Here is a 72,089-nt window from a genome sequence, read left to right as displayed (position 1 = left end):
TTCCAGGCCGAAGTTGCGGATAAAGCTGACTCTGCTGGCTCCCTTAAGTCCACCTATAAGGGGTAGAAGCAGAGGAGCCGCACTCCACCTAGCCAGTGAGTACCACCACAACACGTAGAAAAACCCACAGCATAAGTGTGACAGTGGGGAAACTACACAGACCAACTTCAGCCATAGAGAATGAAGATGGAAACTCTGATGACCCAACAATGGCCAATCACCTAAGCAGTCTTTCAGAAATGGAGTTTAGAGAAGAAATATGGAGGTTGCTCACAGAACTCAAAGAAAGTATAAATCAGAACACTAATAAAAATCAAGAGAATATGAAGATAGAAATCAGAAAACTCCAAACTGAAATATCAGGTCAAATAACAAGTCTGAAAAACTCAGTAGATGAATTGAAGAACATAATGGATGAGCTTTCCAACAGGTTAAAAGCAGATGAGGATAGAATTAGTGCTCTGGAAGACGAGATGCATAACAACTTTACACAACAGAAGAGATTGGAAAAAAGCCTTAAATCAAAGGATCAAACAATGGATAAGTTACTCAAAGAATATGAGCAGATGAAAATAGAAGTCTTTGATAAGCTCAACAGAAACAACTTTAGAATCATTGGAGTCCCAGAGACCCAAAAAGAAAATCTTCAGGAATGGTCAAGAACATCATCACAGAGAAACTACCAGAGCTAAAGAAAACATGTGACCAATTCCTGCATGCCTGAAGAGTACCAGCTAAAAAAGACTCCAGGAGAAACACCCCAAGACACATCCTAGTCACAATGATGAAACCCACAGATAGAGATAGTATACTGCAAGCAGCAAGATTGAAAAGGAAAATTACATTCCAGGGAGCATCCTTGAAATTTACAGCAGACCTGTCACCAGAAACACTCAAGGCCAGAAGGCAGTGGTGGGATATAGTGGCAAAACTCAATGAAATAAATGCTTCGCCAAGAATACTGCACCCAGCAAAACTCACTTTCAGGTTTGAAGGATGTATACATGGCTTCACAGATAAACAAAAACTCAAAAATTTTGCAGACTCAAAACCAGCCTTAAAGGAAAAACTGAAAGATCTATTCTAAAGACAAGACAGAACAAAAAACACACTAAACTTCTACACGAAGATGGCAATAAATCCCATGACAATTATTTCTCTCAAAGTCAATGGACTAAATGCACCCGTTAAGAGACACAGAGTGGCGAAATGGATCAAAAAACTGAAGCCAACCTTCTGCTGTCTACAAAAAACACACCTGAATAGTCAGAATAAACATAGACTCAAAATCAAAGGCTGGAGGAAAATCATTCAAGCAAACAACATCCTTAAAAAAGCGGGGGTGGCCATACTAATCAGATGACACAAACTTTATACTCAGAAAAGTTGTTAGGGACAAAGATGGATATTATGTACTAAGAAAGGAATTTGTACAGAAGGAAGAAATCACTCTTCTAAACATATACACACCCAATGAGGGACCAGCAAAGTATTTAATAGAATTGTTGACAAATCTGAAGAAGGATATCAATAATAACACAATAATTGTGGGAGACCTCAACACAGGCTTGTCAAAACTTGATAGGTCAACGAAATGGAAACCCAACAAAAATATACTAGACCTTAAAAGAGAAATGGAAGAAAGAGGCCTAGTAGATATATATAGGACATTCCATCCTCAGAAACCAAGATACACATTCTTTTCCAATGTACATGGATTATTCTCCAGGATAGACCACGTGCTGGCACATAAACATACCTCCATAAAATAAACTCTATGCCACTAAATATGAGAACCTGGAGGAAATGGATAAATTTTTGAACTCATATAACCTTCCATGGTTGAATAAAGAAGATGTAGCATATCTAAACACCCCCATTACTATTGAGGAAATTAGAACTGTAATAAAAAATTTGCCCAAAAACAAAAGCCCAGGCCCAGATGGATTCACGAATGAATTCTTTCAAACCTTTCAAGAGGAACTACTACCAATCCTGGCCAGGTTCTTTTATGAAATTGAAAAAACAGGAACACTACCAAATAGCTTTTATGAAGCCAACATCACCTTAATACCAAAACCTGATAGAGATGCTGCCAAAAAAGAAAATTACAGACCAATATCCCTGATGAACACAGATGCAAAGATCCTCAACAAAATCCTGGTGAACAGGATCCAGTGCCTCATCAAGAAGATCATTCCTTTGATCAAGTAGGTTTCATCCCAGGAATGCAAGGCTGGTTTAACATCTGTAAATCTATCAACATAATACACAACATAAACAACAAGAAAAATAAAAATCACATGGCCATATCAATAGACACAGAAAAAGCATTTGATAAGGTTCAACACCCATTCTTGATGAAAACTCTCAGGAATAAAAGGAACCTTTCTCAATATACTTAAAGCCATCTACCAGAAGCCAGTGGCAAATATTATCCTCAATGGAGAAAAATTAATTTCATTAGCTCTAAATTCTGGTACAAGACAAGGCTGTCCTCTCTCACCACTCCTTTTCAACATAGTACTGGAAGTACTTGCTATAGTGATTAGGCAAGAAAAAGATATCAAGGGAATCCAGATAGAAAAGGAAGAAGTCAAGCTCTCACTGTTTGCAGATAACATGATACTCTACTTAGAAAACCCTAAAGACTCTACCAAAAAGCTTCTAGAAATAATAGATTCATATAGCAAAGTGGCAGGCTACAAAATTAACACACAAAAATCAATGGCCTTTTTATACACTAATAATGATAGGGAAGAAATAGACATTAAAAGAACAATCCCATTCACATTAGTGCTACACAAACTCAAATATCTTGGAGTCAACATGACTAAAGATGTGAAGGATCTATACAAAGAAGTCTACAAAACACTGCTCCAAGAAATAAGAAAGGACACGCGGAAATGGAAACACATACCTTGCTCATGGTTTGGCAGGATCAACATCATTAAAATGGCAATACTTCCAAAAGCATTGTACAGATTTAACGCGATTCCTCTGAAGATACCCATGACATTCTTCAAAGAAGTGGATCAAATACTTCTGAAATTCATCTGGAACAATAAACAACCTCGAATAGCTAAAGCACTCCTTGGGAAAAGCAATATGGGAGGCATTACTTTCCCCAATTTTAAGCTGTATTACAAAGCAATATTTATGAAAACAGCATGGAATTGGAATAAAGACAGACCCTCCGATCAGTGGAATAGGCTTGATTACTCAGAGAAGGTTCCTCAGACATATTACCACCTAGTTTTTGATAAAGGAGCAAGAAATCCTAAATGGAGCAAGGAAAGCCTATTCAACAAGTGGTGTTGGCACAACTGGTTAGCCACTTGCAAAAAAGCGAACTCAGACCCACAGCTAACACCATGTACAAAGGTAAATCCAAATGGATTAAGGATCTTGATATCAGATCTGAAACTATAAGGTATATAGAACAACATGTAGGTGAAACACTCCAGGACATTGAGACTAAAGGCATCTTTAAGGAGGAGACAGCACTCTCCAAACAAGTGGAAGCATAGATAAATAGATGGGACTATATTAAGCAGAGAAGCTTCTGCATCTCAAAGGATTTAGTGCCCAGAATTCAAAGACCACCCACTGAGTGGGAGAAATTATTCACCCAATACTCATAAGATAAAGGGCTAATATCCAAAATTTACAAGGTACTGACAGAACTATACAAGAAAAAAAACAACTAACCCCATCAAAAATGGGGAGAAGAAATGAACAGACACTTTGAAAAAGAAGAAAGGCAAATGGCCAAAAGGCACATGAAAAGATGCTCAACATCACTAATCATCAGGGAGATGCAAATCAAAACTACTATGAGATACCACCTCACGCCACTGAGACTGGCACACATCACAAAAAAGGAAAACAAGCAGTGCTGGCGGGGATGTGGAGAGAAAGGAACTCTTTTTCACTGCTGGTTGGAATGCCATCTAGTACAACCTTTATGGAAAGCGATATGGAGATTCCTTCACAAACTGGAAATTGAGCTACCATACGATCAGATATACCACTCCTAGGAATATACCCAAAGAACACAAAAATACAATACAAAAATCCCTTCCTTACTCCTATATTCATTGCAGCGCTATTTACAATAGCCAGACTCTGGAAACAACCAAGATGCTCTTCAACAGATGAGTGGCTAAAGAAACTCTGGTACATATACACAATACTATGCCACCATCAGGAGAGATGAAGTAATGAAATTTTCCTATACATGGATGTACATGGAATCTATTATGCTGAGTGAAGTAAGTCAGAGGGAGAGAGAAAGATGCAGAATGGTTTCACTCATCTATGGGCTTTAAGAATAATGAAAGACATTTTTAACAGTATCTCAGAGACAAGAGAGATGAGGGCTGGTAGGTGCAGCTCATGACATGAAGCTCATCACATAGAGTGATGAGTGCAGTTGGAGAGATGACTACACTGAAAACTATCATAACAATGTGAATGAATGAGGGAAGTAGAAAGCCTGTCTCGAGTACAGGTTTGGGGAGGTGGGGCGGAGGGAGATCTGGGAAATTGGTGGTGGGAATGTTGCACTGGTGAAGGGGGTGTTCTTTACATGACTGTAATCATACAACTATAATAATGTTTGTAATCATGGTGTTTAAATAAAGATAATTATTTTTAAAAAAAGAAAGAAAAAAAGCACAGAGCCACTTTCCAAATTTTTGTGGACCCCTTTTCCTTTGATGTGCAAGATGCCCCTCCTGTGCTTCAAATGGAGCTCATTGACCTGCAATGCAACGCTGATCTCAAAGCTAAGTTCAGGGAGATTAGTGGAAAAAAAGGCATGCATGGGTAATTTGTGAGAGAATTGCCCCCCAGCTTCCCTGAGCTTTCCCGAATGTTCAAGCACACCATGTGCCTTTTTGGGAGCACATATTTGTGTGAAAAGTTATTCTCCACATTGAACTTCAATAAGTCAAAGTACATACTGACCTGGTAGGGGCGATTCCATGATCACGAAGGTGGTTTCCCCAGGGTGAGGCTCGCCCATTGCACTCCGGGTGTGCTGACCCCTGCGATTTCCCCACATGTGGGAAACTCGACTGCGTAATTTATGGTAGTGGGGGACTGCATGCGCGCTAAAAAAAATAAGTCAAAGTACGGGTCTAGACTTAATGATGATCATCTTCAAGCCATACTGAGGGTCTCAACTGCTTCCTCTCTAAAGCCAAATGTAGTTCAGATTTGTGAGAAGAAGCGCTGTCAAGTCTCTGGCAGCAAGGAATAGGCAAAAGATGCCATGTTAGAAGAACTGTTCATGATCTTCACTCAATGTTCTATTCATGTTCAGAAGAAATAATTAAAACTGTTAATAATGACATTTGAGGACTTTTTTGTGAAATCCCTTATGCGGGCCTGCCTCACCCCAACTTTGCCTCCTGTGGCCCCCAGGTAAATTGAGTTTGAGACCCCTGCTTTAAGTGAAACTCAACTATAAACATGTTTGCAATCATGGTGCTTAAATAAATATATTATTTAAAAATGTCTGTGCAGAGAGTAAAATAACTATGTTACAAGCTTATTTAAATAGGATTTACTACCTCCAGCACGTAATCATAGACATGATTTAGTAAAAAAGCAATATGGATATAATGTAGCAAAAATATCCCCAATTATTTTATGTTAATTTTTTAGAAATTAAGTTTGAGGGGGCCAAAGATATCATGTACCACATCAGGAATATGCCTTTCATATACCCTCTGTGTTCTCTCCAATGTATTAGTCCCCTGATCAATGCCAGGAGTTATTAGTGCCTGAGCACATAACCAGGAGTAATTCCTAAGTACTGCTGTAAGTGGCTTAAACATCCCCTCCCCAAAATTTGATTATTACATATATGCATTTTGGAGAGTTATTGCAATGGCTTATAAAATTGAGAATTTGAAGGCTTCCATTAACTCCCATATAGTCTCTGCATCTCTAGCATAACTTTTATAAACTTAAAATTTGATGAATGAAATACCTTGCTCACAGAGATGAGAGTTTGAAAAAGTGGAACTAATGCCTTTTATGTTCCCTGCCAGCACAGTGTCCCATTTTCACTTCTGGTTTTACTCTGGGTCTCCTTGAGCACCTCCAATATCTGATCCATACATCTAATATTCACTGGGACAAAGCATTGTACTCTCAGGCTCACATAGCCAAGCCACTGATAGTAGTTTCTAGGCTACCTGAACAGTGAAAAGAGGTACTCAAAATTACATAAGTAAATTTATTGTCTACAATTTCTCTGGTTCTTAATTGATTTGAAATGAAAATACCATTTACCAAAGTATGAAATCCAAAGCATTCTTCAAACGGACTCTTCTATGTCTCTTCAGGTTCAGGCCTTGCCAATCATGGTGATATCTTGTCTTTTGGAGACTCAGCAATGCCCAAACATTTTTAGAAGCTTAAAATTGTCATTTATGAACCCATAAAAGTAGATCGAGTATTTTCTGTAGGTCATATTGTCAAGGAAGGGCTAAATAAACAAAAATAAAGAACAAGGTATATTATTCCCTTAAAAACAATTAGGACAAACCCATGTTTTTATAGAGATATTTTCACATGGACAAAATTATAGATTAATAGTAGATCCTGATTTTATAAAATTTTGCAAATATATGTGCAGAAGAGATTTTGCCCGACATGCCTTGTTACTCATTGTTTTTCTCATTATCAACCAATATTAAGGGAGAAAGTTACAGGAAAGATGAAGACAAATGTGAAATGGAGGACAGCTCCATGAACATTATCTAGCATGGATTTAGAACTGATTTTAATTAAATATTCTAATGATGCTATTTTCATTTAATAATAAAATGAGGTTTCTTTAATATTTGAAAGTATGAAATTTTCAAGTATCAAACATAGTTTTATATAGTGGTTGAATAATCAACTATCTCAACAACCAAGACATTTCGCAATTTTCTGCAAAAATAAAATGTGAATGCACATTGAAAAAGTCGTTAGTTCAAACTCAGACAACAATTCTTTATGCTTTAAACTGACCATAAGTAGAAATAAAAATTATTTTTGGTTTTCGGGGCACACCCAGCTGCCAGGATTTACTCCTGGCTCTGCACTCAGAAGTCCCTCCTGGCAGGCTCAGGGGACGATATGGGATGCCAGAATATGAAATGGGGACTGTCCTGTGACTGTGTTGGCAGCATGCAAGTCAAACACCTTACCACTGTGCTATTGTTCTGGCCCCCAGGAATAAAACTAATCTAATATGAATTTTTTATTTTCTTGTGATTATAATTTGTATTGGATCACTGAGGGATGTGATCCTCATTAAAAATACAAGACATTAGTGCTGGAGTGATGGTGCTGTGGTAGGTTGCTTTCATTGCATGTATCAGGTTTTAACTCTGGTAACCCCATTGTCTCTTGAGACAGACAGAAATGTTCTTGGGTGCAGAGCAGTGAGCATTGCTAGGTATTACCCACAAATAAAAAATACTAAAACCCAGGGCCTTGGGACCATTAGCATTACAATTGCTATCTGCCTTGCACAGAAATGACACGAGTTCGATCCCCAATAAGCCATATTCTCCTCAGTACCACCAGAAGTGAACCCTGAGCCCAAAGCCAGAAGTAAACCCTTACCACCAGGTGGTGTGTCTCTAAAACCAAAAAAAGACAAAAACAAATAAGCAAACAAACAAAAAACAGATTCATGCCTAACAACACAATGTTCAGAAAGCAAGCTAAGGAAAAGAAATTGATCTTGAGGTAATACTTGAACCAGAGGAGTTTTTAATAAAGAAATCAACTGCATGAAGAATACTGATTTAAATGGGAGTTGTCCTGAACACATTTGACTCCAGAGTATAGTGAGGAAAAGGACATAAATTGAGTGGAAGAGGAGAAACACAAATATGAAAAGATGGGGGCCAGGGCCACGTTGTCTCAGGTGCATTGGTGGTGTTAAGGGCAAAACAGAGACTGGAGAGGTGGCACTAGAGGTAAGGCATCTGCTTTGCAAGCTCTAGCCTAGGATGGTTCGATCCCCAGGCTTCTATATGGTCCAAGCCAGGGGGAATTTCTGAGCGCATAACCAGGAGTAACCCCTGAGTGTCAAATGGGTGTGCCCCCCAAAAAAGGACAGAACAAAATATTCAAGCCAAAGACAACAACAATGACATCAAGTGAACCAAACTTTATCAAAACTTAAAATTCGCCTATTATACTGGTAGTCTGAGAAGCAGGGGATGGTGATACAGGACACACTCTGAGAACATTGATGGAGGGAGGACAACATTTGTGGTGGGATTGAACCTGATACATTGCATGTCTGAAACCCAACTATGAAGAACTTTGTAAATCACTATGGCTGTAGTAAATAAATAAATTTTAGAAAAGAAAATTTAAACCATGAGGAAAAGGTTTCCAGAATAGCATTTAATATTACAATGCAATGAAAAAAATAAGGGAAAAAGAATTTTAAGAAAGTTATTCATTTGTGTATGAAACTACTGAAGGATGAGAAATAAGTCCTTTTGCATATAAGAAAATAAGATCTTTGTCTCTAGAGTGAAATTCACAGAGGTTTGGCAAAGTACTAAGTGTTGGTATTAATAGTCCTGATTATCCACTGAATAAGGAGAGGATACATTTTAGAACATAAAATCAAGAAAATACATTTTGTTGCATGAATAAATTATTCTTTTAATATGTTCCTTTTTTAATCATTGTTCTTTGAATGCTTTATATCCTTGCATTTCTAATTGTGTGTGTAGAATAATTAATCTTTATAGACAGAGGAATTTATTTGAAAAGAACTAGATAAAAATCTTTAGTTTTTTCTATTCCACCAACAATGCTGCTTTGAAAGTGATTTCATGAGGTTCAAAGGTGCTTAAATTTAAAGTTGAGAATTCTTTATTTTTTCATCATCTTTTTATAACTCAAGATTGCCTCTGATTTATGCCTTTGATGATATATACAATATGTTTTAAGAAAAGGATGTCCGCTGAATACTTTGAAGATGGCCATAAAATTCAGAAAAGATGCCAAAAACAATTATTCACTAAAATTTGCACATACATAACACTTTATTCATTTGAATTTATATGTTGATATTACCTATTAAATTGATTTTTAAATCTTTTATAGTGATTAAAGACTAAATTCTTAGTGATGAATTTGCTTTAAAATTGCCTTGGGAGACCCTCTAATCATCCTGCCTCCTTAATTGGCAACATTTTGCTTTTTGTAGAAGGAGAAAGAGGAGTTTCATGCTGCTGTTTGGCTGCCTTTATTTTTTCAGACTAGTTTTAAGTTCACTAAAAATTTAGTGAAAAGGAGAGCACCTATATTCCCAGCCCCCAGGCATGCATATTTCCACTCCAGCCTTATCATTTTCTCTACCATAGTGATGAATTTGTTGCAACTGATGAACTTACATTATCACATCTTTTTTTTCTGGAGTCCTTGGTTTATATTCTGGTCCACTTTTGGTTTTGGAACAAATGGAAGGTTGAGTGTGTTCAAAACTATACAACGCAGAACATTTTATCTACTCTAAAATCCTCTATGTTCTTCCTAGTCTTTTTTCCCTTAACACAATCCTGTCAACCATTATTGCCTCTTTTTTTCCTGCTTATTTGAGAATATCTTATACTGGGAACCAAATAACGTCTATCCTTTGCAGATGGATTTCTTTCATATGGTGATGCTCATTTAAAGATTCAGCTTTGGTGAACTATATTTGACAAAACTGTACAATAATATGCATATAAGATTCCTTCATAGCTTTCATGCCTTTAAAATTTATATATTCTTAGTACTAAAAATATTACATTATGTAGATATACCACAATTTATCTCTTCTCTATTGAAGGGCATCTTGATTGTACCCCATCTTGATTGTAACTGTCATTTTGATTAGAAATTGTGAATATAATTTCTATAATGCCTATTGTAAATTTTGCATGGACTTGAGTTTTAAACTACTTTGAAAAAATAACAAAGCATGATTTATGGAAGTTATAGTATGTTGAGTTTTGTGAGAAACTGCAAAATTGTCATCTCAAGATACTGAATACTATTATGTTTCCCCAAGCATAATAAATGAAAGTTACTATTGCTCCTGCCTAGTAGTGTTGTGGAGTAAGAGGAGAGGGGAGAACAAAAAATGCTAGTGACCAAACTCAGGGTTTTATATATGATAAACCTCTGGCTTACCATTTGAGTTATCTCTCTGGCCTGGTGCCAGCATTTAGAAGCTCTTTTTTTTAATAATAATATCTTTATTTAATCACCATGATAACAAGCATGTTTGTAATTGGGTTTCAGTCATAAAAAGAACACCCCATTCACAGGTGCAACATTCACACCACCAATGATCTCCATATCCCTCATCCCCATCTTCTGCCTGTATTCGAGACAGGCATTCTATTTCTCTCACTCACTACCATTATCCTGAAAGTAGTTAATGTATTGCAGGGGTGGCGAACACGTGGCTCTCGAGCCGCATGCGGCTGCTCTTGGCCAAAATGAATGCGGCTCTTTGCGTTTTATCATTATTTTGTATACTGTGGCTCTTTGCCAAGTTTGGATTTTGTTATGCTGCTTCTGAGGAGGGACCTCTGAGGAGAGATCTCTGAGCACGTAGTCCAGCCCTCAGGCTGTGTCATCCCATCTCCCATCCCTCGGAAACAGCTGCACGGGCCAGCGAGCGGGGGGACCCATGTGTCACATGTTGTGTCACATCTTGCCGTTAGTTCTTAGTGTGGAGAACGCAGCACACCCTCACCATCACTGCAGGATTTTTACCCTCACTCAAAATGGCAAATGCAATATGTGTTTAATATATTATTGTTAAAATTATATGCTTTTGTGTGAGTGTTCGTTTTGGCAGGTCACTGAGTGATGTGGCTTTCTGACTCTCACAGTTTAAAATTTTGGCTCTTTGTGTCGAATTTGTTCGCCACCCCTGGTGTAGTGTACTTATCTAACTGCACTCACCCTCATTGTGGTAAGCCAGATGTGGGCCAGTCCTTCCAGCCCTCATCTCCATTGTCCCTGGGTATTATTACAATATTGTATTTTATTTTTCTTAAATCCCACAGATGAGTGATTATTCTGTGTCTCCTCTCTCCCTATAACTTATTTCACTTGGCACAATAGTTTCCATGTCCATTCATGACTCCATTTTTCCTGACAGCTGCATAGTATTCCATTATGTATATTTGCTACAGCTTCTTTAGCCACTCATCTGTTGTCAAGCATCTGAGTTATTTCCATATTCTGGCTATTGTAAATAGCACTGCAATGAATATAGTTGTGCAGCAGGCATTTTTGTATTGTGTTTTTGTGTTTGTCACTAACTCTGTATAAGGAAACCTAACCTAGAGTCCATAGCTAAGGAAGAGCACTAGGCTCAGAAAAGCTTTTGGTTGCCTGTACCCACAATTGCCATTTGATTCTTAGGGTAAAGGGAATATTGATTAGGGGTTGTGGCATAAATTCTCCTCTCTCATTTGAGATAGATTTTTTGTTTTTGTTTTGTTTGTTTGTTTTTGTTTTGGGGTCACACCCCGGCAGTGCTCAGGGGTTACTCCTGGCTCTGTACAGCTCAGAAAGAACTCTTGGCAGGCTCAGGTGACCATATGTGATGCTGGGATTAGAACCGCCGTCCGTCCTGGATCGGCTGCTTGCAAGGCAAATGCCCTTCCGCTGTGCTATCTCTTCAGCCCCTTGAGTCATAGTTTTACGAACATCATAAAAACATCTCTCTGAGTCTCTCTTTAGACCACCAAGATTTCTGTAAATAAAAATTGTTTCCTAGTTCCTAAGTAAATGTGCTGAGGTCTGATAATTCCAGGCTTTAATGATAAGTATAAGAATGCTGTAGGAGAAAAGAATGTGAAAATTACTGAAGAATCAGAGCAACTGGCCCTGAGCCATGGTCACTTGGTTTTAAAGATAATCTTTGCATTGAAACAAAACCCACTTTTGACATGCAGTACGCATCCACAAAAATGACTCCCTGGAAAACGAACTGAGCACTCAAGCTACAAAGCTGATTCAGGAAACTTGGATACTTTGGTAAGTTAGGATATTGTTAAATCCTAGAACATAAAAGAGTGGCGTCTCTGGTAAAGATCAATAAGTATTGTAATCATTGTATTAAAGAGGATGTTAATGAATTCCATAGAATGATTTAATGTTTATACCTCACAGAAACTACATGTTTTCCTGCTATCTAAATGATTGATCATCCCGTTCTTCCTTGCTAAATCAGAATGGCTTGCTAGAGTAAATGTATAAAATTATCAGAGACAAAAGAGAGGAGGGCTGGAAGGTCCAGCTCATGACATGAAGCTCATCACCAAGAGTGATGAGTGCAGTTAGAGAAATAACTACATTAAGAACTATCATAACAATGTGAATGAACGAGAGAAATGGAAAGCCTGTCTAGAGTACAGGTCGGGGAATGGGGAGGAGGAGATTTGGAACATTGGTGATAGGAATGTTGCATGGTGAAGGGGCAGATGTTCTTTACATGACCAAAACCCAAATACAATCATATTTGTAATCAAGGTGTTAAATAAAGATATTAATAAAATGTATAAAAGCCATGCTCTTTGAATGAAAAAATGGGATAGATACAAATTACTCTCTTCGATGAGTCATGAAATTTTTCTATACATAGATGGACATGGAAACTATTATGCTGGGTGAAATAAGTCAGAGGGAGAGAGAGACAGAATAGTCTCACTTATCTATGGGTTGTAAGAAAAATAAAAGACATTATTTTAATAATGCACAGAGATGAGGGCCAAAAGGACCCACTCACAATAAGAAGCTCCCTTAAGGAGGGGTGAGTGCAGTTAAAAACACTAACAACTACTATGACAATGCTAATGAATGAGAAGTAGAATGTCTGTCTTGAATACACGCAGGGGTTGTGGGTGAAGGGGTATGAGGAGTATTGGTGGTGGGAATGTTGCACTGGTGAAAGAGGTGTGTTTTTTGGTGACTAAAACCCAACTACAGTCATATTTGTAATCACAGTGTTTAAATAAAAATAAGAAACAAATTACTTTCTTCATGTGAAGTCTAGTCACAATTTGCTGACTTTAGTGCCAACTCCCTAGAGGATCCCACTGCTCTTCCTGTGCCCAACTGCTCCTGCTCCTGCAAAGCCCAGAGGAGCCCATGACAGTGTTACTATGGTATATCCCTAGGAGTAGTATTGCTGGATACTATGGGAGATCAATTTTCAGTTTTTTGAAGAATTTCCATATTGTTTTTCACAAGATGGCATCCCCATCAGCAGTGATTGAGAGTTCCTTTCTCCCCACATGCCCTACAGCACTGATTATTCTAGGGTTTTTTTTTGGTTTGTGCCAGTCTGCTTGGCATGAGTTGGTACCTCATTATTGTTTTGATTTGAATCTCCCTGATTACTAGTGATGTGGAGCATCACTAATGTGTCTTTTGGCCATTTGTAATTATTCTTTGTGGAAGTGTCTGATCATTTCTTCTCCCCCCTTTTTTATAGGGTTAGAAATTTTTTCCTGTTAAGTTCTATCAGTAACTTGTATACCTTAGATATTAATCCCTTATCTGATGGCTACTGGGTGAGGAGTTCCTCCCATTCTATGGGTGGCTTTTGTATTCTAGTCAAATTTTCCTTTGAGGTACACAAGCTTCTCAGCTTAATATAGTCCCATTTGTTTATTTCTACTTGCACTTGTTTGGACAATGGTGTTTCCTTCTAGAAAGAGCCTTTAGTCTCAATGTCAAAAAGTTTTTTACCTACATGTTCTTCACTATACATTATGGCTTCAGGTCTGATATCTTTAGTTTATTTAGATTTCACCTTTGTGCATGGTGTTAGATGAATGTCTGAGTTCACCCTTTTGATTGTGGTTGAGCAATTGTCCCAACACCACTTTTTTTTAAAGAAGCTTTCCTTGCTACATTTTGCATTTTTCATCTTCTTATGAAAAATTAATTGATTGTATGCCTAGAGAGCATTCTCTGAATAATCAAGTTTATACCATTTTTATGCTCTTTCTTTATTCCAGTATCATACTGTTTTAATGACTGTTGCTTTGATGTACAATTTAAAGTTGGGGAAAGTGATGCCTCCTTTCTTCTTTTTCTAAGGGTTGCTTTAGCTATTCCTGAGTGTCTATTGTTCCAAATGAGTTTCAGGAGTCTTTGATTCACTTCTTTAAAGAATGTCATGGGTATTATTAAAGGAATTGCATTAAATCTGTAGAATTCTTTGGGGAATATTTCCATTTTAATTATGTTAATCATCCCCACCCATTGACAGAGTATATATCCCCATTTCCTTGTGTTCCCTTTTATTTCTTGAAGCAGGTTTTTGTAGTTTTCTTTGTATAGGTGGTCCTTAAGCTCTTCTGTTAAGTTGACTCCTAGGTATTTGAGTTTTTGTGGCACTAATGTAAATGGGATTCTCTTTTTATTGTCCATTTTTCTATTGTTATTTGTGTATAAGAAGATCATTGAGTTTTACATGTTAATTTTGTAGTCTGCTACTTTGTTATGTGAATCTATTGTATCTAGAAGCTTTTTGGTAGGGTCTTTAGGTCTTCTAATTATAGTAGCATGTTACCTGCAAACGGTGAGAGTTTGATTTCTTCCTTTCCTGTTGGATGCTCTTGATGTCTTTTTTCTTGCCTAAATGCTATGGTAAGAACTTCCAGTACTATGTTGAAGAGGAGTCAGGAGAGGGATCAGCCTTGTCTTGTACCAAATTTTAGAGGAAAAGCTTTTAGTTTATATCCATTGAGAATACTTGCCATTGGCTTGTGGTAAGTGGACTTGATTATACTGAGAAAAGTTCCTTCTATTCGCATTTTATTGAGAGCTTTTATTAAGAATGGTGGTGGACCTTATCAAAGACTTTGTATGCATCTATTGATATAATCATATGGCTTTTCTTTTTCTTTTTGTTGGTATGGTGTATTATGTAGATTTATTTGCATATGCTGATTCATCCATGCATCTCTGGAATGAAACTTACTTGCTCATATATATGACCTTCTTGATGAGGTGTTGGATTCTATTTGCTAGGATTTGTTAGGAACTTGGCATCTGTGTTCATCAGGAATATTGGTCTATAGTTTCTTTTTAATTTTTTTGGAGCATCTGTCAAGATTTGATATCAGGATGATGTTAACTTCATAAAAACTCTTTGGGAGTGTTTCTATTTCTTAAATTTCTTTAAAGTGTCTGAAAAAGATTGGTAGTGTGTTGTCTTGAAAGGTTTTAAAGAATTAGTGAATCCATCTGGTACTGGGCTTTTGTTTTTGGGAAGACTTTTGACTACCATTTTAATTTCCTGAATAATGATCAGTCTGTTTATATATGCTAGATCATCCTGGTTTAATTGTGGAAGATTATCAGTCCAAGAATTTATCAATTTCTTCTAGATTCTCTTGATCATAGAGTTTCTCAAAGTAGTTTCTGATTACCCTTCAAATCTCTTTAATATCTGTAGTTATCTCCACCTTTTCATTTCTAATTAGGTTTAATAAGTTTCTCTCTCCCTTTCTTTTTGAGTTTTGCTAGTAGTTGATTTATTTGAAAGAACCAACATTTACTTCATTGATCGTTTGAATTTTCCTTTGTATTTCTACTTCATTAATTTCTGCTCTAAGTTTTGTTATTTGCTTCTGTCTACCTATTTTTGTTTATATTTTTATGTCTTACTAATTTTATAAGTTGAGTCATTAAGTTTTTATGTAGGCCTCTTCTCCCTGATGTGTACTTGCACAGCTATAATTTTTTCTTAGTTCTCCTTTTGCTGTGTCCCACAAATTCAGGGAATTTGCTTTTATTCACACTTTTTTAAGGATTCTTTTGATTTCCTCTTTTTTTTTTGGTTTTGGGGTCACACCCAGAAGTGCTCAAGGGTTAGACCTGGCTCTATATGCTTAGAAATTGCTCCTGGCAGGCTCGGGGGACCATATAAAATGCTGGAATTTGAACCACGGTCTTCTGCATGAAAGAAAAACGTCTTAGCTCCAATGCTATCTCTCCGGCCCCTGATTTCCTCTTTGATTTTATCTCTAACCCACTCATTGTTCAGTTGTTAGCTGTTTAATTTTCAGGTGTTAAAGTTTTTCTTATGTATCTGTTCGTATTTAATTTTTTATTTTAGTGCATTATGATCAGAGAAGGTAGTTTGTATAATTCCTATCCTCTTGATTTTGTGGAGGTATGTTTAATGGGTCAGCCTGTGGTCTATCCTCCATATGCACTGGAGAAGAATGTGTATCTCATTTTCTGAGGGTGGAGAACCTTATGTATATCTACTATTCCACTTTCTTTCATTTCTCCCTTTAGAGCTAGTATATTATTGTTATGTTTCATCCTGGTTGACCTATCAAGGGGTGACACGGCGGCGTTGAGGTATCCCATTATAACTGTGTTGCTATTGATGACCTCTTTCAGATTTGCCAAAAATTGTTTTAAAATTTTTGCTGGTCCCTTATTGGGTGCATATATGCTTACCCGTGTGATTTCTTCCTGTTGTACATATCTTTGTTTAGTACAAAATGTCCATCTTTGTCTCTTATAACTTTTCTGAATTTAAAATCTGTCATCTGATATTAATAAGGCCACTCTAACTTTTTAAGGAAAAGTTTTGCTTGTATGATTGTCTTCCAACTTTTGTTCTGACTAGTCAGATGTGTTTCTTGTAGGCAGCAGAATGTTTGTTTCAGCATTTTGATCCATTTTGCCACTCTCTGTCTCTTAACAGGTGAAATTAGTGTACTGATGTTAGAGATAATTGTCATGTGATTTAGTGTCATCTTTGTGTAGGCATTTGTTTGTTTTGTCTGTTGGTCTGTCTTGTCTTAAAGTAGACCTATCAGTTTGTCTTTTAACGCTGGTTTTGAGTCTGTAAAGTTTCTGAGATATTGTTTATCCATAAAGCTCTAAATATTTTGTTCAAACCTGAATGTAGCTCAGCTGGGTGCATTATTCTAAGTGAAGCATTCATTTCTTTGACTTTTGTCACCACCACTGCCTTTGGGCCGTGAGGGTTTCTTTTGACAGGTTTGTTGTAATTTTATTTTTATTTTGGTTTTTGGGCCACACCCGTTTGACGCTCAGGGGTTACTCCTGGCTATGCACTCAGAAATCGCTCCTGGCTTGGGGGGACTATATGGGACGCCAGGGGATTGAACCGTGGTCCGTCTTACACTAGCGCTTGCAAGGCAGACACCTTACTCTAGTGCCACCTTCCCAGCCCGTTTGTTGTAAATCTTAAAGATGCTCCTTTGAATGTAATTTCCCTTTTTTATCTTGCTGCTTTCAGTATTTTATCCCTCTCTGTGGGATGACTTTGATACTAGGAATTGTCTTGGGTGCTTTACCATTAGCTGATACTTTTTGGGCATGCCGGATTTGGTTGCATGCTTTTAGTCTTTAGGTAGTTTCTCTGCAATGATGTGCTTGACTGTTGATTCTTCCTGGAGATTTTCTTTTGAGGTCTCTGAGACTCCATTGATTCTTATGTTGTTTCTGATGAGTTTATCAAAGGATACTATTTTTGCTGTTCACATTCTTTGAGGATTTTTTCTATATTCTGATTGTTTGCTTTAAGGCTCTTTTCCAATCTCTTCTGTTGTATGTAGTTGTTATGCATCTCATCTTCCAGTTCACTGAATCAGTCCCCAATTACTGTTATTCTGTTAGCGAGACTTTCTAGTAAGGTTTTCATTTTGCCTACCAAGTTTTTCAGTCCTTTTATTTCAGTTTGGATTTTCTCATTTCTATTTTCATATCCTCTTGATTCTTATTTGTCAGTTGTTCAGTTTAATACATGCTTATTTTTTTTTACTTCTATTAGCATCCTCCATATGTCTTCTCTAAAGTCATGATCTGAAAAGCTAAAGAGGTGGTTGGCACTTTTTAGGTCATCAGAGCTGTCATCTTCATGGTGTTGGCCTGTGTTGTTCCCCCATTGTTGCACTTGTAGTATGATCTTTTCCTCATGTTGTGCTAGGGTGCATTGACTAGGAGATGTGCAGGGCTGTAACGCAAAACAAATAAGCCAGGCTCCACCTTTCTTGGGAGTGTCTAGCTTTCCTATGATCACATGGCTTCTGCAGTCTCCTCTGGGTCTAGCTCTCCTATGATAACATGGTTTCTGCAGTCTCCTCTGGGCTGGGCTTGTCCCAAAACCTGCAGCTGCATTTCTTGGACCATTGCTGTGTTCAAAAATGTGCTGCGAAAATCAGGCTCCACCCTTCTTCTCTTTAGTTTATTTTAGTGCTGAGAAACACTTGTGTAATATCACAACACTCTTTTCCTAATTTTAGGTTTTGTATAATAAAATAGCAAAAACCAAATTATTCATTAGTTTTACGTGACAATCCGCTTTCCTGCTTTCTCCTACTCCCCTTATCACTACTTTTCAATCTCACTCAAAGTAAGTGAACTTCAAGGCTCCATTCAGCTATATTTTCTAACTTGGTGATCACAATCTGCCACATAGTTTGATATATTCACTATAGTTTCACCTACTTTAAATGTTTATCTTCAGCAATAAAACTGCTCTTGGAATCCAGACTTATAAATCTCAAGCTTTTCTCCATTTCTATGGGGCTTTATTATAAAAATGTCAAACTGAATATATTCCAGACATAATTTGATGATTATAATAACATACTCACCTATGCTTTCCTATGTAACTTTGTTAATTCACAGTTCTTGAGGCCAGATTTCTGAAATCAAAGTGTTATCAGTGCTAATTTTTGATGTCTTTATAGGAGCATCCTATACTGTCTCTTTTAGCTTCTGTTGTCTTTAAGCAAACCTAGAAATATTCGGCTTATTTATATGTTACTTTAATTATCTGGTTGTCTTCTCTCTACTGTGTCTTTGCACTACCATTCTTTAGGTGCACATCTTTCTATGTGTTTAAATTTTCCAATTTTAAAAATAAAGATGCTAATCACATGGTATTTGGTCCATTTAAATGAGATTGTTTCAGTTTAGTAATCTGAATTCCAAGTAAGGTTGTTTTCTGTATTACTAGAGGCTAGAACTTTACCAAGTCCATTTTTGGAAGTGACACAATTCAACCTGAACAAAACCTCCCAAATTCCTACAACTGTAAATAAAATTGTATGCAACCTATGCCCTGTTTTCTTTTTCATATATTATACCACATGTCCTTCTCACTCTTTTCTAGCCACTTTTGCAGCTCAATGCATTATTTGCAATTGTACTTAAATTAAAATGTTGCCTCCACAGAAAGATCAACTATGTTTGACACTCCTATTTTTGTACCACCTATCTCACTATTTTATTTTTCTCATAGAACTGTTACTATCAAGCTACCTGATATCTATTTTGCATCTATCATTGTGTCAAATATGACTATCATTCATCCTATTTTATGACAGAAAACTTGATGAAGTTTACCTTTCCATGTATTAGTTCTTTGAATATGAATAATGATTATTGCCTTTCTCTTTGCAATGATTATAGTTGGAATTCAAATATGGTCAGGTTATGGTCAATAGGATAAAAGAAGCCCATTAGGGTTTGGGAAATATCATTTTAATTGAAGGATCAAATAACAAGCATTTATTTCCTTATATATTTAGGTATGCATTTTTAAAACTTTTTATTTGCTTTTTAGGGTTACTTGCCATCAACTGCCAGAGCAGTACCAATGTAATAATGCTGAATATGACAGAATTGGAGAGATCTTATATTTTTGTAAGACCATGTATAATATGTCAATCCTACTATAGTCTACTAATGATTGAAAATGATACAATTTTTGTTTTATGAAATTGATAATTATATATTGGTTATTTGTCTGGAAACTGTTGGTGGGCACCTAGAAATACTCAGGGCTGCTCCTGGCTCTCTGTTTAAGAGAAACCCCTGATAGCTCTCTGGTTTTCTTATGCCATACCAGGGAATTACATCAGGATTGGTCATATGCAAGACAAGTTTCTAAAAATCATATACTTCTCCAGTTACCAAAGTATCTTTGAATAATAATACAGAACTATGTCTGCCTTAAACAGAGCTGGAGTCCCTGAGATAAGAACAACATCTGACTGAAGAATACTTGTTTAATGGATGAATAAAAATTTCTTATTTGTATCATTACTGTGCTACTTCTATCCCAGGCTTGTTTTACCTTACCTTTTACTTACATAACCTTTGTCTTCCCTATCACCCTCTTCTCACTTTTGACCTCATCAATCCCCAGTTCCTGACCTGTTTCCCCTAATATTCATCATAATCATCTGATGAAAACTATGGTGTAAGATCAGTCAAATATCTGTGTGTCATTCCATAGACTTACCATTGTCCTTAAGCACCCACTCTTGCATTCAAACTCAGGTAATTTCTCCTGGATAAACAGTCTCTGATCGTATTGTACTTTTTGTTTTATTATGACTTTGATAACATTTACATTACAGCATCTTCAAAAGTGAAACATCTCTTTATTTTCTTCAATGTGCTGGACATATTAAGAATTGGATCCAAGCTACTCTTTTAATAATATCATCCTCAAATACAGATCATTATTGTAAAGGGGCTACTAAATTAATTTCTGTTGAATGGTGGCAGCACAGATAGTAATAAGACATGACACTTTGGTGATAAAATCATAGTTTATATATGTCTTCTACTTGCTGTACCAACTATAGTGGTCACCTATCTACGCTGAATTTTATTTTATTTTATTTTATTCTTAAACGTCATTTTTATTGATTGATTGATTGATTGGTTTCTGGGCCACACCCAGCAAACTGAGGGATTACTCCTGGCTCTGCATGCAGAAATCGCCCCTGGCAGGCTGGGGGACCATATGGGACACAAGGAATCAAACCGGATCTGTCCCGGGTCAGCCACATCCAAGACAAATGCCTTATCGCTGTGCCATCCCTCTGGCCCCACTACTCAGAATTTTAGCTTCTGCAGAAATAAAATAAAAATATACCTTATCTGATAGTTTTGTGTCTCGAGAAAAGAGATAGTACATATAAAATAGTTGGCACAGAGCCCAACAGCCTATTAGTAGTATTTTAATAAATAAGACCTCACTCTATAAAGCTAGTAGAACTTACTAGAAGTACTATCCTAATAGATAATTATAAACTGTTGGATTATACTTATCATACAGTTATGTTGGGATTGAATACACACATATACAGTATCATTGGCTTTTCTGTTTGTTATGTTTATTTGGATCACACTTGGTTGTGCTCAAGATTTCTTCCTGGCTCTGTACTCAGGCTGGGCCCAGGTTACCACATAGGGTACCAAAGATTGAACTTGGGTCAATTATATGCTATCTCTCCAGCTCTGTATTTGGCTTGATGAGAACTTTTATATGTGAACCCTAAGTCATATTGTATGCCTATGTAAACTTTCTACTTTAAAATATTATATTAAAATATTAGGGAAGCAACTAGAAGGAAGTAGAAGTTACACTTTCATTGTATGATAAATGATGTTAGTTTGATGAAATTTGGAAAATACCATGTTCAGATTAGGACTTCTTGCTGCTAATCTCAAAATCAATCTCCAGCTTATTTAAACAGTATAAATTTACTAGCAGGGTCTTGTGGGTCTGGAAATTGGGATGTTCATCAATTAATTCATTAGGAAGCTGAAAACCCAGATGTATAAAACAATAATGAATGTGAATGAAGTAAAAAGATCAGACTCTGAATAATTCATTCTGTCATGGATGGAATAGTCGTCCCCAGGAAAACTTCTATCACATGTCTGTGTCTGTTGTTTCCTCCTCCTTATACTTTTTGCATTAACCTCCAAACTCACTACTACATGGACATCATAAAGTTCTAATTTTTGAATATCTATATAATTTGACCACTCCTCCAGTACTACACCATGGCATATCTAGTGATCCATGCTTGGACATACCTAGATTTCCAGCTCTCTTGAGGAAAGGGGAAACATTTAAAACTTTAAATAAACATATTTTAAACTTTATTGCACTGAGGAAGCACAACTTGCTTCCACTGGTCATTCCTCCAAAGATATTTGCTTTTAATGACTGTCCACTAGAGCTAACATGAAAGACAGAGGTACAAGGATAAGAATTAAAGGCCAAGACTATACTTTCAGGGATCATTTCTATAGTATGTTACTAGAAAAGTTTGTCTGATTGTGTAGAGCACCCGAAGAGGAGTCAGAGCATCCTCTCCTGAGCGTGAAGCCGGCTCTAGGTGTCGCTTCTGCGACTGCCTTTTGCCATTGATGATCATTCTTTCCTTCCTTTGGAAGGGGTAGAGGGAGAGAATGCAGTCTGAGTGGTTCAGATTATAAAAAAGAAAAAGAAAAAAATTAATTTAAAAAATTAATTAAAGGCCATGAGATGAGCCTTTGAAAGATTTCTTTCTCATCCAGCTGGTAGGCATCACCTCCATACTCTTCCTATTGGGAATGCCTATGAAATAACAATATCTTTAAACATTTTCACTTAGAAATTAAAAGGAGACTCTTCTTTTTCAGCAACAAGAATAATGTTATGTGAACCTTTCTAAAGAACAGTATGATGTGAAAATTGTTGTCAGGCACCTACTGCTAGGCTCATGGGTACTCAGGAGCCAAATGTGCAGAGTCAAAGAGATCCCTTGAAAGAGGTGGCGAATGGCATTCTTAGCCATTACTGACAGAATAATGGCTGGATAAAGCTGTGGACTCATCTGGGAGAGAGCTTGTCTACTGAGGCCAAGGATTCCAATATGTTTACAGTCTTTGTACTTTCTATGGTGCTCTGTCAGAAGAGGAGATTGTAGAAGGCTGGAAAATTCCATACAGAAAAAATCCACCTTTTCATGTTACTTCATGAGTCCAAGAGACTCTGTGAATTCAAAGCAGGATAGAGTAGTGAACATAGGTTTGAAGGTTTTTTTAGGAACTGTAAAAAGGCAAACAGACATCAAAATTGGATCTTTGAAAATGTTGGTGACCGGGGCCAGAGAGATAGCATGGAGGTAGGGCATTTGCTTTGCATCTAGAAGGACGGTGGTTCGAATCCCGGCATCCCATATGGTCCCCCGAACCTGCCAGGAGCAATTTCTGAGCACAGAGCCAGGAGTAACCCCTGATCGCTGCTGGGTGACTCAAAAACCAAAAATAAAAAGAAAAGAAAAATGAAAAGAGAAGAGAAGAGAAGAGAAGAAGAGAAGAGAAGAAAGAAAATGTTGGTTTCCCAAACTTATATCCTCCTTCCTAGTTTGATATACAAAAATGAGCCAGGAAATGTGCTCATGACTATTCCCATGCTTTTACTCATCTACAAGTCATTTCCTCTTTCAGTTTCTTTTCATTTTAAGGTCCAATTTCCATTTATCTTTTGATCTTCTGCTTTGAAGACATTTAACATTTATCATCATTCAAGTTCCAGGTAATTGAAAGATTTTAAATTTGTCATTTTGACTTGTATCTTTTAGGTATTCTGTTTGTGATATGCTTGCTCCCAGGTACACTTTTTCTGACAGTGTAAAAGAGATGCTACTGGAGATAATATAGAAGGATAAAAAACTTATCTTACATATGACAAACCTGGGTGTAATCCCTAGCACTCCATATGTGTTTTCCTCCAATAGACTCCAGCCAGCCAGGAGTGATCCCTAAGCACAAAGCTAGGAATAAGCCCTAAGCAGTACTGGGTATGATCAAAAAACAGAAATAAGGAAAGAAATGTGACTTCTTATTAAATAGTATAGGTAAAACAGCATATTATGACATCACAGTTAATATTAGTAACTGGAATAGAGGCTTTATGGGAAAATTATGTGATTATCCATGTATTAATCAATAATAAAACATGTTATATAGTTGAACATAATAGTTTCAGCATCCATAATTACTGAAGCCCCCAAAATAAATGTCTGCTTAGTTTTATGATGTTGTTGCTCTGTGAAATTTTATTTTCATTCTTTCAGTTAATTTATTCATCAGCATTAATAAAATATATTGGGGGCTTCACCCATCCAAACATTAAAATAATATTTCCTTTAGTTTCTCATAAAAATTGCCAATGATTTTCTGTCATAATTTTAAGTTTTTAATGGCTAGAATTATGAAATGTTTCCCTTTGTAATTTCATAGCTCACAACAGTATTATCCTGCTAGCAGACACTTAGTTTACACAGAGTTACTTTTGCCATTTTTCTCTTTGTTCAGTGAGATGGGTTGGTCTTACCTGTTAGTATCACATTCGAGTATCTCAAAGAGTCAAGATGTACATGTTCTTATTTCTAAATCAGATAAGAAGCTTTTTCTAAATGACACCAGTGAAAGTGCTTATTAACTTGCCATTATAGATTTAATCATATATGTGCTGCTAAAAATAATTTAATGGATGAACAACTCAGTAAAGGAGAACTCTCACCACCCACACACATCATGATAAAATAGGGCAGCATTTGCACTTGCTTTAACAGCTCCACTTGTGAAATAGTTCTGATTCCCATGGTTTTCTCCTTTACTTTAAAATTCCAGCTTCATCCAGTCAGTTGCCAAAATCCTTAAACATAGTTCTACTCTATTTAACATTTCTAAATTGATTCATCTTTACTGTGTGCTGTACGTCTCTGTGGTAGCCATATGTTTTGGAAAAAAATCCAGATATTAATTAAGATCCGTGGTGTTTCCATAATGCCAAAAAGAGAACAAGAAAAGAAGGAAAAGGAAACCTTGTTCTTCTATGTAGTTCCCATCGTTAAGATGCTCCGTGGAAGGAAATCGTGTGTGGTGGGCAGAGGCTGATAATGAGAGCCTCACATTTCTATGCATTTGCTAGTGCGCTTGCTGCAGCAACAAGCCTGATTGATATATGACTTCAATAGCACTTTTCCATTTGACATTCTCTCTCTCTCTCCTCTCTCTTTCCCCCTCTCTCACTCTTTCTCTCCCTCCCTCCCTCTCTCTCTCCCTTTTTCCTCCCTCCCTCCCTCCCTCTTTCCCTCCCTCCCTCCCTCCCTCTCTCCCTCTGTCGCTTAAACAACAGTCCTAACTTTTGTGTGATGCAAATATAAAAGGCAAGCCATGTGACAGAGAGACAGAAGAACAAAAGCATTTGGAAGTAACAGGACCTCTTTCTAGCTCTCAGAAAAGTCTGAGAAGAAAGGAGCCCTGCGTTTTCCCCAAGGTAAGCAGGAAAACAAGCGCTGCCGGCTTGCCTAGGAAATTGCTTCTTTCCAAACCGAGCGTTTCATCCTCCTTTCAGACAGAGACAACCTTTAAATACCACTTAAATTTGCATTAATTTAATTTGCATTAATTTGTAGCATTAAAAAAAAAAAGAAGAACGGGTCTTTGAAGTCGTGACAGAGTAGAGGACCCTCACAGAAAGGTGGGAAATCTCTTTTGGTTTGGCTTAAGAGATTTTATTTTCAAACTTTCTGCGGAGTTAGATGTAACTTTGTAATTATTCTTCTATTTGACCCTGTGAGAGGAGACTGAGAAGCAGCAATTTACGGACATGGATTCCTGCAGCCCCAGTATCTTCTCCACCGCCTTCCATGCCACTGACAATGGGGTACTATTAACCCGGGCAAGCTTGCAAATTTAAAAGCGCATTGTTTACTTTTATTACTTCTTCTGTATGCTGCAGAACTCCTGCCAGGGCTCTGCGGGAGCATTTAAAATGACTTCAAACTATAGGCAACACTTATTTCTAGTTTCTTTGTACCATGCTTTACAGAAACCCTGTTCCTATGCACTCTTCTTCCCACTGTGCAAAGAATTGCTGCCATAAATGCAGTTAGGAGCACTTTGGAAGAGGAGGATGGGTTTAGTATATGATTTTGATTGGATAGAAAGTCCAAGGAAAAGGCTTTTTTTTTTTTTTGCCTTGGCCTTATTGCTAAGTTATTTTTAGTAGTCAGCTTGTCTGTGCCACACAACTGATGCTACAGTGTTCAAAGTAACCAGAAAAGGATGCTCTAGCAGCACAGGGACCAAAATCTTTAAGCATGACCCCTACAAACACCTGAGAAATATTCAGAAGGTTCTTTCTGGCTCCTGAATACAGATTTTCCCTTTGAATGAACAATTGGACTGTAGGAGGCCTGGGCATAACTCTTTCTTGGGGGACAGGAAGTTTGATTGTGTACAGAATGTTAATGACTCAGAAGGCCCTGTAACTGAGGCTCATTGTAATAATGGAGGAGCACAGATAAACCTGTATGTAAGAAAGAGATAGACTTTTTTTCTACTGAGATTCAAGTGTAAGAAAGGAAGTAATTTCACAAGAGTCCAAGATCCTGCTATTTTGGTAACAGCTATGAATTTTACAAATGTGTCTCTTTTCATTTCTAATTTTAGGATACTTTAATTTAATTTGCCAGCTCTGACAAATTGCTTCAATATATAAAATTAAGTACATGTGTTTTTGAAAAGAGAGACATCTGAAATGTCCTCCAAGAACATGAGGATCTCAGAATGCTCCTCAACTTTGTGAAAACAAATGTAAACTTTTGGGGTACTATTGCCCATTCTCACTGTGAAGCAGAGATGTATTTAATGGAGAATATTTTTCTGATTAATACATTAGCAATCAATATTGATGGAAAAATCTGGCTTTTGAATAAGTTAATTTGTAACTTTGGGATATTTATTACTCAAGAAATTCTGTAAGATACTATAAATTTAATTCCTAGACAATTTTATGTGATACAAAACAATTCCGGTAACAAAACATTTACTTGAATCAAAGCGATTTTCTTAAGCTAAATTTTAGGTAATCATGGTGAGTGTCTGAACTCAAAATGTAATCGTTTGTAACATCTTTTAAAATTTCACTGGTTTCTGGCAAAGGGAAAAGCGGTTGAAGCCTTGTTGATGATTGTGTATCAAGCAGCTGGCACTTCCAGATGAAAATATGCTTGTGGAGTTGTCAATCTTAATTCAGTACCAATGATATATTTCAATACATTTAACAATTCCAACTCATTTATTTCCATTGACCCTTAAAATATGGCAAAATTCTTATAATTATACCCACAAATGGCAATCACCAATTTTTACTATGTTTTAAGCCTTCATAACCAATGGCGATTTTCCTTATTGGTTGATTATTAATCTTAGTATTCCTTACATGATTTATGTTGTTTGAGGCTGCAAGGTAAATGAAACATTGTCCATTGTCCAATAGTTCTGATTCTGTATTTTATCTACAGTAAGATTTTGGAACTGAAATTAACTTTGCCAAAGGGTAAACAGGTCAATAACTTCATTATAATAAAGGACCATTAAAATATATGCTAATTCCAAGATTTCTGGAAAATAGTTATCACATATTAATACATTTTATTTCTTATTTTATTAAGGGATTCCCCTGAAATTTTAATCACCAAAATCTAGGTACTCATAATGAGCTAAAATAATCTATATCTTTTCCACCTGAGTTGAAGCCTAGAAAGGAGACAATTATCTTTTTTCTGCTCCCTTGATCTCCCTTTGCATAGGGTCATGCGATGTCTCCATCCTGTCCAGCAAGAGAAATTTTCTCAGCAAGTAACATAAGTTACAGTTGATAGAGCACTGAATTAGAAATGTGCACATTATACTCGCTCCATCCCCTGATAAAAATTAGGGACTATAGGACCTGGCATGAAGATAAGAGGACCCTGAAAAAATTTTGAAAAATGTTAAGTCCAGGTATCCATGAGAGCCACACAGAGTATTACTTTTAACTAATCTATTCTGATATTTTATTAGACTGGCAGGTTACAGAGGAGGGAAGACCTGAACACAGCATCACCCTGGTCTTTGACTTGGCCTTTACCAACAGATAATCTCCTGCAATTGGATTAAAAAAGCCTCCGACTCTCTAGGGTGCCTGACTCACCCCAGAAGACCCTTAGCTTTTCTTTTTTTGACCTTTAAGTTCATTCTCATCTCTTCCCATAATAGCCAATTACTACTGCTTTGTCTAGGCCTTCAAGCTGTGCCAGTGAATGCAGAAAAGTTGGAAAGGTAGATAGGAAAGATGGGGAGCAGAAAAGATGGGGATTCAAGGAAGAAGCAGGGACCTCTCAGAATTTGTGAGCTCCTGTGCCCAGTTCCTTGTGAATTGTGTTGGCCGTGATCAGCTGTCATTTCCTCTTCATGTATGACACTGTAGAACATATTATAATTTTCTCTGTGATGGTATGTTTGGAATTTCTCTGATGCCCCACCTCACCAACTTACCCAGACTATAAAAGCAAGGTTGTAAGCCTTTGAACAGCTGGCAGGCTATATATTTCTCCTTTAGTTCACATAAACTAATTCAGAAAAGAATTCAGCTAGACTGGCAGTGCCATGTCTGGTTATTAGTTTCCTGCAAATCCTTACTCCACCACCTCCTTTGCCCTCCCTGAAAACTTCCTGGGTGGTATGAAGCTTTTCTTTTCTTTTACTCCTCACCACTCCCACCCCGCCCCTTTTCCCTTTGCCTGAGCTTCTTCCATTGTGAGCTTACTCTTTGCTCTGCCTGTTTTAGACAGCCCGGGCCCTGTTCTGTCTGCAGACAACAGCCCATGAAGTCTCCCTATCTCCACAGTATTCCCACCATGTCATTCTTGGCAGCAGTTTGGCTGGGCTGATAGGATTGGGGATTTTTTTTGGATCACTGAGCGTGAGCCCACTCAAAGAGAACAACAGCTCCATGGCTCGGCTGCCTTTTAGGCTGCATAGAACTGGGATGCAGTGACCCGGGTTGGCAGGGACAAGCATACCATCACAGTGACCTGCACATCTCTAGAAAAGGCAAAGGGTGGGGTGGGATCATTATGCAGCCTGACTGCACTTCAGCCTACATTAAGAGAAATGTGCCTCTTCTGTATGGGGAGAGACAAGTGACTTGAAACAAAGCTCCCTGAATTTTTGTAGCCTACCCCACCCCTTCCCTCCATCCTTCCCACATCCTTCCCTTCACAAGCATAAAGACAGACAGACTAGACTTTTAATTTGACTAGCATAGGCCTGAATGTTTTCTATGAAATGCATTTGGAGAGAGAAGAGAGAAATGGATCTGGAGTTGTAGCAAACAAAAATGCATGAAACTGGAGGGAGGAGGAAAGGGTTTAATTTTTTCTCTTAATGGCAGAACAACAAATGCTTTCTACATTGTAAATGGAAGAAACTGGACTTCTCATTAGGCATCCCAATTTAAAAGCTCACGTAACCCCCTCTGTGCAGTATCTTTAAAAGATGCTGTTAATGTCATGGAGACCAAAAAGGTATTAAAGAGCAATCTACAATGCAGCTTCCTATTCCTTTTCTTTTCCTGGGGGCTTTTATAGTGGTTTCCAAATTACCTAAAGTTCATTAAAAGACTAAAAGGAAAAATTTAACAGAGCTGAATTAAACTGAGTTTCCCCTATTAGCTTGACAATAAGGAAAAAGAAAGTAGGAAAGAAAGAGAAGAAAGAACCAACTTCTCCCTTTGCCATTTCTTGAGATTTAATATGAATTATTCCATACAAGTCCCTAGGCTAGAGGATCTATTTAAAGATGCCTGGCAGCATAAAGAGAGAGGGTAAAAATACAAGCACTCTTTTGTTCATCAAAGGTTTTCTTTGGGAGGACATTAAGAGCATTCCTATTTTCCTGTCTGCCCCTGCTGGTGGCACCATTCCAGCTGGTAGTACCCACTCCTCACCCATCAGATCAGCAACTAAGAACATCTGTGATACAAGGAGGAAACAATGGGTGGGAAATCCTTCTGAAACCTCTATCTGTGGCGTTGGAAAAGTAAGGGAGTGTGGTCATTTTGCTGTGCAGGTTACTTGCTACAACAAATTCACACACCCACACATTTGAGTTTTTGAGGAAGACTTGCTGATATCATTGTTTCTAATGCCAGCTGCTTTTACATTTACACCACTTTCCCCCCTTATGTTTCTAGCAATAATTTTCATGACAACATTCATGCTTTCCTACCTCTTCATCAGAGGGTCTCGGAGTTTCATGGGTGAACATATATCGCTGAACGTCACACCCCCAGACTCATTTTCAATAGTTAGACTGTAACACCCTGAATGGGGTTCATAGTCTGGAACAATTACTTTCTTGTTTGAAAGAGTGCTGACTCAGAAAATTAAAAGAATGGGTGACTTCAGTTGGCAATATATCTCCCCCAGTGCTTATAATAAGAAATTCATCCAATTTGGGGCTGTTTTGCCCTCATGTAAAAATTTAAACATGAACATTGATTAGCATTTCACTTAACTTTGGTTCTATAAGATTTCTGGAAGTATATATTTCTTTATCTTTCTACAACTACTAAGATTTTTTCATACAATTTTATTTCTTCCAGAATCTCAGTCCCATTTTTTCTTTTAAACTTTGATCTAACCAATTGCAGTATCATTAAAAATTGGAAGAACAGCAGGTTCAGACATTGAGGAAAGTTGATGATCTGACAGAAAATGCTCAGGAGTGGTATCCCTGCATCATTATGATCTAACAATAGTCCTAAACATGAAGTTTTTTCTATAGTATCATCAATAAGGAATAAAAATAGAAAAAGAGAAGCTAATAGAAGGAACAAAACAGAAGAAAAGATTATTGTTATTTTTTAAAATAATTTATTAATTTAAGCACCATAGTTACAAACATGTTTGTAGTTCGATTTCAGTCATAAAATGTACACTCTCTTTTACCAGTGAAACATTCCAGCCACTAATGTCCCCAATTTTCCTCCTTTCCCACCCTCTGCCTGTTTTTGAGCTAGACATTCTAATTCTTTCTCGCACTATCATTGTCATGGTAGCTGTTAGTGTCCTTATTTCTCTAACTAAGCAGTGCTTCTCAAATAGTGGGGCGCTCTCCCCAGGGGGGCTCAAAGCTCTGTAAAGAGGGGCGCGCGTTTGACCTCGACAAACACTTTCATAACAATCTAAGTCCCGTGTTTATGATTCTGTATGTCTCTGGAGCTAAGATGCTGTGTCCTTCTTCAAACCCGGCTTAGAAAAGTTATGCATTGCAAAACGTGCTCATTGTAGCCATTAATCCAGACATCATCTCTGATTAAAAAAATCAGCTCAAATTATTTTATATATTTTTGTTTTGCAGGTTAAAGTTTTTTAAATAAAGATACTATTTACAGTTGTGCGGGGGGAGGTGCAAAAAATGTTTTCTTCTTCCTAGGAAGGCATGACAGAAAATAATTGAGAAGCACTGAACTAAGCTCACCACTCTTTGTGGTAAGCTTTATACCATAAACTGGTCATTATGGCCCTCATTTCTATTGTCTCTTGGTATTAATACTATACTTTATTTTTTCTTAGATCCTAGAGATGAGTGAGACTAGTCTGTGTCTTTATCCCTATTACTTGGATTATTTTTTTGTTCAAAATCTTCTGCTACAGATTTTTACTTACAAAAACTTCAAAAGTTGTTGTGTTCCTTAATTTCACTTATACCATCTCATTATAAGGGGTTGTAGTTTTGAAGCTACCCTTTTTATTTGACATTAGAAAGGAAGGTCACATCTGTAAATGAAAAAATATTACCATCCTCAACTGTAAGTAAAAAAATAGGTGCAGATATTCCTCATATGGACATGACCAATCAATAAAATCCAATCAAAATTCAAATTTACTTTAGAAAACAAGGTGATAATTTAGTATGTGATTTGTTCCAAATTGTAAAAAATTACTCTCTCTAAGAACTTAATTTTTCTTTTGAGGGTTGAAATCTGAAAGCTGTAGGAGAGAGTTGTTAGAGGACAATTGACTACTACCAAAGGATGTAGTTATGGAGAGATTGCAGCAAAGCAAAACAGAAATGGAAAACACATAATCCAATAAGTTTAGTTATTAGCAATATATGGAAACAATTTATGTGATTTATGTCTTGATATATGTTTGTCTTCATAAATTTTCTGCATTATCGCAAGAATGAATTCAGAATTCAAATATGATGGTTGGGCCAAAAGGGTAAATTGAACAGAGAATGTAAAGACTGATTTGTGCCTATTATGTTTCATTATAACTAAGGACTCTACAGCTACTGTGTGGGTAAGAGTAATCAGATAAGTTTGTAAACAATTTATTATGCACTTTGAAGAAATGTCAGTCAGCTTATTTGTCTCCAAGGTTAAAGTACTCCAAGTTGACTTTGGCCACTTCTCTTATCCTAAGAGATCCAAGGAATCTTGTGACAAAGGCAGTGCCAAATTATCAGTACCAAGATCTCCAGAATACCTGCCCATCCTGTCTTTTCTACAGAGTAGAGTATGAGTTCATTTGCTTTGACAGCACAGTGTACTCTGGATTGTGCATCTCAGAACTATCTTTCTGTTTTTTCCAAAGTTACTTAGGAAAGATGTAAATTATCTAATTTCTTACATGAAGTTCCCTTTCTAGGAGGGATGCATGAGATGAAAGGAACCTTCACCTTTTGAAACTGTTCTCTTTGAAATCATTAAAAGGACAGTGGTAGGTTTGAACATCAAAAATGATCTATCTCCACCATTTTATCTGTGACTTCCTCTATATTTTATTCTATTTTGATAAAAGAATGGAAGAGAACACTATGTTGAGGACCATTGTTAATTTGTGGGCCTGCAGAAAGACCACCCCTAAACATTTTCTGATAACCTGTCACCACATCAGTCAGCCCTTAGTGGGCAGGTTAGATTTACAAAAATAATCCATCAGAGGAAAAGGCTCAAAACATAGTGCCTTTTGACACATGGATAATCAAGCATGATCATTTCCATTTTATGCTGTTTGTATACTAAAAGCCAGTTATGTCAACCATTAGTAATTGAGAACATATCTTTTCTTAGACATTATAGTACTGCACAGAACATCAGAAAAGTATCCAAGACCCATTCCCAATGAGAAAGTCCTAGGATTATGAGTGTATCAGATATTTTACCAACCAGAGTCCCTTACTCTTGATTACTCAAACTCTATTTACTCCACATTTTCGGAGAATCCAGATTTCCTAAATGCTTTATTTTTTTATTCTGAACCACATTACATTAAAATTCTCATTAGGGCATGGGGCTCTATGATTCAAACTCAGATTAGGAGTCTAAAAAGGGGTTAGGTGGCTTGAACTTGGCCTATAGCATCACCATTAAATGAAAGATCTCTAATTTGAGAATGATTAGCTACAGTTTGCCTTTCTCCCATGACCATTTATTGGAGTCTGAAAAGAAACCCTAAAAATTTCAAAACCGCTTCAAGAGAAATGTGAGCTGGTTGGTTCAATATCCTCCCACACTGATTCCTATTATAAACAACATATTATTAATTTACAAGACACATTTAGTACATTGCAAGCATTAATGTAAACTAAAAACTATTTTTATTTCGGGCCACCAATATTGCCTCAACAATAGGAAGTTCTTACAAACTAGCCTTTAGTGTTATTTGGACATGTATGCACTATTTAACTTTTTGAGTGAGGAAAGGACTCTTCTTAGGAAATAGGTAGCCTAAAGCAGGTGCTGCTTATTGAGAAGAAAATGTTAGAAATGCATAGAACCATAGCAGCTTCTAAACCAATACATTAATTTTGTAGCTGAGGAAAATAAGTCTTAGAGAAGTCAAGTGACTTCCTCAAAATCCTGAAGCCTTTAATGAGCTAGTAGTGTTCGGAGCTGGAGACTCCTCAGACTAACCTCCCATCATTAGGTAGCCTTTGGTTTCTGAATACATTAGAATAGTTATCCACTATTTCTAACAAACAAGGGAAAATAAAGGGGTATGGGAAACTTTCAATATAGGCTTAAAAGAGTTTGGGTAGGAAGAGATCAAAGTTGTAGGTAAGTGAGTTTGAATAACAGTGAGAGGTTTCTGTGGATTTTCTGAAAATCAGCACTGTAAGATTTAGTCCATCTCAAGGTCAAGTCTTTCCATACTCATCCTTTCTTAGATAGGATGCACACACAAGTGGGGCCACTTGACAGTTTCTCATTTCTCATCCTCAGAAATGCTTCTATTTCTAGTCTTTCTGAAAGTTAAAGGAACATCTTCATTTACCTAAACACTGTGATTATATTTTGTTTTTTTGTTTGAGCTACATATCTGCTTTCCTTTTAATTCTACCGTATCTTCTTGTGCCACCATAGCTGCTGAGCTTAGCCATACTTGGCAAGCAATGGAAGCTAGAAGTACACAGAGTCCTATCACAGAAATGGAGGACTGTTATTTTACCACAAGGACATTGTATTTTATCTCCAAATGTGGAACTATGGGAACAGGCATTGTTAGACACATTCTGGCACCTTGAAATGTATTCAACACTAACTCTAGACACTGGCTCTAGACACTGCCATATGACTAGAGCCACTTCTTTTCAACTGACCTTGTGATTTCAATAATTGAAGATAACTTGAAGATAACTTCCAATAATTGAAATCAATATTCTTTTTTCAGTAAATTTTTTTACCTCTGCAGCACAGGACAAACCCATAACCTGCAGAAGAAAAGATTGGGAAGTTTTTGGATACAGTTTCAGGGATTTTTTTTGATATCTCTATTTAAACTCCTTGATTACAAATATGATTGTAGTTGGGTTTCAGTCATGTAAAGAACATCCCCCTTCACGAGTGCAACATTCTCATCATCAATGTCCCAAGTCTCCCTCCTCCCCACTCCACCCCTGCCTGTACTCTGGACAGGCTTTCTACTTCCTTATTCATTTTATGATAGTTCTCAGTGTAGATATTTCTCTAACTGCCCTCATCACCCTTTGTGGTGAGCTTCATGAAGTGAGCTGGACCTTCCAGCCCGCCTCTCTTTTGTCTCTGAGAATTATTGCAAAAATGTCTTTTATTTTTCTTAAAACCCATAGATGAATGAGTCTATTCTGCATCTATCTCTCTCCTTCTGACTTATTTCACTCAGCATAATAGATTCCATGTATATCCATGTATAGGAAAATTTCATGACTTCATCTCTTCTCACGGCTGCATAATATTCCATTGTGTATATGTACCACAGTTTCTTTAGCAATTCATCTGGTGAAGAACATCTTGGTTATTTCCAGAGTCTGGCTATTGTAAATAGCGTTGCAAGGAATATAGGTGTGAGGAAAGGATTTTTGTAATGTATTTTTGTGTTCCTGGGGTATGTCCCTAGGAATGATATAGCTGGATCATATCAGAGCTCAATTTCCAGTTTATGGAGGAATCTCCATTTTGTTTTCCATAATGGTTGAACTAGAAGGCATTCCCACCAGCAGTGAAAGAGTTCCTTTCTCTCCACATCCCTGCCAGCACTGCTTGTTCATATTCTTTGTGATGTGCACCAATCTCTTTGGTGTGAGATGGTACCTCACAGTTGTTTTGATTTGCATCTCCTTGATGATTAGTGATTTGGAGCATTTTTTCATGTGCCTTTTGGCCATTTGTATTTCTTCTTTGACAAAGTGTCTATTCATGTCTTCTCCCCATTTTTTGATGGGATTAGATGTTTTTTCTTGTAAAGTTCTGTCAGTGCCTTGTATATTTTGGATATTAGCCCCTTATCTAATGGGTATTGGGTGAATAGTTTCTCCCACTTAGTGGGCAGCTCTTGTATCCTGGGCGCTATTTCCTTTGAGGTGCAGAAGCTTCTCAGCTTAATATATACCCATCTGTTTATCTGTGCTTCCATTTGTTTGAAGAGTGCTGTTTCCTCCTTAAAGATGTCTTTAGTCTCAATGTCATGGAGTGTTTTACCTACATTTGTTCTATATACCTCTGGGTCAGTTCAGGTATGGCTTTTTGGATGCTTCTTGGCTGTCAAAATGGACCCATATACAAAATCAATCACTGACAGTAAAGGATGTTTTATAAAATCAGCATGCTATTTACAGTTATATAATGAGTCTCAGGAAGTACATCTAACTTGTTTTCCAAGGCATCTAGTTGAATAAATTCAATTGGAATGCTTCGAGAGACTATTTACCACTGCAGATTCTCAGAGATACCTAGAATTTCTTACTTGTATAATCCTAGTATGTGGAGTGTTATCCAGTGGAAATGTTTCATCCATATTTTTATCTTTGTTTTAAAATTCTTTGAGAAGGGGCTGGAGAGATAGCATGGAGGCAAGGCATTTGTCTTGCATGCAGAAGGACGGTGGTTCGAATCCTGGCATCACATATGGTCCCCCAGAGCCTGCCAGGAGCGATTTCGGAGCATTGAGCCAGGAGTAAACCTTGAGCACTGCAGGGTGTGACCCTCCCCCAAAACAAAACAAAACAAAACTTTTTTTGAGAAGGCTCTGTTTTTTCATCTTAATCTTACTCTTGCCTGATACAATTGTTTAAAATTATAACAAACATAAAATAATTCTGTTATATTGATACTATTCCAAAGTTATTTTATGTTGTCTACTTAACTTAGAAATTAGGCAATAAGTTATTTAATAAATTACCTGTTAATAGAGTTCAAGGGTGTGTCAAAAAGTTATTTAGGAAAACAGCATGTCAAGATGTTTTGCTTAGAGGTATAGTAAACTGGACAGGATATTAGGGTAGAGTGTACCTGTGATCTCTCCTGTTTCTTGATTTTGTCTTTTAGAGCAGAAGAAAGGACATATCAGAATGATTAGTGAACATATAATCAATAAACATTTGAAGAAAACCCACAGTTAGAAATATTTGTATGTACTAGTGAAATAAATTTCCTAGAGGAAAATTGAGTTACTGGTGAATATCCTGCCTTTACTGGCAAGGAAGGCAAGCAAATAGGCATTTATGGCATATGTTACTTATCTTAGTCTGTAGCTGGTTTAACTTGTATGAAATGAGCATTCTGTCCTCTGCTATGAGGATGGTTACACCATGAGTGAGTGCATTTTGGGGCACAGAATCATCTCTCACCCACCAAGAAAGCTGGGCCACTGTAAGTACTGATATATTATTCTGTTGAGGATAACAGGTGGGCAAATCTGAGCATCAGTTCTTTTCCAGTTGTTCTTTTCCAGTTGTTTGGAGGGTAGCTTCAAAGTAGGGTATGAGGACTTCATGTTTCTTCAGTAACTTACCATTGGTACTATTATGAGTGGTCTCTGTATATCAACCAAGTTTATGTCTCAGAGGTCGCACCTGAGCTTATGATATCTCGTATACTATTGAGTTCAGGAAGAGAGTTGCTTTTTCATTCAATTGAGTTACCATTTGATTTTGTATTCCTTTGCTTTAAAATGAAGAAAATTAGAATTAATTTAACTTGAAGGAAACTATAGAATCTCCTATAAACATTTTACCATAAAATGGGGTTAACTAATGTAAATTTTCCTTATTCTTCATTTTCCTTTCTTTATGAACACACACACACACACATATATACACTGTGAACATTCTCAGCAATTTGTATTCCAACCAGTTCACTGTTAAGAGAAACCCACCTGTTGTCACTCTTTCATTAATCACTACACTTAGTTATTTTTCTATGCAATGATTTTATTTAATTTGAATACTTAAGACAAAAATCTCCATGTTATTTTTCAAAATTCTTACATTTTTGTTTTGAGGATTTGATGAATTCAATGATATTTTGTGTTGCTGCTTAAATTCTTATTCAGTCTAGTTTAATGTAAAAAATGAGCAAAAACTATTATGCTTTATGAGTATCTTGAAGTAGGTTGAGTAGGGTGTTTGAATTGCCCCCCACCAATCAGGGTTCAATCCCTGACATCCCATAGGGTCCCCCGAGCCTGGCAAAAGCGATTTCTGAGCTCAGAACCAGAAATAATCCCTGAGCGTTTCTAGATGTGGTCCAAAAACAAACAAAAATTTAAAAAATATATAAATAGAGAAGTGAGTAGGTGGGAGGGAAACTGGGGCATTGATAGCAGGAAAAGTGTACTGGTGAGAAGGGTGGTGTACATAATATGACAGAAACACAATCATGAATAATTCTGTAAGCACAGTGTTTAAGCAATCATAATAAAAATAATGATTAAAAAGTATTTCTAACAAAATAAAAAATGAACTTAATATTAAATGAAGTATAATAAATTAAATTAATATTTCTTTTTTTGTTTTTTTGGGGGGTGCACCCGTTTGATGCTCAGGGGTTACTCCTGGCTAAGCACTCAGAAATTGCCCCTGGCTTGGGGGGACCATATGGGACGCCGGGGGATCGAACCGTGGTCCTTCCTTGGCTAGCTCTTGCAAGGCGGACACCTTACCTCTAGCGCTACCTCACCGGCCCCTAAATTAATATTTCTAAACTGATTTTTAAAACTACTTAAAATTAAAAAACGAATATGTAATACATTCATAAGTTTAAAATATTACAAATAAAACAGGTTTACAATAAAAAGTCTGTTACATCTGCCAACAAATTAGCATAACTAATTGTATTGGTTTTTTGAGTGTCTTTGCAGAGATTTGTTATGAGAAGAAAGTAAATTAGTGCTATATATATTTGTTTTATTTTGTTTTTCTGGTCACATCAGCTTTACTCAGGGTTACTTCTGAATCTGTGATTAGGGTTCACTCATGATGGACACAGGAGACTGCCTGGGATTGAACTCTGGTTTGATGCATACAAAATAAACTCTTTACCAGCTGTACTATTCATATCACTTTGTGTTTTAGTAAAATCAATTGACAGGGTCTTGTATATTTTATATAGTAATACAGTGGCCCATGCCATGAAAATGATATAGCATATTTTACCAGAACCCTCAATGACAGATATTTTGTGATACTCTGATATTTCTAATTTTATGCCACAGCAACAAATATTGATGTGAATGATCAAATATTTGTGAGATTTTACATGTAAGATAATTCTCAGAAGTGGAACTTTGGGGTCTAAATTACAAACATTTGCGGTTTTAATATATATGTCCAAATTGGCCTCTATAGAACTTTACAAATTTATATTATACTATCTTGTCAAAAGGGTATGTGAGGAAACTTTGCAACCTTTGTAAATCTGGTCTAAGTAGTTTCATTTTCATTTCACTTAAATGACCAAGTGTGTTCACATTTGTCTGTGTTTTGTTTTCTACATAGCAACAAATATAACCGCATACAAACATATGTAAGGTATTGCTATGGATGCCCGTTGCTTGCTTTTAGTATTGAACTATACATTTTTCCCATTTGCTTTGCTCATTTGGCCATATATCCTGGTTTCTGGCAATGGATAGGAAGGGCCAGAACTTATCTATTTTTCCTGCTATCCATTTGCTATTGCTCCTTTGGGATATATATGTGAATTGGAATAGTGAAAGAAGAAATTAATAAATCCACTTCCTGTGATGAAAACTATAATATAATATAATATAATATAATATAATATAATATAATATAATATAATATAATATAATATAATATAATATAATATAATATAATATAATATAATATAATATAATATAATATAATATAATATAATATAATATAATATAATATAATATAATATAATATAATATAATATAATATAATATAATATAATATAATATAATATAATATAATATAATATAATATAATATATAAACTATATAATAACTTGGGATAGTTTACTAATATGAAAAATAATTTTAAAAAAGGTCAGGAATAATGCAGCTGTCAAGCATAGAAATCTCTGGATCTTTTAGCTAAAGTTTTGGGAAATTTCATTGAAATGGCATAGGAAAATGTAAAATATTCATCTGAAACAATAGCAACAATAAAATATGTGTTTGTTTATTATTTTCCAAGATGGGGCTTTAGAGTGAGATGAGGTCAATTTTAGTGAGATATTGCTATTATCACGTCCACCATAGGAATTTTTTAAAATGTTGAATGAAAATATGGTGACTCAATTTTAAGTTTATCTTTTTATGTGTATATGATGAGCACTAAATCTATAATTAGTAAATGGTATCATTTTAGAGCAACAGTGGGCTGTACCCTTTTTCTCTTCCAACTTTCCTAGTCTATATATAAGAAAACTGAACTTGTAATGGTTTAAATGACTTGTACAAGGTTCCCTAAGTAAAGTATGGCAATGTTATTCTAAGTGGGTTTTCTCATTACTTGTTTGTATTTTCCTGAAAAATTTCTAGGATAGAACTTTCTGAAACATACTCTAAGGTTCTGACATTAGAGAGATTTTCTACTCTGTAATAGTGCTACATCACATGCCCTTTGCTCTTGAGGATCCCCTGTCCCAGACTTGCAAAGCATTATTCTGAGGCTAAATGTGTCTAAGGCCACTAGACTCAATTACTTTTGCCTTAACAGTTTGCTGTTAAAGCAAAATATATTGACTTATGTGACTTGAATCTTGACCAGTTTATTCAGATGGTCTATTAGTTAGAAGTTAAAGAATTTATATTGTGAACAAAATAATCAAATTTTGATTTTAAATAACTTTGAAAGTTTTTCCGAAACTTTAATAAATATGTCTCTTTATGTTTAATATAATGTATATTCCTTTAAATTTTTCTCAAAATCAAAAATAGCTTTGATGCTGTCTTTTGATGTGACAAAAAGCATTGGTGCTGGTCATGCTTGTAGAGTTAGTGAGGTGATACAGGGTGGTCTGCAGATCTCATTGTTTTGACCAAAAGGTATGTTTAAAAGAACAACATAAATTTTGAGGAAATAAGTATGGCATGATACCATTTTAATGATAAGTTTCCACTTCAGTTACTTTCTTTTCAAATTATACCACACGCAAAGTTTTTGCAGTAGTAAACTGTGTTGGAAAATACATATGTGTTGTCTTAACCACACTAGAATCCAGTAAAGCATATAATGTGTATTTTAGATGCAGATTGTCATTGAGGCTGGGTGGCACAGGACTGAAAACAAAAACAGGATTAGATCATAATGCAGAAGTGGAAAACTAGATGGGTGGGTGGATATGAACCTGAAAATGGAAAATATGGTTCCCGTTGGGGCATGATCTGTGTTCATTAGTGCTGAGCTGTCTCCTCTTTAACCAGAAAGCTGACATTGACACCAAAGTTTATTGAAAGACTGAGGACACTCTCCTATCCCCACCAGTAGGGAGAAGAATGAGACCACCCAAAATGGTTAGTTGTTACCAGAACATATGTGTGATTTTTATATTCGATTCAAACACTTCTTGCTCCTAGGAACTCCAGCAATTAAAGTGCTTCTATTAAACCATCGTGTCTACCTCCAAACCGTTATAAATATGTAGTATAATTTATGGGATGGGGTAGGATGGAATAAATGTCTTTTTTTTTTTTTTTTACCAGAAACTGTATTCTTCACTAGCAATGAAAATGGTAAATTCTACCCAATACCTCTTGGGTTCCATTGTTGTCTCTGGGCAAATGTATCTGGAGAAAATAATTTCTGTTTCCATTCCAGCTGTGTAGCAGATACTCTGATGATGGATTGCAATTGTAAGAAATAAGACAAACGTCCGCATACAAAGGACAATGACAGCCAGAAAGCTTCACTTGGATCCTGCCCTTTCCTTGAAAGGAACTGGATCATAGGAGGTGGAGCATTTCCAGTTTTTAGTACTCTGCCTCCCTCTGCTGTTCTTCTTGAAAACTTTTTCCTTACAACAATGAGAAATCATGTACTTGCTGCATCCTTTTCTATGCTCTCCCTGCTGGCACTAATGGGAGATACAGACAGCTCCTTGATGTTGGAAACGGACCCTCGGCGATGCATGAGGCACCATTATGTTGATTCAATCAGTCACCCGTTGTACAAGTGTAGCTCAAAGGTAAGACCTGTGAAGGTAACATTGCTTCTAAAGCAGACAGGAAGCCATATTTCTCTTCAAAAGTTGGAGAACTATGACTACAGCATTTATGACAGAATCATGCTTTTAGGGTTTCACACCATGCTTTGTCATCTGTCCCTTTTAAAAATGGTGCCGAGGATATTTTAAAAAGATGAGCATCAAACTCAGGGCCTCACACATGAATCCAGGTGGTCTGCTAATGAGCTAGCTATGTTCTTTATCTTTACTTTCGTCAATAAAACGTATTAACTATGTGCACACTCAGTCAACTTCACTCTTCTCAGCTGCTCAAAGTCAATACGAAAGGTTGTAAGTGTCTCACAATAAAACTGTTGCTAAAACACAAGGCAGGTGTGTTTACGCCCCTGACTATGGAATTGTTGAGTAATAGTGTAAATTTTCAAGAAAGAAAAAAGGTCTACCAATTATTACAACTCCTACTCCAACAACAATAAAGAGGAAGGTACTGCAAAAATATAATTAAATTATAAATAGATATATGTATTGAATAGGATCTGGGAAAATAGTTGGTCTCTGGACATATAATTGAAGCTTTTCTTCACCTACTATGTTTATATTAATGGTTCAATAACAAGTACATTAATTAAAATTATTCAAAACTAAAATAAAATCTATACTAAAAGAAATAAATGGTTGCAAAAGGTAAATGACAACTGTTTATCACTTTTACATTGGTGACCCATTTATTTCTTATTTGAAATAGTTTGTAACTTTTGTACAAACTAACTATGGAAATAAAATCTTGGTTATGAGTTAAGGTGTATAAAGGTCATAAAGATTGGCCAGCAAATGGAACACCAAGAAAGGAGGCACACAGTAGAAAAAGACAGAATATAGTTTTTATGACTGTCATTGTCCCAAACAGTTGTATGCAAGACATTTGCCCATATTTGGCAAATAATACTTTGTTTACCACAAATTTGGACATTTTTCGACTTTTAGTCCTGAGACTAAAATCACCTAAGATTCTAAATTCACCTAATATGGTAAGTACATTTTAAAATGATTAGAATAATTAAGAAGTTTTGTAATTTTAACTGCTATAATTAAGACAAGTAAATCCATCTCTCCACTCTACATTTAAAAATAGTACGACTACTGCCTGCTTTTGAAATTTCCATAATTTATCTGTTTATATCTTAAAAAATGAGGAATTATTTTAGCATGGGGGAATCATAACTTGAGTTAAATCTCTTCAACCATTTTAGTAATAAAATCTAGGACCGTGGAAAAAAAACAGGGTCTTTCTGCTTAAGAAAAACTTTGCGGCTCTTATTTGAATTTATAGAACTAAAAGAGGAGTAAATAGATAAACTCAATATTTTGCAAGATTGTACCCTTCAGAGGAAAAAACTAAAACAATTTTCTTTAAATGTGGAAAGTGTTTTTAGAACTGGGATTTCTCGGAAATTATTGGTATAAATGAGTTTTACTGGAGCTCATTTATAAACTTCTCTCCCTTCCTCCTACCAAAGCACATTGTACTCCTAATACTTAATTTTTATTTAAATATTTTATTGAGGTAAAATTAGCATATGATACTATAAGTGTTTATATATATTTGTTTTGGGGCCATACCAATGACACTCAGGGGTGACTCCTGGCTATGTGCTCAGAAATCGCTTCTGGCTCAGGGGAACATATAGGACACCGGATTGAATCTAGGTCTGTCCTGGGTCAACCACTGCTCTATCACTCCAGACCCAAGTGTTTATGTTTTTATGAATACCTTTTTACTACTCCATGCTCCCCATTAGAGCATAATCATTATTCTGTTTTTAAAGAGGAATTAACATGATTTCAAAGTTAAAGTTAGTATGATGATAGTAAGGAGCAGAGAAATTACATGTTCTATAAAATAATCAATGATCTGGAAATATTTGGTGAAATGATGGAAGAGTGTCGTAGTAATTCTAATGTTAATTAGTCTAGGGATGGTCAAAGACAAGATGTCATTAACTCAAACCTAATAGACTCACAGTTTTTGTATATGAGTTAAGAAACAGATAACCTTTGTTCACTTCTGTTTCTTTAAAAATGCCATAGTGACAGTGCCAAAAATTTAATATTGGGAGAAATGCTCATAATTTCATGGTAACAATCTGTTTCCAAATATTCCAATATATTCCACATTTAGTCAGTTTTATGTAAATTGTGTTTATAATTATAAACCTTGCTTTCTTGGCATAGAGTATGTCTGGCAGGATTTCAACTACTGAGACCTTTTCTGGATTATATTTTCTCACTGTATTAAGAAACAAAAACTACTTTTTATTTTGAAATGTTCTGTAGTTCTTAACTCTCACAGTCTCTCTAATGCCTGATTTAACCAAATTGGTTGCCTTTACAGACTTGGAATAAAACATTTAGACTGCATCTAGAAAACTACTATTAGGAGTTGTTACAAAGAGAAGAGTAGGGTAGGTTTTTTCCTTCTCTGAACAGTTTTTCAACAGGATAGCTAATGGCCATTATTTAGTAGATGCATGATACATGAGTGTTCTTTGCGTATTAACTTTTACTACTTCAAAATTTAACTTCTCTCATGTCTAAGTGTTGAGAAGAAAGATGAATTATATATGTATATATATGTATATATATATTTTTATATATATATTTCCAGTAAGGCAACCTAATACCTGAAAGAAGTATTGAGTACTTTGATAAATGTCATTTAGCTCTTGAGTGCAATATTTGTCTCTCATAAGCATTCTACTTTCATTTGAATTTTCGTATTAGAGGAGTGCAAGAAGAAAGAAAATACTGTTCAATAGCCCAGCTTCTTCTGAAAACAGTGGCTCATATTCAGTAAGAAAGTGAAGAAAAGAAATGGTTAAAGTTATCGGGGGTAGGGGCAGGAGAGATAGCATGGAGGTAGGGCTTTTGCCTTGCATCCAAAAGGAGGGTGGTTTGAATCCCGACATTCCGTATGGTCCCCAGAGACTGCCAGGAGTGATTTCTGAGCGTAGAGCCAGGAGTAACCTTTGAGCGCTGTCGGGTGTGACCCCCCCAAAAATCCCAAAAAATGGTTATTGGGGGGCATTCAATGAGATACTCTTTCCATAAACCTCAATTTACAATTGGACTACTATAGGGTCCTATCCTTTATTTCTTTGTAATATAAGAACTGAGATGGAGTCAGGCAAAAAAAAAATGGGCCACAGTGGTCCACCAAAGAGTCAGTATGGCCACAGATTAGGATGTCATTGGTAGCTTTTAGAGATGACAGCTCCTAAATTTAGGTATAAAAAATCCGGGGATTGTAACTTTGTTTTTCATCTATAATCTTCCCTGAAAGTCTAAGTCATAAAAGGTTATAGAGCAAACAGACATAATATTAGTTTTGAGTGAAGATGAGCTCTCTGGAAAATCTTAAGGCATATAAGGCATCCCAAACTTTGAAGTGGTTTCAGATTCTAACTCCAGTGCTTGCCAAATGGGTGGCTTGGGCAGGAAATGAGTGATTATTTGGTGTCCCAGTTTATTACCATATAACATAGTCCTAATGGTGTCAATCTAGTGATTTTATTGTGAGTCTGGGAGATATGGGGGAGAAGGGAGATGGGGCACTGGTGGTGGAATGGTTGCACTGGTGAAGAGGGTGTACATTTTAACGACTGAACCCAACTATAAACATGTGTGTAATCAGGGTGCTAAATAAATTAATAAAAATATTTGTAAAACATCCAGAACAGTAGACATATAATAGAAATTAATGCAAGATACTGTGATCCTAATCAAGTTAAAAACTGAAGAGTTGTTCAAACTTTATTTTTTGTTTTGATTTTTGTTTCTATTATAAGTTTCTTACAGTATCAGCAAAAATGAACCTCAATGTGACTGTTGTTAAACACAAAGCCCAATTGTCTTTGGATAGGCAATGTGTGGTACAAAGTGAAAATGTACATTTTATATTGTGGTGTAAAAATGAAAGAGAGACAGATACTGCTATCTAACCTTTCTTATGCAATTTGGAGAGAGAAACTAAGCAGGATCTCTAGTTTCTGGACAGGGAGGGGGTTTGGAAATGATGTTATGGGCTTGTAAGTCTGAATTAGATGAGGAGATGATGACTCCAGGCCAGGAGTGTTAAACCAGGTCATCTGAAATCTGAAGGGTCACAGGAACAACAACAAAGAGGAGAAATGAAGGTTAGGAGACAATGTCTGAGAACATTTCTTCAGAAAAAGATAGGGCTTACCAAGATCTGAACCTTAGAATTAGGAGAGCATGGTAAACATCCCATTTCATCTCCTACTGCGGACTATGTAACTCATATTATGATAGAATAAAGGAAGGGAAGAAGGAATATTGATCTAAGAGCAGTTATCTAAACAGAAGAAAACACTTGATTTAAACAAATGAAACAAATATATATTGAATACCTTCAATGTCTACCTACCATGGGAGATATTAGAAGAATAAACGAATCAAAATAAGGACACTTTTTTTCTAAATATTCTTTACAAGTAAACAGAAGACAGATGGAAGGAAAATGTTCCATATACATAGGTGTGTGAATTGGGACCAGAGTGAAAATATAGATTCTAGTGTGGTGACCTAAGTAAGTTAAAATTACCCCATGCCTGGCAACTGTTTATTATCCTGCTTGTAGGTTTTTCATGCTTTCAGTATAACATAGATTCACTAGAGTTTCACTGACTCCCCAGAGATGAGGTGAATGGTTATTTAGAGTACTGGTGAAGAAAGCTTTGGAAGAATGTAGTCACTTGCTCCTAAAGAGCAAGGGGTTTGGTTGGTTCTTCAAGTGATGTCATTAAATAAGGTGTCTCCAGTGTTCACCCCTGAGACAAAGACAAACTAAGGAATAAAGTAGTCTATCTTTATCCTAGAATGGAAACTGAGTTCTTTAATTTACTGAAAGATATATCTAGTCAGTCATGGCCTGAACTAAGTATTCATGAGGCTTCACATGAGAAGAGAGAAAAGTGATGATGATAAGAGTCTTTCAATAAGGAATGATATAAACCATCTGTTTTTAGGCTTTCTTTCACGCAGGAGATAGTTGTGGATTTCAGTAAAAGACATAACTGTCTAAGAACCACGGAAGGTCATCAGAGAGAGCAAGGGTCAGAGGTCTTAGGATGCAATCCTTGGTCTGGACTCAGAAGTTACATCTGGCAGCAATTTTCTCAGTGTAGGCTGAACGCCATGGCCTGTGACCAACATGATAGCTTACTGAGCTGTTATGGACTCATATTATACACTGTCCTCACATGGTTAGGAGACTGCACCCAGGAATCTGACTATCTCATTTCAGAACATTATTTATTTCACTGTATGACCTATGAAACTTCTGGCTGGTAATATATCTTTCATTTCATAATTTCTTGGTTTTTAGAATGGGGGAAATTTACATTTTGAAATGAGTGTTAAGAATCAACTTGTACATGAAGGACTCGGCACAGTGCCTAGGACTAGTAAATGTTCAACCTAAGTTATATATCATCATTTTTATTACTTTATTGGTATTCGTAGACTCAACATATGGAAACAAGACAAAAACCATAAATGAACTGATCATTGAGTAAACACTCTGAACTTAAAGGAACTAGATTAGGCGAAACTGGCTTTCCCACCCCTCTGGAGACAAGTGACTCCAAGTTTGGTGGTTAATAGAGGAGATCTTGAGGAACTGTGTAGTTTCTAAGTCTCAGAGTATTCTTTTTGGTAACATTATACAGCAAAAATTAAACTGAAAATTGAACTGAAAATGCAAAAATAAATAGTATCTATTTGTCTCTTACTGGAACTATGAAAAGTCAATAGGAACACATGAGAAATTACCATCTATTAGACTTATTCCTCTAATGATGGAATTTCACATGTATTCCCTGTCAAAAGAATTTGATTTCTTGATTTGATAATGTAATACTCTGCATGTTATTAAAAATAGCTAAGTGCAAAATGCAGAATTTCTAACCACAGTCCCAAATGATTTGACCACAATTAGAACATTTGTAGATTCCTAGCAGGTTTACGTCTCTTAAAGCACACATTTACAGGTCTTTTTTCCCAAATTCATTGTTTTTTCCCAAAAAAGTCAGATTTCAGTGTTGGTTATAGTTTTAAGATGGAAACTGTAGCAATATACTTTGAATCTCCCAGAGAATGCATTTGTATATGTGTGATGAGAACATTATGGGCCCCCAAATTTCTTCAAAATCTTTTCTTTAAAAAGTGAGTTGAATTTTAAAGGAGGGTAGTTGTTTAAATTTCATTACATTTCTAAAATACTTGAGTAGATCAAGTGAGAGCAGTTCTGTGTGCAGTCCTGAAATAATTAAGTTTGACTAGAGTACGGATGAGTGGTAAGAGTGACAGTAATATAAGAAATATTGCAAATATATGTGAAATATAGCTCAAGAAGTTTCAAAGGTCAGTATTTTGAATTTTAATCTGAAAGTTGGAGACAGCCATTGAAGGTATTTGTTGTACACATCTGTGAGATCTCCCTTGTTTGGAGAGTACAACTACTGAAGAAGGGGGCCAATGGAAAGTGGCACAACAATACAGAAGTTTTGTTCTTCAGAATAAGCTGAAGGTTTAAGATTCTGAAAACTAAATAAAATTTCTTTTTTGGATCAGTTTCTGTTTTTCTCTTTCTCTCTCTATTTTTAAAACAATTTTTTCTAATTGTTGAGTTGATCACTTTATCAATTATACCAATTACTTGGTCCTCCCAGGACCCATATGTGTATTTAATTCTCCAATATGTGTGCTATGTAGGTATAAAAAAATCTGCACCTCATTATTACAATAGACAAGTAGAATAAAGGTGCATCGCTCAACACCCCATATTTTAATAAATGCTCAGTTCTCCTATCTGATAATCCACATTAGAGATGAGGAAGTTTAACTTAACAATACTTCAAGTAATTGTGTTAAAGTATCTTTTTCCAGTTATTACTACTAAAAAGAGTGACTTGGACTCTTTCTTATTAGATTGATGGATATGAGCACTATTGATAGGCCTACGTATTTCTACCATAGCATCATCTCCCAAAATTTACTTCAATTCCATTTTTTTGTCCATCACTTTGAAGAGCCTACAGGACAGAATAAAAATTTTTGATTATTGGTTTTGTTTTGGACCACACCTAGCTGTGCTTAAGGGTTACTGCATTCAGAAATTATTCTTGGCATGCTTGTGGGACAGTATGGGATGCCAGGGATGGAACCTGGTTTGGCTGTGGGCAAGGCAAATGTCCTACCAATATAATAATTGCTCTGGCCCCCAAAATTAAAGCTTTAATAAAATCTAAAAACCTCACAGCTGTCATTGTCCTTACGCTGCTATATGTTTTCTGTGAAAAGAAATAATTTGGCTTAGTCCAATTTAAGTTCACCAACCCCTGTTGTGTTGTTTTCTAGTTCCTATATTCTTTTTTGGTTGCTCAGGGATCCATCCTTGGATTCATACCAGAATTTTCATAGATAATGATGTTAATGATCTATAATTACCAGAAGCAATTTTCTCTTTCTTTTGGAAAGTTATTTCCTTTTTTTATTCCCTAGGAGTTTAATTTTGCCTATAAGCTCATGTCAGAGAATGATTTTTTTCTTAATTACTGATACTTCTTAAAATATCATAAAATAGGGGCCGGGAAGGTGGCGCTAGAGGTAAGGTGTCTACCTTGCAAGCGCTAGCGTAGGACGGACCATGGTTCGATCCCCCGGCATCCCATATGGTCCCCCCAAGCCAGGGGCAATTTCTGAGCGCATAGCCAGGAGTAACCCCTGAGCTTCAAACGGGTGTGGCCCCAAAACCAAAAAAAATATCATAAAATAAATATCAATTGAATGTCTGCATATATATTCTTTAGTCTATTATTTATTTTTTGTTAGTTTGAGGCACACCCAGGGATTACTCCTGGCTCTTTATTCAGAAATTACTCCTGGCTTGGGGACCATATGGGATGTCAGGGATCAAACCCATGTCCATCCTGGGTTAGCTGCATTCAAGGCAAATGCCCTACCACTGTGCTACCACTCTGGCTCCCCCTTTAGTATATTATTACATAGTTCTGTTTTATATAGTCTTGCTGTTGATTCTGAAAATATAGAGGAATTTATTTTCCATTGAATTATATATAATGATTTAAAGCAAGAACCTTTTACAAAAACATGTATGAATAACCTGTTTCCTTTTTCTCCTTGTATTCAACATATAGGATAATAAAGCTTAATTAGTTAAATTAATTTCCTACCCTATCTATGACTGCCACTCCAACTATACAATAATTTATGTGTGGGGTACATAGATGAATATTATATCATCTCCTTAAGCTATATACTAAATATTTGAGCCTATTGCATACTTGCATCTATTGCTCTAGAAATAACCCAATAACTTGCATAAAATTCCCAAAATAATTTGTTTACCAAAGTCACATTAATATCACAATAAATAATCCAGACCAAGTTTTATTTCATCTATCTCTACCTTTAAATACAGAGCTGATAGAAATAAGTCTACCATAATATTTGATCCAAAATGACTCTGAGGATTCAATTGCACCAGCTTCAGACACCTTTAGTATATGAACCCAGAAATGTGATTTCAGTTCCCCAAATAGTTTTTCTTTTTAGCGTCTCAGCTGGTAGGTTCCAGCATATTTCTTCCTGTACATCATTCCAGGATATTTCTTCCTGTACATCATTTAGATTGTCCTAATTTTCTTCTTCAAAAACCAAAATCTTTTTGATCCTTGGTCCTTGGCACCAAATGGTTCAGAGTCCTGCCAGGAGTGATCCCTGAGCACAGAGCCAGGAGTAAGTCCTGAGCACTGCCCGATATGCTCTATAACACCCCCACACACAAAAAAACCAGAAATCATAATTATTTTCCTTAGAAAATCTATACATTTAAGTATTCTTTTATTTATATTTTCATTGCACATTCATTATATCATTCTTTGAAAAAATGGTCTCTATATCATTGCTTACTACCTGATCTTTCATCTTGAACAGACACCGTACTTTTGAGATTGTTTAAATTTGCATTATGCCTGTGGTAGACTGCTACTAGTCAGAAGAAACTTTGTTCTTTCGTTTTTATTAGCAAATCACAGTGTTAGACCTCATTCAGTGTTAAACCTTTTAATGCATTCAAATGACAACCATCACGGAAGCTTTGAAAACTGCAAAATCAAGGAATATATTGCATAAGGATTTTTAATTCATTCTGTCTGAGATGGGCCTGGTTGTTGATGTTTTAAAAAACAAGTTTGCCTGTTGATTTTCATGTATAATGCGGGCTAAGTCACCGGTTTGGTATTTAAGGACTTGACAAAAAGTGTTAGGGTCTTTACAAGGATATTGTCATTGGAACACAGCTACAAAGTAATCACTTTTCTTTTCTCCCCAGATGGTGCTCCTGGCTAAATGTGAGGGACACTGCAGTCAGGCTTCACGCTCTGAGCCTATGGTGTCCTTCAGCACTATTCTCAAGCAGCCCTTCCGCTCTTCTTGTTACTGCTGCCGGCCCCAGACCTCCAAGCTGAAGGCATTGCGGCTCCGCTGCTCAGGGGGCATGCGACTCACAGCCACCTATCGGTACATCCTCTCCTGTCATTGCGAGGAGTGCAGTTCTTGAGACTGGCTGTTGAGTGGTTTCTAGATGGTGGTTCAAAACCCTCACCCCCTCGCCGAGGCAGTTCAAAGCAGCTAGAGAAAGACCGGCAAGAAAAGAGTTAAGGAGAGAACAAAAGCAATTCCCAAGGGGATTTTGCATATATTAGTAATAAAAAGCTCTACAGGCTTAACCTAGAGAGAGGATCTGAAAACTTGTTTTTCATTCCCATCTTCATTCCCTGGTATAATTTCTTTTGATTCCTTTTCAGACCCAAGCATTTCCCATTTGGGGATGAATGCCGTTCAAGAATCCCCACAATTCAGCATCAGTGAGAAGAGTAGTGAGGCTATCACTGTTGGGTGCAGAGTAGGGAAGCATTCACTTTGGAAACCTGTAAAGACAACTCTTTTTATTTTTTGTCTTAGGATTTTTGTATAAGCAGCCATGATTCTAAAAGTTACCAATTTCAAATTCTAGACACCAAATACAAATATGTTTATTTAGGCAGTTTCTTACGTGTTCAGCTAACTGATATTAAAATAATTTGCAAACTCTTTCTTAATTTTGGAAATCCTGATTGGTATAATTATTGAAATTATATAGAGTACATAAAGGTGGCATAAAGCAAATTGTTATCTTATCTATATCTAAGATAAATTATAGTAAATTGTAAGAAGACCAAATCTTTAAAGACCTGTACAAATACAGATCCTGCACTGATTTAAAAAATGCCATATATTTACTAGTAGCATAGATAATATGCTATACCTGTGCATGAAAATTAGACAAAGAAGTATGAATCTATTGAGAGTGTACTATAGCCATATTGTGGGCATTGTTCTCTAACATCCCTTTTTCCATGTGAAGCTTGCTGCCAAAATGTTGGCCTTACTCAAATCCTAAGCATTTGATTCAGAGATAGAGATTTGAGTTATTTCCATCTTTTGAAATAAAAGAGAATATCCTTAAAGATTTTACTGTGTATATATTGCTTTTTTCAACTCAGTTTCCCTGTCATATGGTAGGAGTCCAGAAATAGAGGGAGTCTGTGTTCTAGAATGCATGATGGAACATGTTTGGAAATCAATATACTAGGATGGTGGGGACTTAACATTTTTTTATTTTTAGTCTCAGAATTTCACTTGTCAAATAAGCACAAAGTACCATGCCTTCTAACACTCTTACACATTATCTAATGAAATAAAAAAGGGTTCCTGCTTCTTAATTTTAACTTTTCTCAGTAAGAATAAGTGTCAGTAAATTAAGTCTAAAATCTAGGAGGATAAATCATTCACAATCAATGGTTTTGTGCCATTTACTATATACTAAAGGTTCAATGATAATCTTGTGTGCTAGTAAAATACAGAAGTTTCCTTGTAATGAATTATCACCTCTGATATGGTGCTAACACAGGCCTATGTCCATGTTGGATAGTTCAATATCAAATCAAACCTGGCAACTCAGTTTCCAGGGCAACCTTTACACTGATTTGAATCACCATAGATATTGGTGCACCCCATTGTTATTGAGCTAACCTATGAATTACTTTTCCCACACTTTAAAAAAACAGCATATTTAAAATTGTTTTTGGTGCATTTGGAACAGAGTAAAACTAACATTATTAAACCTTGAACTTGTTCTTAACTTTCATGGTGACAGAGTCCGTCAGTCCATTAAACTGGAAAGTCTTCCTATTCTTAATGCAAATTGAAATGTTAAGTTAGAACATTACACCAAGAGAGATTTTTATTAAAATATCATATTTGATGTTGATAGGCCATTGTGGGTGCCCCTGCCTGGAGGGACACCAATTAAGATTTGGTTATTCTTTCTTGGAGGAAGATCGCGCATACACAAAGACAAAGACAGACACGGAGACACACAAAAGCGGGAAAAGGATTCCAGCCAAATCCGAATCCAAATCCGTGTATTGAAACTCAAGGCCTGGCTTATATACTTTTAGTGGGCACAGTTCCATTCATAAATATGTCAATAAGAGATAGATTGAACAGAAAAAGTAATAGGACCCATTGGCAGGTGAGATGGAATGTGCAGATAATGAGATCTGTCTCCATCAGGCCGGGGATGTACTGATAATGGAACCTATCTCTGGCAGGTGGAATGTACAGATAAGGGGACCTTAGAGATTAGACCTAGTTTCCCAGGACCAAAGTCCTTTGCTTTCTTAGCCTTAGAGCCTAAATGTTTACATTTACTTCTCAAGGCTGCCTGCTTTTATTATAGCTCTGTGATTGTTGCCCTTAAATATTAAAGGTTTAACATTCAATTCTCAAGGCTGCCAACTTTTAGCAAAGTTCTGTGCATGTCACAAGGCCCTGCATTTCAGCTAAGTTTTCTGCCTGTTCTTAAGGGCTCCCATCAGGGCATTTGCTTTGCATGAAGCCAACCTAGGTTTGATTCCCAGCAGTCCATAGGATGCCCCAAGCCTGCCAGGAGCGATTTCTGAGTTTAGAGGCAGGAGCAAGCTTTGAGTATGGCCCAAAATTTAAAAAAATCACTTCTAATACTTACTGTTAAATGGCTGTAACTCTTAAATGATAATATAAGTATTAACTGTTGCTCACATTTATAGCTGTTCTTCAGTATCACTAAACAAAAAGTGGCAATAATTCCTCTAATCTTAAAATAGCTCTAACTGCCTTTTAAAAACTTAATTTGCTTTGAGAATCATATGCTTAAAACTCCAGTTTGTCTTTCTTTACTACCAACATGTAATTGGAAGGTTCTGCTATATTACTCATCTTTTCCAAATTCCATGGAAGTCATAAGAAAGATTTCCTTCAAATCCTATTTCATGGTCTATTGTCAAAGTTTCCCCATGAAAATAAGGAGAATATATCTGGAGCAGAGCATTGTACAACAGTGACACTGAAAGGGCCATTAGAAAGGATCCAACTTCCTCTCTTTATAAAAGAGATGAACAAAGTGGGGTCTTTGAACAGCTCAAGAATTTTCTCATAGTTACTAAAATTCATTCTCGTTCTCTGCAGCCATGGATGATTCTCTTCTGTCTACCAGTGAACAAAGTCTCACTCTTGTCTTCCCAGGATATTGGGTACTGAGAATGGTGAAAGAGTACAGTGAGACAGTGGAAAATTTAATAGGATATATCAAAGCTGAGAAAAAAAGAATTAAATTTTCCATAGAGGCCTAAAAATATCCTAGGGAAGAGAGAACTTAGACATTATTGGATATAAAGTTACTATGGAATTTATACTGTATCTTTAAAAGAAATAAATATATTTAGTCATCTGTTAATGTCTACCTTTAAGGATTGAAAGAAAATGAAATGAAAACATTGATCAGTTAAAAACAATATTCCTGGAATAAATAAGGAATAGTCTCTTGTATTTTCTCTTTTTATGCATAAATAAAGGGATGCTATAATGCTATAATCTTAGCAGCAGTGAGGTCCTTCCAAGTACAACACAGGGGCTCCAGGGACTGGCAAACCAGTCAACAATTAAGTGAACCAGAGGAAGCAGTAATGTTTATCCCTGCATTGTTGGTGCTAGGAATTATTTAGCATATACAGCTGGTAATTAGAGGTTTTTAGAGCTACATCTAGTGACGTTGATGTGTATATGACCACAGGGATCAAAACATAATTGATAATATGCAAGGTATATGATTTACCACTGTACTATCTTTCTAAATCTAGTAACTCATATCTTTAAAATCTGTGTGCAATCCATAGTATTGGAGGGCAAACCTCTTATAAACAACTCTAACTATCCTATATAAATAATAAAATATGCTATCCCTGCAACAAAGATAGAAAAAATAGGTATGAAATCTGTTTCCTTAAGATCTTAGTTTTGCAGCTTAGTCTCTTAAGGTTTAGTCATATGAATGCATAAAATTTTCCACAAGTTTACAACCTTACAGTGGAGAACAAATCAACTCTTCCTGATCCTAAGGAAATAATGCTTAGCTTTATTTTTATTCAAGTGTTTGCTAATCTACACAACATGCTATTTGGTATTACTTAGAGTAAGACCCATTATCTATTTGATTGAGGTATTGTATAAATAAGTTGTTTTCTTCTTTTTGACCTGGGAAGAATTAAGGTATATATTTGCTTTTGTTTATATCTTCAGTATATATATGAAACATACACACTGAATACCCTAAAATTAAACACTGTAAGAGATTTAAGATGAAAATACTGGAGTAAGAAAAGAACCTTATTGATTCTTACTCAGGATCCAGCCACAGGCACACTTTATTCCCTTCTGGAGCCAGAGCAACAGAGAGAGGCATATCTGATAAGAATTCTGCCCATAGCCATATCATTACACATTAGAAGGAACACTTAGTTTAGTAATGGCAATTTCAATGCACAAAACAAACCAAACAACTTCTGAAGAACAATATTTCATGAGGATAAAACATTACGTAACAACAAATCAATGTTTGAAAACTTTGTTTTTGGTAAGTCTTCTCCACAGTCTACCCTTGCATAGTGTGTGGGTTTGGAGTACCAATTTCTAATAGATAGAAATTATTATATACTTGTGTATTGCCCCAAAATTTAATTACTAATAGCCTGATATTCATTGAAAGCTTTTTGATAAGATAAACAATCTATCAAAACATATTTTGTATATTTATGTATTATATACTTACCCTTACAAAAAAGAAAGACAGAAGAGAAGATACTATAAAGAAAAAGAATTGACAATACTGTATTCATCATTATGGTTATTATTTGTCTACAAGAAAAGTTGCATATAAGTGCATCTGTGCAGTTAAAATCTATGCCGTTCAATACCAACTATATTTTAATGAAATGTTTTAATTTTATTATACCACAAATCTATAGCAGAAAGAGCATTTAAAATTCAATTATTTTCAAAATTCAAAATTCAATAACTTTCTAAATGAAAATTCTCATCTATTATCACCTATGCCCTCAAGTATTAATACCATTTTCTCATGTGATAAAATCTTTTACAGTTGGTGACTACAGTAAGCATGAATGTGCACCATAGAAAGATTTGTTGTCTGTCTCAGTTCAAGATTCAAGTGACCTTGACTAAGATTATGATCTACCAGATTATGTTTTATAACCACCTCTGATGCCTGGTAGAAGTAAAGCATGAAGATTATCTTGTCCATGGATGACAACTGTAGGGGACAATAATTGTCCAAGAACTGTCTAATTGAGTGGCTTCTATTTCTATAAAGCTTGCTCACCTCCTGGCCTTTTATGGGAGACAATTCTTAATACATGTATCACAAGTTTGATCTCACTCTTTAAATAGTTTTAATGTCCTAGAAATAATTATGTATTTGTCCATTATAAGTTTTTCTTAAAATTTGTAGGACCTGGAGAGATAGTATAGGGGTTAAAGTACATGCTTTATATGTGGTCATCCTCAGATTAATCCACAGCCCCACAGACTGTGGCCTTGAAGGCTCCTGAGCACCATTAGGTGTGACTCAAAGATCCAGTAGAATCACCAGGGAGCCCCAGATAATCCCTAGCACTTCAACATATAATCAGTACCATATCATTAAACCATTGCATTGAATCACCAGCTGAGTTGGCAAAAATCACCAAGAAGAACCCCACAAAAGAAATATTATTGGGTGGTAGATATCACATCTTTTTTTTCATAATAATACCTTTATTTAAGAACTATGAGCAAACTACAAACATGTTTGTAGTTGGGTTTCAATTATAAAAAAGTACACCCCCCTTCACCAGTGCAACCTTCCCACTACCCTCCTCCCCCACCCCCTACCTGTCTTCGAGACAGACATTCTATTTCTCTTACTCACTACCACTGTCATGATAGTTAGTGTAGTTATTTCTCTAACTGCCCTCATCACTCTTTGTGGTAAGCTTCATATCATGGGCTGGTCCTTCCAGCCCACATCTCTGTTGTCTCTGGGTATTGTTACAATAATGTCTTTTATTTTTCTTAAATTCCGAAGATGAGTAAGATTATTCTGTGTCTATGTCTCTCCCTCTAATTTATTTCACTCAACTTAATAGTTTCCATGTCCATTCCTGTATAGGAAAATTTCATGACTTCATTTTTCTATCTATCTCCCTCTGACTTATTTCACTCAGTATAATAGTTTACAGATGCCCAACAACAGATGAGTGACTAAAGAAACAGTGATACATATACACAATGGAATACTATGCAATAGTCAGGAAAAATGAAGTCATCAAATTTTTCTATACATGGATGGACACATCTTACTAGCATTTTAATTTGTGCAGAATTCCATCATCATTAGTTGATTTCCTCATCATTGTCATTATCATTAGCATTGATTGATAGCATAATGCAGTCTATTTTGCATTGCACTTGTCTATATTATCTCATTAAACTTTCTTAATTGCTATTGAGGTTAAAAATGCCCTCTATTTACATATAGTCTGGATGAGTACTTAGTTTCCATTACATTGCCATTTCATACACCAGAGTTCTTAATTACATATTAAATATACATTTAATATGTAAATGTATAGATTTGTATTATAATATATACTTATACATAAATATATTTAACTATATATTACATATATGTCATATATTAAAATGACATTCAAAACTAATTTTTTCATTAAAGAACCAAATGTATAGAAAGTATCTGTGCATGTATATATATCATGAAATAAATTAAAATGGTATATTTTTACAAGAGCTATCATTCTAAACTCTGCTTATGATTTTTTGTTTCTTTGTTTTTTTGTTTTTGAGTCACACCCAGCAGCGCTCAGGGGTTACTCCTGGCTCCATGCTCAGAAATAGCCCCTGGCAGGCACAGGGGACCATGTGGGATCCTGGGGTTTGAACCACTGTCCTTCTGCATGAAAGGCAAATGCCCCACCTCCATGCAATCTCTCTGGCCCTCTGCTTGTGATTTTAAGCATCTACATACTTGACAATGCCTCTCCTCATTATTTTGTATTTCCAGCAGAGTTCTTTTTGTTTCTATAATTTTATGATATACAATTATTTCTATTTTGCATTAGTATAGTCTCCTCATTTTTTTCTTATTATATTTTACATTCTAATTATTATTCATATCTTATAGGCATTTGTTGAGAAACCATACTGCTAGCATAATTGCTGATTTGGAAAGGAGTATAAGTGCCTGCTATTCATATATTTAAGTTATAGGTTTTCTTTAATCCTGTCTCCTGAATTCTTCTCTATTGTTGAAATCAGAATTCTATAACTTTTTCTTACTGCTCACTTTTATCTACTAATTCATACACATATAATTGCATATTAAGGGCATCTATAAGTCAGACTTCTGAGTGTGTATACGAAAAGTGATATTTATTAGTCATGTGATTTTAAAACAATTTATTTGCTTTTTATGTTCCTTAAATTTAACATCTATAAGGTTATGTGATAATAGGAAGCTTGGTACAAGAGCAGGGGGTGTAGTTAGAGTAGAAAAGTGTCCACTATAATAATAATAGTTGACACTGATCACTCTGGACACAAACTAGGTGCTGAAAGAAGATAAAGTGATATGCATGATACCCCTTCATCAACAATAGTGCAAACCACAGTGCCAAAAAGAAAAACAAGGAGAGATATAGGGCCGGAGAGATAGTATGGAGGTAAGGCCTTTCATGCAGAAGGTCAATCGTTCAAATCCCGGCATCCTATATGGTCCCCTGAGCCTGCCAGGAGCAATTTCTGAGCGTGGAGCCAGGATTAACCCCTGAGCGCTGCCGGGTGTGACCCAAAAAACACAAAAAAAGGGGGAGAGGTATAGAGATGTAACATATCTTTCCTAGAGGAGGTGGGGGGGAGAGGAAAATGCGAGATATCGGTGTCGGGAAATGTGCACTGATGAAAGGTGATGTACATTGAATGTCTGAACAATTTTATGACCATGGTGCTTAAATTTAAAAATATACTTTATGATACTATTATGAGGATTAAATGAGTTAATGTATGAGAGGTAGAAATTCATAACCATGCTTGACACTGAGTAGCACTTTGATGTGCATTAGCTACCGTTTGCATCATATATTTATAATTTAAACAAGTTACAACGTCTCAAATTTTCAATAAAGATGAACATTCATGGTTTTGTCCAGCAAAAACGATGTATTCTGAAGATATCTTGTTATACTTCTCTACAATAAAATTAAATTCTAAAATTATAGTACTAAGAGACAGTTATAAATTAGAGCTGATTGTTACTCTGTGGCTTAATTTTTAGCATGTGTACACTGAATTAAATTACATTTACACAATGTAAATTAAATGCAAATTTAAATGTAAAGGCAGAAAAAAACATTATTTTATTTTACTTTATTTTATTTAGGCATATTTAATATGCCTAAATTGAGAATTGGTGGCAACAACTAGAGTGCTGAAATGTGCAAGTTTCTCAATATTTTTCTGCAAAATTTATTTAATCTGAAATAAATTTACCATTTTCTCTCATCTAATTATCCCTAGAAACCATTTTTCCATATCTCCCTCTCATCCCTTTTAGCCAAATCCTATTTTTTATATAAAATATTTATTTAAGCACCAGGATTTCAAGTATGATTGTAGTTGGGTTTCAGTCGTAAACAGAACACCATTCTTCACCAGTTCAACATTCCCAAATGTGCTGGACCTGCAACACATTCTTCACAGTGGTTTTTTGGAAAAGCCTTATGTAGGCACATTTGCAATTATATCTGGGGGGGGGGTCAACACCTGGCTGTACTCGGGACTTTATTCTAATTTTTCATTCAGAAATTATTCCTGGCAATCATACATGGTGACCATATGGATAGGGGGCCTTGTGTAAAATAAATTCCCTGCCTGCTGTATTATCTCCCTGGACTTTGGGTTATACATACACTTAAGAACACCAAGTAAGAGAATATTTTAATAAATAATATAAACTAACACAAAAATTATTCCTTATACTAGTTTCTGTGTTTTCCAGGTAATAACTTTAGAGTAAATCATTTATGCTTTTCCAAAATAATAAAAGTATTCAATATTCATAGTTCACATAACTTATCAATTCTTTAAATTACTTTAAATATTATTTATTTTTATATAAATTTAATTGAATCACCATGACATATGATTGCAAAGTTGTTCATTACTGAGCTTCATTAATACAATGTTCAATATCCATTCCTTCATCAGTGCACATTTCCCACTACCAATGTGCCCAGTTTGCTTTCCAACCTCCTTCCTGCCCACTTCTATTGCAGACACACTTCTCTCTCTTGCTTTTTTCCCTTCTAATATAGTTCTCCCTTCAATATAGTTAATGAAGGAATATCACGAACATAAGGTCAAGAGCAAGCATTTCTATCTATTATTGTCACAGTGGTCCCCATCTTTGCCCTAACTGCACTCCCCCACTATTTGTGGCAAGCTTCCTTCCATGGACTAGTGTATTGTCATTTGGTATTATTACCATACTATTTTTATATCCCACTAATAAATGTTATCAGTCTATGTCAATCCCTCTCCCTCTGACTCATTTTGCTCAGCAAAATGCTCTTCATAACCATCCATGTATAAGCAAATTTCATGACTTAGTTTTTCTAACAGCTGCATCATATTCAATTATGTAGATGTACCATGGACCCTGGTTTCTTTATTCATTCATCTGTTCTCAGACACTTTGGTTGTTTCACTATTCTAGCTATTGTAAATAGTGCTGCAATGATCGTAGAAGTGCAGAAAGTTTTTCTGCATTGCTTTTGGGGGGGTACCTAAGGAAAATTACCATTTGCAGTATTGCTCACTCATATGTAAGTTCAATTTCTAGTTATCAGTAATATCCACATTGTTTTCTGAAAAAGCTGGACCAGTCTACTTTCTCACAGTGAATGAAAGTCCCTTTCTCCTTGTATCTGGGCCAGAATCTGTTCTTGTTCATTTTTATTACTTTTTAAATTTTATTTTATTTAAACACTGTAGTTTTCAAGGTTATTCATACTGCAGTTTTTTTTTACAGTTACAATATTGTTGGGGCTGGAGAGATAGCAAAGTGGTAGGGTGTTTGCCTTGCAAGCTGCCGACCCAGGAACAATGGTGGTTCAAATCCTGGCATTCCGTATGGTCCCCCGTGCCTTCCAGGAGCAAATACTGTGCATAGATCCAGGAGTATCCCCTGAGCATGGCCGGGTGTGGTCCAAAAACCAAAACAAGCAAACAAACCAAAAAAACAAAAACAAAAAAATACAATTATAATATTGTTAATGTTTAAGTTTTAGTCATACAATGTGTAACATCCCTCATCAGTGCAGCTTTCCTGTGATCAATGTTCCCAGTTTTTATCCTGCCCTCTGCCCTGCCCTCTCTCTTCTTACCCTCACTTTATTTTTGTATTTGGGTCATACCTGGCTGTGCTCTGTTTGTATTTTTCTCATTTTTATTCTCATATTCTCCTGTTTTATTGGTACTCCATTCTATTGTTTATTTGAGCTTGTTGACCATCCTAAGCACTTCCACTCTAAACTCCATTTCAGAGAGGTTAAATGGGGGATTAGCGCTGATTGAGTCTGCAGGCTTGCAGTCTTCACCCATGAGGCATGTTGAGATTTTGTGCTGCTTTATAAGGTTTCTTCTGTAGTCTTAAGGTGCTTCTTTCCTATGACACTATATCTTCTCCACTGCAGGAAGCTCTCTGGAGTTTGTATGGATGAGAGTACTTGGGGTTATGCTAGCTTTGGCCTGTTTGGGAGGGCACAGTCCTGGATGTGGCCTCTGACCTCTGTAGATGAGCCACCTAGATCCCTTTGTTATTGGGGCCTCTCTGGAAGGTGCAACCTGCAGAAGGTGCGTGCACTTCTCTTGGATCTGCTGGAGTTTCTTTGCTGACTGGCTGTTCTCTTGGCATTCAGGCCAGTGCCCACACTCTCTTTGGAACTTTATTTTTGTTTCTGGGTCACATTCAGTGGGACTTTCGGTTTAATACTGGCTCTCTGTACACAAGAGTCAATTCTGGTAACAAGAGACCCATCTGTGCCTCCTACATTCCTATACTATAATTTTAGTCTTGATTCTTATTATTTTCAAATAAGCAATCATTTACCTAAAGTCATAAATCTTTGCAGAAAGTCTTAAATTTGAACCAAGACTAGACTAAAAATTCAAAATTTGATATTTATAATTTTGTATTACCTAATTAATGGTATCTTAAAGAAATGTAATGTAAGCATCTTATTCATTTAAAATTTCCTAACAGCCACATTAAAAAACAGAAAATTATGCAAAATAAACTTTAAAACATGTTTTGCAATATATCTTGAATATTGCTATTTCAATATGTAAACAAATTTATTTAACTCATTTTTTTGCTTCTTTTACTTTTTGGCCATACTCTGTAGTGCTCAGAGCTTATTCCTGGCTTTGCTCTTAGGAATCTCTCCCTGCTGTTGTATGTCTTTGATCTAAGTCAATTTATTTGATATAACATTTAACAAAAAATATTGCAGTGGTGTAAAGTATTGGAAGTTAATAAAGCATTAAATATATTAATACCAAAACATTATTTAAGTGTAAAATTATGCTTATTTATAGAGTTATCTCATATTGTTCTTCTTTTATTTTCAAGAGCTGTGCATGAGTGGTTTTGTATGTGATAAGAATTGAAGATACATTCATAATGACATTACTTTGACCAATTTGGGAACATAGTAAGTCACTAGGCAATATCTTAAAATAGTCCTTTTTAATAGTTAAAATGAATATTGTATGCTTTATTAAAAATGCTTTTATTTCCCTTTCTTTTCCTCCTAGCTAGCTTTGTCCTCTAACAAAGCCTGTAAACAGCAGATAATGGGAAGAAAATTGAGGCTGTTCAGTGGTGGACAAGTCAGCAATCCATTTGCTGTTGTGTACTGAGGCCCTGGACAAATGCCAGTGTTATGTGAGTGGAAAATGGCAGTGCAGGTATTAGGTAGAATTTTCATTCATAATTAAGTTTCTTAGTTGCAGGGCCATCAAAGGAAAAAATTAGCTACCTGTGCTAAAATAAGCAGAATCATGCAGGGAAAGGTAATGTTACTAGTAAATAATCAACAAGCATTAAGCAGAGAAGATATTTTGAGAGAGAAAAGCAGGGTCTTTATCAGAGGAACCTGGAAATCTTTTAAGTCTGATAAAGACTTACTGCTAGTCTGATATTGATGTGCAAGGGATAATATATCATTAAGTTGGTGCATTGTGTTGCCTCAAATAGGAGGTATTTTATAAGAAAATATGCCACATATGAAATACTTAGTTTATAGCAAGAATTGTGCTAGACATGATGTGTACAAAGTCTAATTGAGTCCTGTCAGTTACTTTGATGATCAGTGCATTTTACATATGGGAAACTAAAGCTTGGAGTTGTGGAATGGTATATGCTTCATAACCATTAGTATACACAGCAAACTTTGACATAGATCTATATCTACTCAACTTAATATTTTTGTATATTTGTCCCCTACACTCAACACACTTGGACTTGACCATTAAAGATGATGCATTCCAGGGCCAGAGAGATAGCGCAGCGTAGGGGGTTTGCCTTGCACAAAGCTGACCAGGACGAACCTCAGTTCGATCCCAAGCATCCCATATGGTCCCCCAATAAAAGCTATTTCTGAGCACATAGCCAGGAGTAACCCCTGAGTGTCACAGGGTGTGGTCCAAAAAAAAAAAAACAAATGACAAAAAAGATGACACTTTCCCACTGCTGATGACTATTAAAGCCACTGGATGATGATTAAAGGTTAATCTATTTTAAGCATCTCCCACACTCAAATCTTTTAAAGATCCAGAACTTAATTTATTTTTTCTCTTTATCTAAGCAGCCTTTAATAAGAAAAAAAGATTGTAACTTCCTGAACAACAACAACAGTAACAACAAATCAAATATAAAGTCTCTTAGTAAACCACGGAATAAAGGCAGGATTAATGATAATTTTAGCTTCATATTCTTTATAATGCCAAGAATAGCCTGTACTTATAGAATGCTTTATAGTTCTTAAAACATTAAAATATTTACTCTTGAATATAACTCTTCTGGACAAGGCAGGTAGATTTATTATCCTCTGTTTATGAAAAGAGAAATAAATTGTTGCTAAATGCAAAAGTAGTATAAGGATTTGGATTATGTCTACTTTTCTCTAAACTGTGCCCTATTACCTAATAATACCTTCTCTGATATATATTCATCTGTGGTATAGAGAGATGCAAAAGCAGGGAATGAATAATAAAATATTGAATGATGACAATCCTTTGGCTTTTGAGCACCAAAGTAAAATTATTAAGTCATGTTGGGGTGAGAACAGGAAAAAATGGATTTTAAATTGTTTAAGGATGATCTTGGTCATGGATATTATGGTAGTGGTGAAGGTGAAATAATTTTATATAACAAAAACAAAATTTACACTACTGTAACCATGCTACATAAAATACATTTTAAATTTTAGTTTATTTCTTTTTATTTTAAATAATATATTTAAACACAGTGATTACAAACATGATTGTAGTTGGTATTCAGTCATAAAAAATTACCACCTTCACCAGTGCAACATTCCCATCACTGATGCAACTCATCTCCCTCCTCTTCCCCCGCCTGTATTCCAGAAAGGCTTTCTACTTTCCTCATTTATTGACATTGTTATGATAGTTGTCAGTATTGTTATTTCTCTAACTGCACTCATCACTCTTTGTGGTAAGCTTAATATCCTGAGCCGGTTGTTCTGGCCCTCATCTCTGGGAATTACTTCAGTAGTGTCTTTTATTTTTCTTAAAACCCATAGATGAGTGAGAATATTTTCACTCTTCCTCCCCCTCTCATTTATTTCACTCAGCAAAATAGATTCATGTACATTCATGTTTAGGAAAATTTCATGATTTCATCTCTCCTGACAGCTGCATAACATTCCTTTGTGTATATGTACCACAGTTTCTTTAGCCATTCATCTATTGAAGGACATCTTGATTGTTTCCAGAGTCTGGCTACTGTACCTAGTGCTACAATGAATATTAGTGTAAGGAAGTGATTTATGTACTGCGTTTTTGTGTTTCTAGGCTATATCACAAGGAGTGGTACAACTGGATCATATGGGAGCTCAATTTCCAGGTTTGTTTTTGTTTTTGTTTTTGTTTTTTGTTTTTGATTTTGTTTTTGTTTTTTTTTTTGGTTTTTGGGCCACACCCGGGGTTGCTCAGGGGTTACTCCTGGCTGTCTGCTCAGAAATAGCTCCTGGCAGGCACGGGGGACCATATGGGACACTAGGATTCGAACCAACCACCTTTGGTTCTACATCGGCTGCTTGCAAGGCAAACGCCGCTGTGCTATCTCTCCGGGCCCAATTTCCTGGTTTTTTTTTTAATTTATTTAAACACCTTAATTACATACAAGATTGTGTTTGGGTTTCAGTCATGTAAAGAACACCACCCATCACCAGTGCAACATTCCCATCACCAATGTCCCAAGTCTCCCTTCGCCCCACAAGACACCCGCCTGTACTCTAGACAGGCTCTCCATTTTCCTCATACATTCTCATTATAAGGACAGATCAAAATGTAGTTATTTCCCTAACTAAATTCATCACAATTTGCGGTGAGCTTCCTGAGGTGAGCTGGAATTTCCAGCTCTTTTCTCTTTTGTGTCTGAAAATTATTATTACAAGGGTGTCTTTCAATTTTCTTAAAACCCATAGATGAGTGAGACCATTCTGCGTTTTTCTCTCTCTCTCTGACTTATTTCACTCAGCATAATAGATTCCGTGTACATCCATGTATAGGAAAATTTCATGACTTCATCTCTCCTGACAGCTGCATAATATTCCATTGTGTATATGTACCACAGTTTCTTTAGCCATTCGTCTGTTAAATGGCATCTTGGTTGTTTCCAGAGTCTTGCTATGGTAAATAGTGCTGCAATGAATATAGGTGTAAGGAAGGGGTTTTTGTATTGTATTTTTGTGTTCCTAGGGTATATTCCTAGGAGTGGTATAGCTGGATCATATGGGAGCTCGATTTCCAGTTTTTGGAGGAATCTCCATATCGCTTTCCATAAAGGTTGAACTAGACGGCATTCCCACCAGCAGTGGATAAGAGTTCCTTTCTCTCCACATCCCCGCCAACACTGTTTATTCTCATTATTTGTGATGTGTGCCATTCTCTGGGGTGTGAGGTGGTATCTCATCATTGTTTTGATTTGCATCTCCCTGATGATTAGTGATGTGGAACATTTTTTCATGTGTCTTTTGGCCATGTGTATTTCTTCTTTGTCAAAGTGTCTGTTCATTTCTTCTCCCCATTTTTTGATGGGGTGAGATGTTTTTTCTTGTAAAGTTCTGTCAGTGCCTTGTATATTTTGGAGATTAGCCCCTTATCTGATGGGTATTGGGTGAATAGTTTCTCCCACTCAGTGGGTGGCTCTTGTATCCTGGGCACTATTTCCTTTGAGGTGCAGAAGCTTCTCAGCTTAATATATTCCCATCTGTTAATCTCTGCTTTTACTTGCTTGGAGAGTGCAGTTTCCTCCTTGAAGATGCCTGTAATGTCCTGGAGTGTTCTGCCTATGTGCTGTTCTATATATCTTATGGTTTGGGGGCTGATATCGAGGTCTTTAAACCATTTGGATTTTACCTTCGTACATGATGTTAGCTGGGGGTCTAAGTTCAATTTTTTGCAAGTGGCTATCCAATTGTGCCAACACCACTTGTTGAAGAGGCTTTCCCTGCTCCATTTAGGATTTCCAGCTTCTTTATCAAAAATTAGGTGGTTGTATGTCTGGGGAACATTTTCTGAGTATTCAAGCCTATTCCACTGATCTGAGGACCTATCCTTATTCCAATACCATGCTGTTTTGATAACTGTTGTTTGTAGTACAGTTTAAAGTTGGGGAAAGTAATTCCTCCCATATTCTTTTTCCCAATGATTGCTTTAGCTATTCGAGGGTGTTTATTGTTCCAAATGAATTTCAAAAGTGTCTGATCCACTTCTTTGAAGAATGTCATGGGTATCTTTAGAGGGATGGCATTAAATCTGTATAATGCCTTGGGGAGTATTGCCATTTTGATGATGTTAATCCTGCCAATCCATGAGCAGGGTATGCGTTTCCATTTCCGTGTGTCCTCTCTTATTTCTTGGAGCAGAGTTTTATAGTTTTCTTTGTATAGGTCCTTCACATATTTAGTCAAGTTGATTCCAAGATATTTGAGTTTGTGTGGCACGATTGTGAATGGGGTTGTTTTCTTAATGTCCATTTCATCCTTATTACTATTGGTGTATAGAAAGGCCATTGATTTTTGTGTGTTAATTTTGTAGCCTGCCACCTTGCTATATGAGTCTATTGTTTCTAGAAGCTTTTTGATAGAGTCTTTAGGGTTTTCTAAGTAGAGTATCATGTCATCTGCAAACAGTGATAGCTAGATTTTTCCTTTCCTATCTGGATTCCCTTGATATCCTTTTCTTGCCTAATCGCTATAGCAAGTACTTCCAGTGCTATGTTGAATAGGAGTGGTGAGAGAGGACAGCCTTTTCTTGTGCCAGAATTTAGAGGGAAGGCTTTCAGTTTTTCTCCATTGAGGATAATATTTGCCACTGGCTTGTGGTAGATGGCCTTAACTATATTGAGAAAGGTTCCCTCCATTCCCATCTTGCTGAGAGTTTTGATCAAGAATGGGTGTTGGACCTTATCAAATGCTTTCTCTGCATCTATTGATATGATCATGTGGTTTTTATTTTTCTTGTTATTGATGTTGTGTATTATGTTGATAGATTTACGGATGTTAAACCAGCCTTGCATTCCTGGGATGAAACCTACTTGATTGTAGTGGATGATCTTTTTAACGAGGCATTGAATCCTATTTGCCAGGATTTTGTTGAGGATCTTTGCATCTGCATTCATCAGTGATATTGGTCTGTAATTTTCTTTTTTGGTAGCGTCTCTGTCTGGTTTAGTTATCAAGGTGATGTTGGCTTCATAAAAGCTATTTGGAAGTGTTTCTGTTTGTTCAATTTCATGAAAGAGTCTTGCCAAGATTGGCAGTAGTTCCTCTTGGAAAGTTTGATAGAATTCATTAGTGAATCCATCTGGACCTGCGCTTTTGTTTTTCGGCAGACATTTGATTACTGTTTTAATTTCATCAATGGTGATGGGGGTGTTTAGATATGCTACATCCTCTTCCTTCAACCGTGGAAGATTATAAGAGTCCAAGAATTTATGCATTTCTTCCAGGTTCTCATTTTTAGTGGCGTAGAGTTTTTCAAAGTAGTTTCTGATTACCCTTTGAATCTCTGTCATATCAGTAGTGATCTCTCCTTTTTCATTTCTGATACGAGTTATCAAGTTTCTCTCTCTCTCTTTCTTTGTTAGGTTTGCCAGTGGTCTATCAATCTTGTTTATTTTTTCAAAGAACCAACTTCTGCTTTCGTTGATCTTTCGGATTGTTTTTTGAGTTTCCACTTCATTGATTTCTGCTCTCAGCTTTGTTATTTCCTTCTGTCTTCCTATTATTGGGTCCTTTTGTTGAGCATTTTCTAGTTCTATTAGCTGTGTCATTAAGCTACCCAGGTAAGCTCCTTCTTCCTTCCTGATGTGTGCTTGCAAAGCTATAAATTTTCCTCTCAGTACTGCTTTTGCTGTGTCCCATAAGTTCTGATAGTTTGTGTCTTTATTGTCATTTGTTTCCAGGAACCTTTTGATTTCCTGCTTGATTTCATCTCGGACCCACTGGTTATTGAGCATGAGGCTGTTTAACTTCCAGGTGTTAAAGTGTTTCTTCTGAGTCCCTTTGGAGTTCATAAATAATTTCAGAGCCTTGTGGTCAGCGAAGGTAGTCTGCAAAATTTCTATCCTCTTGATTTTATGGAGTTATGTTTTATGTGCCAGCATGTAGTCTATCCTGGAGAATGTCCCATGTACATTGGAGAAGAATGTGTATCCAGGTTTCTGGGGATGGAGTGTCCTATATATATCCACTAGGCCTCTTTCTTCCATTTCTCTCCTCAGGTCTAGTATATTCTTGTTGGGTTTCAGTCTGGTTGACCTATCCAGTGTTGACAAAGCAGTGTTGAGGTCCCCCACAATTATTGTGTTGTTGTTGATATTATTTTTCAGATTTGTCAACAGTTGTATTAAATATTTTGCTGGCCCCTCATTCGGTGCATATATGTTTAGGAGAGTGAATTCTTCCTGCTCTACGTACCCCTTGATTAATATAAAATGTCCATCTTTGTCCCTTACAACCTTCCTGAGTATAAAGTTTGCATTATCTGATATTAGTATGGCCACTCCAGCTTTTTTATAGGTGTTGTTTGCTTGGATAATTTTTCTCCAGCCTTTTATTTTGAGTCTATGTTTGTTCTGACTATTCAGGTGCGTTTCTTGTAGGCAGCAGAAGGTTGGATTGAGTTTTTTGATCCATTTAGCCACTCTGTGTCTCTTAACTGGTGCATTTAGTCCATTGACTTTGAGAGAAAGAATTGTCCTGGGATTTAACGCCATCTTTATTTCAAAATTTGGCGTGTCTTTTGGGTAGTCTTGTCTTAGATTAGGTCTTTCAGTTTTTCTCTTAAGACTGGTTTTGTGTCTGTGAAGTTTCTGAGCTGTTTTTTGTCTGTGAAGCCATGTATTCTTCCGTCAAACCGGAAAGTGAGTTTTGCTGGGTATAGTATTCTGGGTGAAGCATTCATTTCATTCAGTCTTGTCACAATATCCCACCACTGCTTTCTGGCATTGAGTGTTTCTGGTGACAGGTCTGCTGTAAATCTCAGGGAAGCTTGCTTGAACGTGATTTCGCCTTTTGATCTTGCTGTTTTCAGAATTCTGTCTCTATCTGTGGGATTTGTCATTGTGACTAGGATGTGTCTTGGGGTGGTTTTTCTGGGGTCTCTTTTGGTTGGTACTCTTTGGGTATGCAGGATTTGATCACATATATTCTTTAGCTCTGGAACTTTCTCTTTAATGATGTTCTTGACCGTTGATTCTTCCTGGAAATTTTCTTCCTGGGTCTCTGGGACTCCAATGATTCTTAAGTTGTTTCTGTTGATCTTATCATAGACTTCTATTTTCATCTGTTCCCATTCTTTGACTAATTTTTCCATTGTCTGCTCATTTGCTTTAAGTTTTTTGTCCAATCTCTCCTGCTGTATGGAATTGTTATGTATCTCATCTTCCACAGCACCAAGTCTATTCTCAGCTTCTGATACCCTGTCCCAGAGCTTATCCATTTTGTCATTCACTTCGTTTACTGACTTTTTCAGTCCTGTTAGTTGACATGTTATTTCAGTTTGGAGTTTTGTGATTTCTGTCTTCATATTTTCTTGGTTCTTATTAGTGTTCTGTTCAACTCGATCCATGGTTTCTTGGAGTCCGTTGAGCATCTTCCATATTGCTAGTCTAAAGTCCTTCTCTGAGAGGTTGATTAGTTGGTTGGTCATTATCTGGTCCTCAGAATTGTCATCTTCATTCTCTATGTCTGATGCTGGCCTGCGTTGTTTCCCCATTGTCACACTTGTATTGTGGGTTTTTCTACGTGTTGTGGTGGTATTCATTGTCTATATGATGCAGGCAGCACACTCCTCTGGCTCCTCCCTTTCTGGATCGGCTGACTTACCTCTAAGGGAGGGGAGTCCTCCGTGGATGAAGCCTCACACTGGGTCAAATCTTAGGCCCGAACATGCAACAGAGAAGACAGTCTGGAGAGAAATGTTTGCTTCTGTGATATAGCTCCGCTGGAGCCTCTTTTTGCCCCACTCGCAAGAGTTTCACGCAAGAGGACAGTAGACAGACATAGACAGGTCACACTCACAGTTTTTCACAGTTGGGCCCCACTGGGCCGGTGTACTTTCTCGGATTTTCCCCGCCTGGTGTCACACACAGGGAGCCGGCTTTTGTAAAGCTTAGCCGGTTTTCCCCAATTTCCAGTTTTTTGAGTAATCTCCTTATTTTTTTCCAGAAGAGCTGGAGTAGATGCCATTCCCACCAGCAGTGAATAAGAGTTCCTTTCTCTTCACATTCTCACCAGCACTGATTGTTCTTGTTATTTGTAATGTGTGCCAATCTCTGTGGCATAAGATGGTATCTCATTGTTGTTATGTTTTGCATGTCCCTGATGATTAGTGATATGGAACATTTTTTCATGTGCCTTTTGGCCATTTGTATTTCTTCTTTGAAAAATTGTCTGTTCATTTCTTCTCCCCATTTTTGATGGGGTTAGATGCTTTTTTCTTGTAAGTTCTGTCAGTAACTTGTATATCTTAGATATCAGGCCCTTATCTGATGGGTATTGGGTGAATTGCTTATCCCATTCTGTGGGTGTCTTTTGTATCCCAAGCAAGATTTCCTTTGAGGTGTAGAAGCTTCAGAGCTTAATATAATCCCATCTCTTTATCTCTGCTTCCACTTTTTGGACAGTACTGTTTCTTTCTTAAAGATTTCTTTAGATTCAATATCATGGAGTATTTTCTATATACCTTATGGTTTCAGGTCAGGTCTGATATCAAGGTCTTTAATATATTTCAATTTGACCTTTGTGCAGGGTGTTAGATGGAGATCTAAGTTTAATTTTTTGCAAGTGGCTGACCAGTTTTCCCAACACCACTTGTTGAAGAGGCATTTGTTGCCCCTTTATCAAAGATAAATTGATTATATGGCTGGGGAACATCTCTGAGTACTCTAGTGTATTCCACTGATCTGAGGGTCTCTTTTCCAATACCATGCTATTTTAATGACTATAGATTTATCATACAGTTTAAAGTTGAAAACATGATGTCGCCCATATTATTTTTC

At 36.3% G+C, this 72,089-nt stretch overlaps 1 protein-coding gene and 2 non-coding genes across 3 annotated transcripts; all 3 read left to right on the top strand.

Moving 5' to 3' along the window:
• The first annotated feature begins 4,963 nt into the window (after positions 1–4,963).
• LOC125999946 (U1 spliceosomal RNA) lies at positions 4,964–5,119 on the top strand. The gene has a single exon (XR_007492372.1). It is a non-coding gene; the product is annotated as a U1 spliceosomal RNA (small nuclear RNA).
• A 17,014-nt stretch (positions 5,120–22,133) lies between these two features.
• Positions 22,134–22,339, top strand: LOC126000055 (small nucleolar RNA U3). The gene has a single exon (XR_007492440.1). It is a non-coding gene; the product is annotated as a small nucleolar RNA U3 (small nucleolar RNA).
• A 2,653-nt stretch (positions 22,340–24,992) lies between these two features.
• Positions 24,993–51,688, top strand: NDP (norrin cystine knot growth factor NDP). Its single transcript, XM_049767383.1, has 3 exons — positions 24,993–25,183; positions 41,314–41,680; positions 51,114–51,688. Exons 2-3 carry the CDS (start codon positions 41,519–41,521, stop codon positions 51,339–51,341), a joined length of 390 nt encoding a protein of 129 aa, XP_049623340.1. The 5' UTR covers positions 24,993–25,183; positions 41,314–41,518; the 3' UTR covers positions 51,342–51,688.
• The last annotated feature ends 20,401 nt before the right edge of the window (positions 51,689–72,089 follow it).

Source organism: Suncus etruscus, chromosome X (genome assembly GCF_024139225.1).
Source record: "Suncus etruscus isolate mSunEtr1 chromosome X, mSunEtr1.pri.cur, whole genome shotgun sequence".
Taxonomy (NCBI): Eukaryota; Metazoa; Chordata; class Mammalia; order Eulipotyphla; family Soricidae; genus Suncus; species Suncus etruscus.
Note: the sequence above shows the minus strand (reverse complement) of the source record. Positions and strands in the feature narration are given on the sequence as shown.

Coding starts and splice junctions, on each gene's coding strand:
- NDP (XM_049767383.1), top strand. CDS start 41,519: ATGAGAAATCATGTACTTGCTGCATCCTTTTCTATGCTCTCCCTGCTG. Junction 41,681..51,113: donor TGTACAAGTGTAGCTCAAAG/GTAAGACCTGTG, acceptor TTTTCTCCCCAG/ATGGTGCTCCTGGCTAAATG.